Source organism: Oratosquilla oratoria, chromosome 21 (assembly GCF_046742065.1).
Source record: "Oratosquilla oratoria isolate Oo_2021 chromosome 21, ASM4674206v1, whole genome shotgun sequence".
NCBI lineage: Eukaryota > Metazoa > Arthropoda > Malacostraca > Stomatopoda > Squillidae > Oratosquilla > Oratosquilla oratoria.
This window is the reverse complement of record NC_134797.1, coordinates 36,204,801-36,276,889: the sequence shown is the minus strand read 5'-3', so window position 1 is coordinate 36,276,889 and position 72,089 is coordinate 36,204,801. Positions and strand designations below refer to the sequence as shown.

At 40.1% G+C, this 72,089-nt stretch overlaps 2 protein-coding genes across 2 annotated transcripts in view; one reads left to right on the top strand and one right to left on the bottom strand.

Annotated features, from left to right (window-relative positions):
• Positions 1 to 14,405, top strand: part of Rab14 (RAS oncogene family member Rab14) — a 17,238-nt gene extending 2,833 nt beyond the window's left edge. The window contains exons 4-6 of the mRNA XM_076204711.1: positions 248 to 324; positions 422 to 490; positions 9,215 to 14,405. Of these exons, the coding sequence (XP_076060826.1) occupies positions 248 to 324; positions 422 to 490; positions 9,215 to 9,323 (255 nt within the window). The 3' untranslated portion in view covers positions 9,324 to 14,405. The remainder of the gene's footprint in view (positions 1 to 247; positions 325 to 421; positions 491 to 9,214) is intronic.
• Positions 14,406 to 33,688: 19,283 nt separating this feature from the next.
• Positions 33,689 to 64,748, bottom strand: LOC143036856 (uncharacterized; the record flags this gene model as incomplete). The annotated part of the gene is given in 4 exon segments (XM_076204710.1): positions 33,689 to 42,129; positions 51,743 to 51,910; positions 55,065 to 55,484; positions 64,617 to 64,748. Coding segments are annotated over 4 exon segments (992 nt in total), but the record flags the coding sequence as incomplete, so codon positions are not given.
• Between the last annotated feature and the right edge of the window lie 7,341 nt (positions 64,749 to 72,089).

The following is a 72,089-nucleotide window of genomic DNA, read 5'->3' as shown; positions in this document are numbered from 1 at the left end:
AACTGAATACCACAGAACTTGGATTATGTTTTTGTGTACAGTAAGCTATTGTTTTAGTGGAAAATTGGAGTGAGGGTTAGGGAGAAGAACATGCCCAGGGAGTGGAATGGAGAAATAAAAGAATCTCCATAGATTTAGATAATGTATTAAGCAGTTCATTGTGGTATACAGGTATATTTTTATGTATCATGCATAATTGACTTGCTTTTCCATATGAGAGTCTCGTATGTATTCTTTCTTTTGACAGAGAGATGTAACATATGAGGAAGCTAAACAGTTTGCTGAAGAAAATGGTTTAATGTTTGTTGAAGCAAGTGCAAAGACGTAAGTTCAGTTTGTTTGAAAGACTTGTAATGAATATGAAGAAAAGTTAAGAAATATTAATTATATGAATAATAATAACAAATGTTACACATTACAGGGGAGAAAATGTAGAAGAAGCTTTCCTAGAAACAGCCAAGAAGATTTATCAGAATATTCAGGATGGCAGGTAAGGAAAAAGGAGTATTTTGGTGGGGAGTCAAAGTTATTGAGGCAAGAGTGTGTAAAGTTATCATGGCTTAAGTGTGAATGGAATGATGAAAGTAGTATATATTTACATACTACCAAGAGGCCTTGACCTTTATATAAGGTGATATAGCTGAGTTAGAAGATACTCTGGGGTGTGTGATGGTGGTGGTTGGGGGAGTTGTTGTATGATTTGAGTCATATTCACAGTGCCTTGCTGCATTGCCTCTGATGCAGGCAGTGGGTTGGTTTGATGGCCCTTCGTCCACAAGGAGCTAAGAGGTGGAAGAAGCTGTTTGGTATATAGATAGATGCATACATTCAGGCCACCACCCTACATTGAAACTGTACCAACACAAGATGGGCCCAGTAAGAGACACCAATTGCCAGATGCAGCCATCATACAGAGGATACAAAGCACTGTTTTACACTTAGTCTTTCCAAACAGCAAGTCTTTCCAAACAGCAACTTAAAATCTCTTCTGAGTTAATTATGGTTCTCCTGCAATAGAGAACTAAGCAACAGACAGGTTGATTGATAGTTTGGGAAGTATTTGTCACCGAGTTGGGTGATTGGTCAAGTTATCTCTCCAACTGTGAAAAAAATGGAGGAAAGATAAATGATTAAAGAGCTCACTGATCCAGTCTGAATATACATCTTTAGAGGGAAGTGAAAATGTTCATGGGATTTGGCGAGACAGGTGGTAGGGATAGGATTCTCTTTGAAGTCTGCTTTGTAGGCTTCCTTTGTTAGCCCCTCCCTGACTATATTCCCCACAACCATTTCACTATTGAGAACAAACTGGGGAGAATACACCACTATGACTAAGTAATTCATTGAAAGAGAGATGTGATATGAAATGATGTAATGCTACATGAAGTTAAGAGCTGAGATAAAAGGGAAAACAAATAGATGTTGGATGGATGGAGGGGGAAGAGGCCTTTTGGTATATGGATAGATAGATATTTTTGTTTTGTTTGTATATAAATTAACAGACACAAGATACACCACCACTTCACAACTGAAAAACATGTATAATAATAGCTAAAAATGTTGGTCAAGCAACCCAAGCAACATGTAGCAATCCTCTTTTCATTTTCATACAGCCAGCCTCATTGCATGCCAGTGTATTTAACTGTAGAACATTGTTACTGTGTATCTATTTTTATACCAAGGGCCTTCCTTTTTATAAGGGAAGTGTGCCAGTAATAAGTGTAATGAGGAATAGACATTTGGGAATGGATGCTAAGAGGAGACTATATGAAGGAGTGATTGTGCCAACAGCACTGTATGGGGCAGAAACATGGAACATAAGAGAGGAAGAGAGAAGGAGTTTGAATGTGTTTGAGATGAGGTGTCTGAGAAGTATGATGGGGGTTACTAGGCTGGATAGAGTGAGAAATGAGGAGATGAGGAGGAGAACAGGGGTGGAAAGGGGGTTGGGAGATAGGGTTGATGAAAGAGTATTGGGATGGTTTGGACACATTGAAAGAATGAGTGAAGAAAGACTAGTAAAAGAGGTATGGAAGGCAGATGTGGAGGGAGTGAACATGAAGGGACGTCCTAGGATGAGGTGGATGGATGGGGTGAAGGGGGCTTTTGGGAAGAGGATACAAGACAGGGGTGAATGGAGAATGGTTGTATATGGATGATGATGTGATGCATGAGGTGGAATGGGCGAGGTAGTATGTGAGAGGATACAAGACAGGGGTGAATGGAGAATGGTTGTATATGGATGATGATGTGATGCATGAGGTGGAATGGGCGAAGTAGTATGTGTGAGCAAAATTTGACGCAGCCCGAAGGGATTTCTCCCAGTCTTCTCCTTTATGCATGGGGGGGTCGCCGATTTAATGAAGCAGCCTTGCTGTGGATGTGCTGTGTCCTGCGACACTGCTTCTGACCCAGGGCAGTGGACAAGGTGCAGGGATGACCCGTCATCCAGGAGGTACTAAGATGAGAGGGAGGGTGGAGGGGTGTGGAGTGTATTCAGGGATGGAATGGGTGGGAATGATTTTATGCCTTTTTTTTATGGCTACCCCCCTTATAAGGGGGAAAAAGCCTTGGTATATGTATGTGCCAGTCAAGGCATGCTGATTAAGTGAAGCAGTCATGCTTTGGATGTATATACTATGGCTTGCTGCATTGATTCTGACCTGACCAGTGGATGACCCTTCATCCACAAAGACCTAAAATAATAGGGAAACAAGGGTGGTGGATGGGAGTGGAATGGCTACCTCCCTTATAAGGGAGAAGAAGCTGAGACCAAATATTTGTGCATAATTTTTTCCCAGTTGAAGTTGTCATACAAACACAACTGTTGCCCAATCCAGACAACACAAAATATATTAATCAGAGTGACTTTGGGGCCAAAGTGGTGGGGCAGGGTACCTAGGGGTCATGGACCTCACGCAGAGGAGACATGGAGTAATGGATTGATGACTGATTGTCAAACACCAAGGGTCAGCAACCTTTGCAAGAGATTGTGCCAGTTTCATTGATTTGTAGAATCCTGGGTGCCAACAGTACTTTCTATTGCACAAGTCAATGTCAGTTCTTATGCACTGTATTACTGCAGTGGGGATGCCAGTTAATGTTAATTCCTTGACAATTTGGTTTTAGTTTGATCTCTTGTTGTCACACTTTGTTTATTTGAAGTAGTGGAGTTATCTTTTGATGCTGTAACAATTTTTCAAATCCAGCAGGCATGTCAGGGTCAACTCTTGTTACGTGCCGACCTGTCACACACCATTAGTTCACTCAATCAGTTGCCCTTGGTCTCTCTTGCAGGGGATTGTGGCCTCCAGGCAGGTCCACAATCTCTAGGGATTGTTAGTTTGGGGCATTGTAGTGTGAGGTGTTCTCTCCTCTATGTGGTGGTTGCATCTTGGGCAGTTAGAAATGATTAGTAAATAGGGGATAAGTACTCGAACAGCACATATACCTAGTCTTCACATTTAGTCTAAGGGTAATTCTTGGCAAGCTTCAATTAGATTATAACAAGAAAAGCTCTTCATCTATACATACATACATACATACATATACCAAGGCTTTTTCCCCCTTTCAAGGGAGGTAGCCAAAAAGGGAAAGGCATAAAAACACTCCCACCCATTTCATCCCTAAATACACTCCACACCCCTCCCATCCTCCCTCTCATCTGAGCACCTCCTGGATGACGGGTCATCCCTGCACCTTGCCCACCGCCCTGGGTCAGAAGCAGTGTCGCAAGACACAGCACATCCACAGCAAGGCAGCTTCATTTAATTGGCGACCCCCCTCTCCGTCCCCCCTTGCATATAAGGAGAGGACGGGGAGAAATCCCTTCGGGCTGCGTCAAATTTTGCTCACACATACTACCTCACCCCCCCACCCCCCGCCCATTCCTCCTCATGCAATCACAACATCATCCATATACAACCATTCTCCACTCACCTCTGTCTTCCGTCCTCTCCCTTCCTTCCTCAACAGACATTCCCCTCTTCCCCAAAGCCCCCGTCACCCCATCCATCCACCTCATCCTAGGACGTCCCCTCATGTTCACTCCCTCCACATCTGCCTTCCATACCTCTTTTACTAGTCTTTCTTCACTCATTCTTTCCATGTGTCCAAACCATCCTAATATTCTTTCATCAACCCTATCTCCCAGCTCCTTTTTCACCCCTGTTCTCCTCCTCACCTCCTCATTTCTCACTCTATCCAGCCTAGTAACCCCCATCATACTTCTCAGACACCTCATCTCAAACACATTTAAACTCCTTCTCTCTTCTTCTCTTATGTTCCACGTTTCTGCCCCATACAGTGCTGTTGGCACAATCACTCCTTCATACAGTCTCCTCTTCGCATCCATTCCCAAATGTCTATTCCTCATTACACTCTTTAACCACTTCAGTACGGGACTTAAATCTCGCGGGCAGCAGCCAATGCCAGCCGTACGACGTAACGAAATAATATTCGCATCATAAAATATAGTCGCCGCTTATATCGATCGTTCTCTCTTTCACCCGCGAATTTTGAAAACCACAGAGAATGGGATTAAGGGCGCATTTGGGAGAATGTAAAAACACAGGGGCGACTACAATAAATATAATCAAGACGCCGATATGGCAGCGTCGCGAATCCACTTGCTCCTCATGACGCCTACGTGTGCGGCACCGTATGGAAGGGGTTAATCCACCAAGGCATTTACTTGCTTCTCTCAATCTACATTCTACCTCCACCTTTACTCCACCCTTTCCTGCCACATTTGCACCCAAGTATCTAAAACTATCCACTTCCTCCAGTCGCTCTCCCTTAATGTTCACTTCCAGTCTACTGCCACTTTCACCCCTTGTACATCTCATCACCTTACTTTTACCCACATTTATCTTTAGCTTTCTTCTATCACATACTCTCCCAAACTCTGCCACCAACTTCCTCAATCCCTCCTCCGATCCTGCCACAAGCGCAGTGTCGTCCGCAAACAACAGCTAGCTCACCTCCCAATTTTCTCCATTTTCTTTAACCATCTTCAATCCCTGGCCCACTTCACTTGCATTCACCTCTCGCACCACCCCATCCATGTATAAGTTGAACAGCCAGGGCGACATAACGCATCCTTGACGAAGTCCCACCTTTACCTCAAACCACTCACTCTCTCCATTTCCAATCCTGACACAAGCTCTACTATTCTCATAAAAACTCTTGACAGCTCCCAAAAGCTTTCCTCCTATCCCATAAATCTGCATAACCTCCCACAGTGCCTTTCTGTCTACCCTATCATAAGCCTTTTCCAGATCCATAAAAGCCCAAAAAACATCCTTCCCCTTTCCTATAGCTTTCTCACATATCTGTCTTACCACAAAGATCTGATCTACACAACCACTACCTGTCCTAAATCCACACTGTTCCTCACCAATTACTCCTGTTCCTCTCCTAATCCTCTCAATCAAGATCCTCCCATAAGCCTTCCCAACTACACTTAACAAGCTAATCCCTCTGAAACTACTACATTCACACTTGTCCCCTTTTCCCTTGTAAAGAGGAACTATACAGGCACTCCTCCAGTCCTCCGGTACTCTACCCTCTCTCCAGCAAACATTAAATAACCTCACCAGCCAGTCCACCATCACTTGACCTCCCTTTTTCAGACATTCTGCATGGCATCCATCCAGACCAGGTGCCTTACCTGCTTTCATCATCTTAACAACTGCCTTCACCTCATCCTTCCTTATTTCTCCTCCATTCTCCTCACTCATCACTCTCATTTTCTTCGCATTTCCCACTGCAGCTATCTTTCCTTCCCTATCCTCCTTCACATTTAGCAACTCCCTAAAATATTCTGCCCATCTTCCCCTTACTGCCTTCTCTTCCATTATCATCTCTCCATCTGCACCTTTTACCTTTTCTTCCCTACTTGATTCGCCTCCTCTTCCTCTCTTAATTTCTTTCCAAAACATGTTTTTATTACTTTCAAAATTTTCTGTCATACTCTTACCCCATTTCATATCTGCTCCCCTCTTTGCAACCTTTACCTTTTGCTTTACTTCTCTTTTCTTTTCTTTGTACCTCTCATATATATATATACATATATATATATATATATATATATATATATATATATATATATATATATTATACTAACATACATAATATACCAAGGCTTTTTCCCCCTTCCAAGGGAGGTAGCCAAAAAGGGAAAGGCATAAAAAACACTCCCACCCATTTCATCCCTAAATACACTCCACACCCCTCCCACCCCTCCTCTCATCTGAGCACCTCCTGGATGACGGGTCATCCCTGCACCCTGCCCACCGCCCTGGGTCAGAAGCAGTGTCGCAAGACACAGTACATCCACAGCAAGGCCGCTTCATTTAATCGGCGACCCCCCCTCTCCGTCCCCCTTTGCATATAAGGAGAGGACGGGGAGAAATCCCTTCGGGCTGCATCAAAATATCATTCACACATACTACCTCACCCCCCACCCCCCCGCCCATTCCTCCTCATGCAGTCACAACATCATCCATATACAACCATTCTCCACTCACCTCTGTCTTCCGTCCTCTCCCTTCCTTCCTCAACAGACATTCCCCTCTTCCCCAAAGCCCCCTTCACCCCATCCATCCACCTCATCCTAGGACGTCCCCTCATGTTCACTCCCTCCACATCTGCCTTCCATACCTCTTTTACTAGTCTTTCTTCACTCATTCTTTCCATGTGTCCAAACCATCCTAATATTCTTTCATCAACCCTATCTCCCAAATCCTTTTTCACCCCTGTTCTCCTCCTCACCTCCTCATTTCTCACTCTATCTAGCCTAGTAACCCCCACCATACTTCTCAGACACCTCATCTCAAACACATTCAAACTCCTTCTCTCTTCTTCTCTTATGTTCCACGTTTCTGCCCCATACAGTGCTGTTGGCACAATCACTCCTTCATACAGTCTCCTCTTCGCATCCATTCCTAAATGTCTATTTCTCATTACACTCTTTAAACCACCAAGGCATTTACTCGCTTCTCTCAATCTACATTCTACCTCCACCTTCACTCCACCTTTTCCTGCTACACTTGCACCCAAGTATCTAAAACTATCCACTTCCTCCAGTCGCTCTCCCTTAATGTTCACTTCCAGTCTACTGCCACTTTCACCCCTTGTACATCTCATCACCTTACTTTTACCCACATTTATCTTTAGCTTTCTTCTATCACATACTCTCCCAAACTCTGCCACCAACTTCCTCAATCCCTCCTCTGATCCTGCCACAAGCGCAGTGTCGTCTGCAAACAACAGCTGGCTCACCTCCCACTTTTCTCCATTTTCTTTAACCATCTCCAATCCCTGACTCACTACCCTTCCATTCACCTCTCGCACCACCCCATCCATGTATAAGTTGAACAGCCAGGGCGACATAACGCATCCTTGACGAAGTCCCACCTTTACTTCAAACCACTCACTCTCTCCATTTCCAATCCTAACACATGCTCTACTACTCACATAAAAACTCTTGACAGCTCCCAAAAGCTTTCCTCCTATCCCATAAATCTGCATAACCTCCCACAGTGCCTTTCTGTCTACCCTATCATAAGCCTTTTCCAGATCCATAAAAGCCCAAAAAACATCCTTCCCCTTTCCTATAGCTTTCTCACATATCTGTCTTATCACAAAGATCTGATCTACACAACCTCTACCTGTCCTAAATCCACACTGTTCCTCACCAATTACTCCTTCTGTTCCTCTCCTAATCCTCTCAATTAAGATCCTCCCATAAGCCTTCCCTACTACACTTAACAGGCTAATCCCTCTGAAATTACTACATTCACACTTGTCCCCTTTTCCCTTGTAAAGAGGAACTATACAGGCACTACTCCAGTCCTCCGGTACTCTACCCTCTCTCCAGCAAACATTAAATAATCTCACCAACCAGTCCACCATCACTTGACCTCCCTTTTTCAGACATTCTGCATGACATCCATCCAGACCAGGTGCCTTACCTGCTTTCATCATCTTTACAACTGCCTTCACCTCATCCTTCCTTATTTCTCCTCCATTCTCCTCACTCATCACTCTCATTTTCTTCGTATTTCCCACTGCAGCTATCTTTCCTTCCCTATCCTCCTTCACATTCAGCAACTCCCTAAAATATTCTGCCCATCTTCCCCTCACTGCCTTCTCTTCCATTATCATCTCTCCATCTGCACCTTTTACCTTTTCTTCTCTACTTGATTCGCCTCCTCTTCCTCTCTTAATTTCTTTCCAAAACATCTTTTTATTATGAGTAAATTTTGACGCAGCCCGAAGGGATTTCTCCCCGTCCTCGCCTTATATGCTCGCCGATTAAAAGAAGCGGCCTTGCTGTGGATGTACTGTGTCTTGCGACACTGCTTCTTATGAGAGGACGGGTGGGAGGGGTGTGGAGTGTAGTTAGGGATGAAATGGGTGGGAGTGTTTTTATGCCTTTCCCTTTTTGGCTACCTCCCTTGGAAGGGGGAAAAAGCCTTGGTATATGTATGTATGTATATATATATATATATATATACATACATACATACATACATACATACACATACATACATTCATACATTCATACATACATATACACACATTTAGAAAGAATCCAGAGAGCGGCAACCAAGATGGCACCTATATTATCAAATTTGACATATGAACAAAGATTGGAGAAATTACAACTGATAATACTAGAGCAGAGAAGGGAGAGAGGCGATTTGTTGACCATCTTTAGAATTATGAAAGGAATGGAAGTTCTTGATAGAGATGACCTATTAAAATGGGACAAAAGAGAAACAAGAGGACACACAAAGAAACTAAAGAAAGACAGTTTCAGAAGTGACCTGAAAAAGAACAGTTTCCCACACAGGGTAATTGACATCTGGAACAAATTGAACAGTGAAACAGTTAATGCCAGAAATATACACAAATTAAAAAACAAACTAGATGTAGAGAGATACAAAACCAGGTCAAAACGAGCATAGTTCCAGTCCCGTAAAATACAACTAGGTAAATATAAGTAGGTAAGTATGTAAATACCAAGGTCTTCTTCCTCCTTTATAATGGAAGTAGCCAACCAAGACATGCACTCCCACCCATTCCTCTCCCATCCACCATCCATTTGTTTCCCTCTCACTTTAGCTACTTGTGGATGAAGGACACTTCATCTTTATAGAAAATTATGTGAGAGAAAGTTGATCAATATTTTGTTTTATTTTTTCAGTCTGGATCTGAATGCTGCTGAGTCTGGTGTGCAGCACAAACCTACACAGCCAGGTCGGACAAACTTGACCAACGACACACAACCTAACAAAGACAACTGCGCCTGCTAACGTGGATATTTGCTGCGTCCAAGTGTTTAGCTGTAGTTGTAGCAAAAGAAAAATTAAAAAAGATCTTAAGTGGAAAGAACTGGATATTGAAGATACTGAATATGAAAGAAGCTAGGTGATAATTGTTTTTAACCCCCACATCTTTTCCTTATCCTTTCTTTTTTCTTTTATTTTTGTTTTCATCTCTCTTCATTTTCTTTTTCTTTTCTTTTTTCTTTTCTTTCTATTTTCTTGTCCTCTTTTCCTTACTTGTCAGCATTTCTCTCACTTCCAAGGATGCTCACATATTTTGTTTGCCATCCTTGCACTGATATGATTGAGTTTCTTTTGCAAAGAAGCTATTTCAAACTTAAAGTCACACGGACTACTTCTTGAGTGTGTTCTGTATCGCTGAGATAGTTGCAGTTTGTGAGGATGTGAGAAACTGAGAGTTGCCTTGCTCATCTGTGTCAGAGCAAATGGAAAAGAACTTCATGTACAGAATAAGGAAATACAGTGCTCCAATGTATTTGTGGTGTACAATCTTGTATGTAGATGGATAAATACTTTATTTACAACCTTCATTATTATCACAAGTTTTTTTTTTTCCCATTCAAGGAGATTCATAACACATTACCATGTATCATTCTTAATTGTTGCATTTGTCTTTCATTTACATTAACAAGGATTAAAAATTTGAAAGAATCTGGATGGTTTTCTGATGAAAGAAGCGGTATGGAGTAGGTCAACGACACGAAAGTGGTAGATTCTGGAAAAGTTGAGCTGGAGTGTAACGAGGCACGAAGTGAAGCCGTTCTATGAATAGGCTGTCGTCTGTAATAAAGCCATACAATGGAAAAGTTTAATTCACTGTAGGGTTTGCATCATGGTCGGGAGAGACGTAGTGTACCTACCTAAAGATATATAAATATATATAAATATAAATATATAATAAAGAATGATGTAGACTAAATTTGAAATATAAACTGTTTAATTTTAAAGTAAGGTAATCAGCCGGTGGATATTGATATTATTTGCTTGTATTCTGTGTTCTACACACACGCATGCACACATCCCCATGTACACTTAATTGTGTGTATATTTGCATTCTTGTGGGTGTGGGTGCTTGTGTGTACATAAAGGTACACACAAATGTATACTGAAAACCCCAAACTGAAACAGTGACACATACTAAATGCTAAAACAGTTATAAATGGAAACGTTTGTTTAATGGAACATTTACATGCTAGACAAGTCTTGTACTGAAACATTCACACATGGGAAACATATTCTATTGCACAGACTTTGTATGCACGTTGAACATCATCCAGGATGTATACATTAAATGTACAAGCAGAAACTGCTATACATTTGTAGGTTTTGTTTACAAGGAATATTTATACACATTAAATTCACACTGTCCTGTCTCTGACACACACAAACAAACAAACACACACACACATACACACACACACATGTACACATGTACACACACACACGTACACAAACAAACATATCATGGACAGAACATGTATACCCTCTTCACTTTCACATTCTAAAATAGGTTTTTGTGTATGATATACTCTGTTATGCACTGCTGTATTCAGCAGATTCTGATATACTAGGTTGGACAGTTGATGTGCTGGTGTAAAGCAGAGGACTGGATTGGAAGTGAATTTTTTGCATGATCCATCAAACTAGGGGCAGTGGCTTTTGTATCGATCAGTGAACACAGAAGTGAAATACTTGGAAAATCAGATCAAACAGCTCAATTGAAGGACTACACGTCAATACATGTCATATCTTGAAGAGAAAAGAAGAGACGACTAAATACATGCATATGGGTTTGGGGAAAAAATCATAAGTACTGTTTGGTAGTGAAGTATTTCCTTATATTAAAATAATGCTATTTTATTACAGAAGCCCAGTTGGTAATCATGGCATAAATATAACACTAAGCCTGTTTTCATTTAGCTACATGATAGAACTTGGAATATTTGCCTCCCTGTTTGACTTTTTCTTCTCCTACTTATAATACAATGGAGAATCTTGTACTGCTGTCCTCGGGTACTGCCAGGTACTCCCGCCTGTCCCCAATGTGTGTAAAGCAATATGCACCTCATAGTCTTAACCAGAGTACCACAATACAGTAGCATCAGTACCAAGCCATCTCCACCTCAAATGAAATATTGAAAGGGAGTTTAGAATGTAATATCAATATCAGCATTGTATAAATATTGTATATTGTGTGGAGGGTCAACAGATTTTAGAAGAATTGCCAGTATACTTTGAAATATGGCCCACGTTAAAATTGTGCAAATATTAGTGATTCTAGCCTGACTGCTTTCATGCTGTAATGAATTTCCTGATGCTGTGTTTAAAGTCTGTTTGGCATTGAAATTCAGATTAAGTACTGACCACACCTTAAGCCCTTACTAGCCAAGTCATGCTGCACTTGATGCCAGTTGACCAGTTTGTAGGATTAGGGCAGCTAGGGATCACACTACTGTACGGCTTGGCCAGTTAGAGTGCAAGGTTAGAATTTTGGGTGGGTCTTAATTCAAATGTCAATAGTAGACAGTCTTTAGTTTCTTCCTTCCCCTTCCCCTTCAGTGTCTACTGTGTTTACCTTCTTGTGGTGCCCCTTTCTCTCAAAGATCTTGATTTTCATTCCAAAAAAGCCATTTATGGCAGACTACTGGATCCCTCTATTGCTGATAATCAAAGTATGGGGGGAGGGCCATTGCATATGTTAGTTATGAATGAATAGAAAGGGCCAAATGTTCTTGAAGCAAACAGACTCTTGATATGATAAAACTGAGATTGTATTTTCTCACTTTTTTTTTTCCTTTTTTTTTTTTTTTGTATGAAATGTTTAGCTGCTAAGGTTTGTTCTGTTAAATATTTGACATTTCCTTCTAACCAAAGTGCTTTCTATTCCAAGATTGTCCATTGTGTAGTTACTCCTCTGCAAGCAGATACTGTGTAGACAGTGTGTGATAGTATGCTGGTTTTATATAATTTAACTCCACAAATTGTGAGCGTCCCATGGAATAAATCAAATTTAATCCTTCAATCATAATAGTAGGGATTTTTTTTTTTTCATGTTGAAATAATTATTGGCTCTATAGATAGACTAAAAATAATTTTACATTCAGTTGATTAAAATAATTCCTGAAACTCATTAATTTTGTATTTGTCAATGTTTAACACTACTGTATACAATTTTCCTACATGTGCTTTGGGAGAACATAGAATTTTTTTTTTTCTAAAAGGAGTTGGGAAGCTTGAACTTACGGTGGGTCATGAACCTGGTGTCTACATAAAAGACATAATAATGTATTTGATTTTTAATATTTGATTTGGAACACCAAGAATTTGTAATGTCTTCAAAATGTGATAGGAAGTCAGATTGTGAATATACGTTTAGTGATTATCAGCAAGGGAGGAACCCCGACCCTGAGTGTGGCAATGTGTCGTTGCCCACTGCAACATTAGTTGGGGATATTCATCTTATTTATATTAACATGTATTTTATTGTATATATTATTCAAGATATACATTATGTATGAATATATAGGGAAGTAAATTTTATTCAGGTTTTTACATCACAATTGGACACCATTAAAAGCTTAAACATTCAAAATTTTGGTTTGTACCAATATTGTAAGATTTGTGTACAAATATTCATATGTTAGTAATAAAGATTTGTATTACTGTGAAGTGGGTGTTTACTGCCACCTGATAATTACTTTGCACGAGTGTTTATTTGTTTAGTCACTGACTTGATACATTTCTCTGCAGATTTATCCCTTCATGGTAGAGGTTTGGCTCCCCTCCTCAGAGGAGAACAAACTACTGCCCCACCACTTCTTGGTGCTCCCTAGGTTCAACTAATGCTAGGCACCAAGTGACTGACTGACAGTACATTTGATCACTGTCATGACATATCTAACAATAACTTTTTTAAGTTCCTGCATGAGAGGATGAGGATGGAAGGTAGCCATGTAAGGGAAACAACCCTACTGTGGATGTACTATGTTTAGCTGCACTGTTTCTAACCCAGGCAGTGGGCAGGAGACGGATAACCTTTCATCCACAAGAAGATAAGATAAAGGTAGTGGATGGGAATGGGTGCATGCCTGGACTTAGCTACCTCCCTTAGAGGGGGAAAGAAACCCCTGGTGTACAGATTATAGAAGTCCCACTTTTAATGGTGTGTGATGATGGGGAATATAAACTGTAAGTCTGGACGCAGCCCGAAGGGATTTCTCCCCGTCTTCTTTTCTGCATGGGGGGACAGAGAGGGGGAGTCGCCGAATTTATGAAGTGGTCTTGCTGTGGATGTGCTGTCTTGCAACACTGCTTCTGACCCAGGGCAGTGGACAGGATGCAGGGATGACCCGTCATCCAGGAGGAGCCGAGATGAGAGGGAGGGAGGGGAGTGGAATATATAGGAAATGGAATGGGTGGGAGTGGTTTCTATGCCTTTTTCTTTTTGGCTACCCCCTGTGTAGGGGGGAAAAGCCTTTGGTATATGTATATATATAAGTCTAGAAACTCCCTAGTAACAATTTGAACAGGGGCAGTACGGGCCAAATGGTCACTTGGTCTTAGAATTTTGGTCAGCATTATAACTCAACAGCTACCTACATACCTGATCAGCCCTTTTTAGGATCCATCCAGTTGACTTGTACCTCATGGGGAAGTGGCTGAAAAAGGTGCTTTAAACATAGTCTGCCTTAATTTCGCATGGATGGGAGCTGCACACTTAAGTCATGTAATCTGTAGTCACAGCAGTAGAACAAAACAAATGAAGAGAAGGAGCAACAACTCGATCAATACCAAGAAAGCTCCCTTGTCGCCCCACCTTCCCTGTATTGTTGGCCGTATCAGCAAGGTGATGGTTAATCTCGTTTAGTGACTTTTTTTTTTCTATTCAAATGATTTACTCCATTCCTGAGGATTTTATCCCTCCTTAATTGTCATTAACATACGGGGTTTTATTGCCATTCATTTTTATTTTATTCCTGTATATGCATTCTAAGATGCACCCAAACACCACTGATGTAGTTGAAATCACATAAATGTTCATTCTCGGCAGATATTTTTATTTTCCAGTCCCTTTGTGTACAAGTTCCACTTGTTTGTTTTCTTTGTAATATTTTTAGGCTTAGGACAGGTAGGGGCTACATGGATCAGAATTTTTTGGTAAGGCAGATATGTGAGAGAGCTTTAGGAAAAGGTAAGGATGTTTTTTGGGCCTTTATGGATTTGGAAAAGGCTTATGACAGGGTAAACAGGAAGGCACTGTGGGAAGTATTGCAGATATATGGGATAGGAGGTAAGCTGTTAAGAGCAGTCAAGAGTTTTTAAAAGAGCAATAGAGCCTGTGTTAGAAGTGGAGAGTGAGTGGTTTGAGGCTAATGTGGGACTTTATTCAATTTATACATGGATGAGGTGGTGCAAGAGGTAAACACAAGGGTAATGGGCCAGGGATTGGAGATGGTTAAAGAAAATGGAGAAAAATGGGAGATAAGCCAGTTGTTTGCTGACGACATTGCACTTGTAGCAGGATCAGAGGAGGGATTAAGAAACTTGGTGATGCAGTTGGGGGAAGTGTGTGAAGGAAGGAAGTTGAAGATAAATGTGGGTAAAAGGTGACGAGATGTACAAGGAGAGAGGATGGCAGCAAATTGGAGGTGAGCATTAAGGGAAAGACTGGAGGAAGTGGGCAGCTTTAGATATTTGATGGCAAATGTAACAGGAAATGGAGGAGTGGAGGTGGAGGTAGAATGTAGATTGAGAGAAGCAAGTAAATGCCTTCAGAGACTAAAAAGTGTAATGAGAAATAGATGGGAATGGATGATAAGAGGAGATTGTATGAAGTGGTGATTGTGCTGATAGCACTGTACGGGGCAGAAACATGGAACATAAGAGAGGAAGAGTTTAAATGTGAGATGAAATGTCTGAGTATGGTAGGGGTTACCAGGCTGGATAGAGAAACAAGGAGATGAGGAGGTAAATTGTTAAAAAAAAAAACTCGCGTTAGTGTAAAAACCAAACAATGATTGAGTCTCGTTGGTCATTTTGTTGCAACAGCAGAAGTTATTATTCCATTTGTAGAGGGGAGATAGTAACCTCTCTAATGCATTGTTGGGTCATACAGGGTCAAGGTGTGATGGTGGAGGGGATAAGGTCATCGTCCTCTTGTTGGGGCTGTTATACATCAGGATAGAGGGGATATCAGGGGGTGTTTTGCTGGATCTGGAAAGGCTGTTGCTCTCTCCCTTCTCCCTTATTGTCATTGTGACCCCTTGTAGGGGATGAGGGGAGTGGATATTGAATAGGGCTGCTCAGATGTGCAAGCGGCTGGCTAGATTTACCTCTACCCTATCCCAATACAAAGCGACTACTGGACATAAAATGCTCACATGCAATTTACCTTCAGTCTTTGATCATGTGTTGGACTTGTAATTGACAGCTATTATCCTATCGGGTGAGAGCTCAGAGTTCGTATATTTCGTGTTCTAAGAGTAATGCTGTGTGTATGTGTGTGATTCACCACTTTTTGATCAGGTGTTGGACTCGTGATCGACAACTATTACCCTCCCGTATGAGAGCTCAGAGTGCATATATGACTCAATCTATTGGTAATGCTCTGGTCTCACATGCATACACACACACACACACACACACACGTCGGTTGAGGTGACAGTGAAGTTCGGACTCCAGAGTTATCCAAGAATTTCGAGGATCACAACGACAAGGAAGTACCTTTGTTATATTTATAGGGAAGGGGAAAGCTTGTGGTGTAGTGGGAAGGTGATGAAAAAGGAGAAGGGGAGGGATTACTGAGGGAAATGGAAGGAAATGAGGAAGAGTAGGACTTGGTCCAGGCAGGCAGACGCCATATAAACAAACGCGGGCCAGATCAGTTTAGTGACGATGAAGGGACTATCCTCCCAATTGTCAAACATTGGGAGGATAGGTTCAGTGAACTCACGAAGATCACGCAGAGAGTTGCAAAATTGGAAGAATTAGAGAAGGTGAACCAAAAACTAACTAAAGAAATAGAATTATTAAAAAGACAGTTAAAAGAAGTAAAAGATGAGAATGAGGAATTAAAGAATAATGATAAATAGAATAAAGAGTCCATAGCAAAAGAAGCACAGGGTTGGAAAAAAAATCCAAGAGAACAGCAAAATTGCATTTAATGACATAGTAAAACAACAGATGAAAGAACAAATTGAAGACACAGTCATTAAAGTGGTGAGAGAAGGAGAATATAGTAAGAGACTTAGCAGATAAAGTATAATCTTAATAGAACCACAAAAATCAAAGAGGAAAAAGAAAAAAGTAATCAGTTTACCAGAATTAGTTCAGGAAGATGAACATGAAATCGTGAAATTGAAGAGATGTATAGTCTCGGGAAATATAGTACAAATAAGACCAGACCAATTAAGGTTAAATTCAGGTCACAAACAACAGCAGAGAATATCTTAGCAAAAACAGGGAAACTAGCAAACAGTGAACAATATAAAAAGGTATGGATAAAAAGAGAAATGAATAAAGAGGAAAGAGAGGAGGAAAAATGAAAAGACAAGAAGCTAAGGAAAAAAACGAGAACAGAACAGAGTCAGAAAAAGAGGAATTCTATTGGAGAGTAGTGAATATGAAAGTGAGGAAATGGGCCATACCAGAGAAAAACAAAAGGGAAACAGAAAATATAATGGAAGTAGCAGGAAAATTTAGAGTATCATACACAAATATAGATGGATTGAACGAACTGATTGATTATCTGAAGGAAAAAGAACCGGACATAATGGGAATTGTAGAGACAAAATTAAAAGGTCCACTACTACCCAACAGTGTAGGACATGATGCATATAATTATTGGATTAGAAACAGAGAGACAAAACAAGGGGGTGGAGTTATGTTCCTGACTAAGAAAGATATAAACGTGAGGAGTGTCACATATGGAAAGAATACAGTAGAGATGATTATGATCGAAGTGGAAGACAGAGATAAGAAGAGCAGAAAGTTTGTAATAAATTATGTGCCTCCAAAATCAGCCTCATGGGAAGAGAGTGAACGTAAAAGTATGTTAGAAGGATAACATTAAATAAGATAATGGAAGATGGAGGAAGAATAGTTATGATGGGCGACTTTAATTGCAAAGAAGTCTGCTGGGAAGAGATAACAGTAAAGGGTGGAGACGACTCATGGGGAAATGTTCTACTCGAGATGATTATTGACCATACAATGACACAATGGATTCAAGAGAACACTAGGTATAGAAATGAAGAACCATCGAGACTAGACCTAATAATCACACCAGAACCTGAAATAGTGGAAAAAATTGAATATAAGACACCAATAAGTAAAAGTGACCACATATTGATTGAACTGGAACTAAATGAGGAAAAATACATGAAAAGAAATGAACAATATAGAAAAGGAAGAATGATGTATGTAAAAACAAATTTTGATAAAATAAGAGAATTCTTTCAAAATGAAAACTGGGAAAGAATATACAAAGAGGAAACAACAGTGGAAGAGAAATGGAATATTTTGACAAAAAAATCATAAAAAAGGAGTGGAAAAGTATGTCACAAGACAAAAACAAGAAAAAGAATATGTAAAGTGCTGGTACAACAAAAGTTGTAGGGAGTTAAAAGATAAAGATTGGACCATATTGAAAAAAGACAAAAGACCTGAAAAATGGAAAATATACACTTGTTATAGAAATGAATATGTACAAGTGTGCAGAGAGGAAAAGAGAAAATATGAAAAAGATGTCATAGAAAAATGTAAAGATCAACCAAAACTATTTTACAGATTTGTAAACAACAAACTGAAAAACAAACAAGAATTAGAGAAACTACGACAAGGAGGAGTTGAATACACAGAGGAAATAGAAATGGGAGAAATTATGAACAAGCATTTTAAATCGGTGTTTACAAGGGAGAACATACAACCTGGAGAGATCGAATGGGAAGAGAAAGTCCCCCTATGAAAGAAATAGAAGTAACAAAGAATGAAATAATGAAACACTTGAGTAATCTTGATGTCAGAAAATCGCATGGACCAGATGAAATAGCAAATTGGATTTTGAAAGAATGCAGGAATGAACTGGCAGACAAAATACATAGCATAATAAACAGTTCCTTGAAAGAAGGAAAAGTTTCTGAATATTGGAAAAAAACAAATATAGTATCTATATATAAAGGGGAAAATAAAGAAGACCCTACCAACTATAGACCAGTCTCTCTAACAAGTACAACAGCAAAAATTTGTGAAAGAATTATCAAAAGTAAATGGGTAAAGTATTTAGAAAAAAAAAACAATGTGCTATATCCAAGGCAATTTGGATTCAGACAAGGACGATCATGCGTCACCAATTTAATATGTTTCTATTCAAGGCTAATAGATATAATACAAGAAAGAGATGGATGGGCTGATTGTGCATTTCTAGACCTAAACAAAGCTTTTGACAAAGTACCACATAAGAAGTTGCTTAAGAAATTAGAAACTGAAGGAGGAATACAGGGCAAACTGCTTAAATGGATGGAAGACTTTTTGCAAGAAAGAAAAATGAGAGTAGTGATAAGAGAGACATTCTAATTGGAATGAAGTAATAAGTGGTGTTCCACAAGGAACAGTTCTGGCCCTAATAATGTTTGCTATATATATTAATGATATGGATGAAGAAATTGAAAGTTATATGAGCTTCTCTGCAGATGATGCAAAACTGTTAAAAAAAGTGAACACTGAAGAAGATTGTGAATCACGACAGAGTGATCTCAATAAAGTATAGGAATGGAGTAGGAAGTGTGAGATGGAGTTCAATACTAAGAAGTGTAGTATAATGGAATTTGGAAAAATCAAAAAAAGAATTATAGGATCATATAAATTGGGGGAAGAAGGAATAAAAAAAGTAGAAAATGAGAAGGACCTGGGAGTCATTATTATGAATAATATGTCACCTGAGAAACAAATAAATAAGATTTTTGGAGAAACTTATAATTTAATAAGAACAATCAAAGTGGCATTTACATACCTGGATGAAGAAATGGTGAAGAAAATATTAATCACTTTGATAAGACCAAGATTGGAATATGCAGCAACGATGTGGTCACCAAGTACAAAAAAAAAAAAAATGTATAACAAAACTTGAAAGAATACAAAGAGCAATTACAAAATTGGCACCAACACTCTCAAAACTATCATATGAAGAGAGACTAGCAAAACTTGAGCTACAGACACTAGAGCAAAGAAGAGAGAGAGGAGATTTGATAACTATTTACAGAATCATGAAAGGCATAGAAACTATTGATAGAGAGGATCTAATAAAATGGGATGATGGAAATACAAGAAGACACAGAAAGAAAATCAAGAAAGACGGCTATAGAAGAGATCTGAAAAAGAACAGCTTTCCTCACAGAGTAATAGACATTTGGAACAAGTTAGATGAGAAAGTGGTGTGTGCAAAAACAATACATGAATTTAAAAACAGTTTAGATAAAATGAGATATGAAGACGGGACACACGAGCATAGCTCCTCTTCCCGTAAAATACAACTAGGTAAATACACACACACACAACTCATTACCCATCAGAGTTAGAGTGCCGACTCGCAATGCAGCGATACTGAAGTATTTTCAGTAGCATTCGAACTCAGATCGCTGAATTGGTCGAGAACTGTGTGTGTGTGTGATTCACCATTGTCTTGGATCACGTGATGGACTCGTGATCAACAGCTATTTCTCTCCCGGAAGAGAGCTTTGAGCTCATATATGACCGATCTATGGGTAATGCTGTGACCTTACACGCACACACACCCACAACTCCCCGCCCATGAGAGTTGGAGTAACGACTCGCAGTGCAGTGATACTGAAATTATTTCAGCCCTGGGCGGGATTCGAACCCGGACCGCCATAGTGGCGGCCGGGAATTCTAACCACCGCGCCATCGAGTCGTTGTGTGTGTGTGTGTGTATTTGTGATTCCCCATGGTCTTAGATCAAGTTCTGACCACTGTAGAGGGCTCCAGAGCCCTTTTCCTGTCCCCACAGTCATGTGTCACCGCCATGAAACTCGTAGAGTTTAATGATAATAATGATGGTGGTGGTGATGATGATAATAACAATAATAATAATAATGATAATAATAATAAAAAAATAATAATAATAGTAGTAGTAATAATAATAATAATAATACATGTACACTTACATATACCAAAGGGTTTTCCCCCTTACAAGAGAGGTAGCCAAAAAACAAAGGCATAAAAGCCACTCTCATCCATTCCATCCCCACAAACTACACCCCCATCCACCCGCTTCACTCCCTCTTTTCTTGGCTGCTCCTGGATGACGGGTCAGCCCTGCATCTCGCCCACTGCCCTGGGTCAGAAGCAGTGTTGCAAGATAGCACACCCTCAGCAAGGCTACTTCATTAAATCGGCGACCCCCATCTGCGTCCCCTTATGCAGAATAATAATAATAATAAACATTAAAAGTAGTAATATTATAAAAAATGAAGATATATTTGGTATGAAAAAAAAAATTGTTACAGAGATCAGTGGTAGCTACACTTAGCGTAGACTTCTCTGTTGGGATTCCGTCTCAAGGGCTTCGCGTAGAAGTGGCGAGTCTGCAGTTACCTTCTGCCGGAAGGTGAATCCAACGTCCTCACAGCTGACTAAAGTTAATTTAAAATACTTCAGTGAAATACTTGGACTAGGAGTAACTTAGTTCTACCACTTAATTTTTTGTATCATCATTTAATAAAATTATTAATCTTTTTATTTGTACTAACAAAAGACCAAGTAATTCTACCCATCTGATGAAAAAGGATCTTGGTGTACGAGTAAATTCAGAACTGCAAACGACATTTTCCAAAGGGGTGACTGGAAAAAAATACATTGCCAAACGCTAATTCATATAATATTGATACTTTTCACTTACTTCAATGAGTTGCATTTCTGAAGTATTCCTTTTCGCTTGTTTTTACTTCTTTTTTTAATTAATGGGTTAAATCAGTGCTAGCCAGAATAATACTATCATATTTATTTGCTCGGGTTAAAATTGACAAGTTTCTCGGAGTTGAATACAATTGTCTAGCGTAGGAACCATTTTTATGCAAATGTGACAAATTAGCTAGTTATTCGTATTTGCTGTTTTGTGATAAGATATAACCAATTAAGGATGTATTCATTGTCTACTATGCGATTCTGGCCAAGCTTTGTGATCTGTGCTGGTGTAACCTAACATGATTTATATTATTTCTTAGGGTAATAAACAAAATAATGTCATGAAAAGTTGTACCTTTTATTGCGAAACCTAGTCCTAAGATTATTAGTGTGAATCAACCATTTATATACTCGCAGAACCCAAGCTGATGATTCAGTTATTTTGAATCGAACGGTCAGTCGTTGTTTGTTAGTGAAGTGAGAAAGTTGTTTATATCTAATAGAGGGGACAATAACTTTATTTTTGGAAAATATTCCATCGACATAATAGTGCAGTGCGTGATGTAAGTGTTAATAGTGATTACAATGATTATTTTGGTGAGTGACAGGACATTTTGTAAATAGAAAATTTTGTATCCTGGTCATGTCGGATTCTGAGATCTGCGCGAAAAGAAATGCGCAGTAATTCGCAAAATAAACCGCTGCATCTATTTTCATATTGCTCATCGCTATTCCATCGGAAGAGTAAGTGAAATCTATATTATTATAAATCAGATACCTCATGTATTTACTCATAGCAAAGTAAAGTGAAATATATTATATAAAAAAATAGCACAAGTATACTTACTGGTAATAATTTATATTTGATACCTGAAGTGTCGTAGCGTTCTGTGGGACCCCATCTTATTCTATTCATTTATTTTCTTGGCATTTGCAGTTGTCCTAAAATCCTTTCGTTTAGGTCGTAGTATTCAGTGAACACGTTTGTCTTCAAGTTCTTTTGAAACGTTGCTTTGCTGTCACTACTAACAATGTCTTCAGGCAGCTTGTTATAAAGTCTTGTAAATTATTTCCAATTTGCTCCTCGATGCGGATCTAGACAGCCTTAGCATCGTAGATGTCTGGTTGGTACTCTTGTAATAGATCTCTTATTCCTTGTTTCCTAAGCTTGGTAAATCAAGGCACAAACAATCCTTGTCTTAATCGGTAAATATTTTGTAGTTCAATTAATGACAATGTGATTCTTGCTCGCCAAGGCAAACCCTTAATTAGTTTTGCAGCCCTATTCTTAATTTTTTTTGTAACTTTTCTGAAGATAATTCGGTATGTCCTAATAAATGGAGTTGTAACAGTTTAGCTTTGCGATCACATTGCTATATAAGCATTGTTATTGTTTTCTAATTTAAATATTTCCTCATAAAAGCAATTTCCGTAAATGTTATCCTGTTACTCTTGCTATATTATCAATTTGATCATGAAATGTCAGCATACAGGGGATCGCCGATTTAATGAAGCGGCTTTGCTGTGGATGTGCTCTGTCTTGCGACACTGCTTCTGACCCAGGGCAGTGGACAAGATGCAGGGCTGACCCGTCATCCAGGAGGAGCCAAGATAAGAGGGAGTGAAGTGGATGGATGGGAGTGGAGTATGTGAGGATGGATTTTTTTTTATAATTTTATTACGCTCCAAGAGCGGCAAGCCTAGTACATATCAAATTAACTATTTACATGAGAATCGTGACTCACAGGACACGCTGTTCGACTGAGGCGGCAATTTGTAGACAAGTACAAATTTCCAGAGGTTGGGACACAGTGGTGGAGGACATGGTGATACAATCAGGGACAACAACAGCATGTATTAATAAGTTAATAATAATAATAATATCACAGTCAACAGTATATACAAAACAAATGTATGAACAATATTACAGTTATGATATAAGGGACACTGACATATTGAAACAGTCGTGGACAAGATCATACATCAGAATTATTACGTCGTTAACAACGATTGTTAGCACCCACCAAAGTGTGGGTGACGTAAGAGCAGTGTTTCTAAATGGTCATCGGCAAGCAAGTATTTACATACATCAATGACAGACCCTCTATGCGGAATTAAATATGTTAATGCAGGGCATTCAAGGCAATAATGCTGAAGGTTGTTTGCATTGGGCAAGTCACAGTTTACAGGAAGAAAATTGAGGCATGTCTCTTGTCTCGCTCACCTGCCACACTGGTCTGTAGCCTAATCTAAGTCGAGCAGATACCACATCATGTCTTCTTACTAAGAGTCCTTGGCGGCGATACTTGTGGGGGCGATTGGCAAAGTGATCATAGTGCTGAATGGTCACACTCGAAGGTCGCTCGATATTCCTCCGGTGAACGATAGGCAAATGAGCTGCAGCACGTATCTTGCGTCTGTAGAATGAGAGGGAACTAGGTGAAGCGTCAGCTGCAGGTGAGGGCTGCTCGCAGGCTGCCTTGGCGAGTAGGTCCACCGTCTCGTTGCTAGTTATTCCTACGTGAGAAGGGATCCACAGGAAGTGTATAACAAGGGAGTGCTCAAGGGCTGTGGCTAGCTGAAATAGAATGTGAGTTACTAGGTTATGGGATTCTGATTTTTGGGAAGACAAGGCACGGAGAGCAGATTGAGAGTCACAGATAATCAGGCCATTACTACCAATACGTAACAGTAGATTGACAGCATCCAGGAGTCCGTGGAGCTCGCAGGAAGTTGAGCTAAGAAAACCTGGTAGTCGGCGTCCAATCCAGCCTCCATGGGGTGGAACCATACTAGGCGAGTAGATGGCACAGCCCGTGTTTCCGTCCGGTTGCAGCGACCCGTCTGTGTATATTGTATGGACAGCTGGGAGGGAAGAGGTCACTTTGGCGATGGTTTCTAGAGCTAGTTGCTTCTGTAGTAGGGGCAGGTCACTCTTGCATGTTGGTGTATAGGTGACAGCGGGGAGCGGAACCCTCCAGGGGGGGGTGGACTGTGAACAATTTCCTGTCTAGGAATGATGACATTCGAGTAGTGGGGGCTAATCTGTGGGGGGGGGTGTAAGCATTTAACAGTGAAATATGTTACGTTTGCGTGTATTCGTTCCGCCAGAGGGGATAGATGTAGTTCCTGTAGCATATTGGCAACCCGAGTAGAGATTGGGCAACCCAGTATGAGCCGCATAGCTTTATTTTGAAACTTATCGAGGGGGTAGTTGACATAAGGCAGGAGAGAGATAATCGATGACTGAGCGGATAAATGCTACGTATATATTTCTTGCCACTGCTATGGAGATCCCAGCAGCGTTGTTGGTAAGCCACTGAAGGGGTGTTAGGCGTTGTTGTAGTCGAGTCAATACGTCATTAACAAGTGGATGAATACGCTGCCGTACGGGGGTGGAGGGGGTGACGCGGACGGGCGCTCCCAGGTAGATATACTGCGTGCAGAGTGGTATAACGCTGGTACCCACTAGGAAAGCAGGGAGTGTTCGTGGCTTACAGGGAGAGAAGATCCTGCACTTTTCTGGGAGATGATGAGACCACATGAAGAGGGGATGGAATGGGTGGGAGTGGTTTCTATGCCTTTGTATTTTTTGGCTACCTCCCTTGTAAGGGAGAAAGAGCCTTTGGTATATGTATGTATGTATATGTACAGTCAAGTAACACTCCTAGATTCTTTACCACTCTTTTCACTTCCATATTGGTGCCACATAGTCTGAAGGCGAATATTCCAGGTCTACTAAGTCGTTTTTCTTCCAAACTATTAAGCTCTTCATTTTGTCATAATTTAATTTCAGTTCCTTCATATTCATCCAAACCTTTCCTTCTCTTACGACGTCATCAAAGTTTCCTTCTATTCTTGTTATATTACTGATAGACATGTAGAACTGAGTGTCATCGGCGAATAATTAAAAATCGACTCCATGATTAATGGTGACAATTCAGTAGTATAAATGCAAAACAAAATAGGACCCAATACACTCCCCTGGGGAACTCCCCTCAATAGTAGTTTTATGGCCGATAAGGTTCTGTCAATTTGTACACAACAGGTTCCATTTTCAACATAACTCTCTATGTAGGCCTTCAATGGCTATAGTCTTACAATCTTCAAGTAATGAGATATATAAAACGGTGCCAAAAAGCAGCATTCAAGTCAAGAAAGATTAAGAGACCATATTTTCCCTCATTCATCAGTAAAAGTTAATAATTTGTCACTGTACATAAAGCAATTTCAGTGGAATAAAGCTGTCTATATGCAGACTGATTATTCGGTAAAACATTTACTTTGTTCAAGTTTTCCATCAATTGATCTAGAATCACACTTTTGATTACTTTAGATAGAAATGTTAAATCTAATATAGGTCTATAAGAATTTAAACACTGTGGATCTAGTTTGCCATTATGAGTTCCACAATAACTAGCTTTTCATTACTTGATTTTTTTATATATATTTTTTTTATACTTATATTTCTATCTCCAGATACACTTTGCAAAATATCCTCAATTTTTTCACAATTTAAATGTCCTCAATTTTTTCACAATTTATTATTTCCGATATAGGCACGGGATCATTTTCATAATAAGTTGGTTTCACTGCTCACCTTAGATTTCTTGTTAATTTGTTTAAAACGCAATAACTTTGCCTCAGAAACACTTATCAATCTGTTTGTCACACGGAGATTATCTCGTCTAAAAAAAAATCCACAATATTCTTAATTTTATTATTGAAAAAATCAACAAAGATATTTGCTTGTGTTTCATCATAGTAGCCTTCTTATTGTTGCCAGTTAGGCCATCCAGTATATTCGATCTTGCCTCAGCCGTCTTTTGTTTGTTTTCATGATTTCTCGGTATTTGATGCTCCTTTTTCGCCTCATCCATGTGCAGTGTTCGCCATAGTTTCTCTTTCTCTCTTTGAATATAAACGTTAAATCAGGGCACATGGTCTCATACTCACATTTGTTCAGGAAGAGGCTCACGTCTGTGACTCCAGCTCAATTGCCTGGTTCGTCAGTACAGTGGACACGTGTGTTGCCCGTGGTGGTTAATTTTGCCTTTTAATCAAATTTTGTCCCTACGCAATGTGGCAAGTCATTCCAGTTATTACCATCCCGATTTGAGTGTATATACTTTCATTTGTTGAGCCTTGATTCCGTCTTGAATATTTTTTTAATTTCCTCTAGTCGTGTTACCTTTCCGGAGATGTCCCAAGAGAATGGAAGCTAGCTAACGTTACTCCCATATTCAAAAAAGGTGACAAAAAGAAACCAAATAACTATAGGCCTATTAGTTTGACTTCGATCGTAGGAAAAATAATGGAAACTATCATCAGAGATGCTATCGAATATCATTTAGAAAGTAACCGTTTGATAAATGATAGCCAACAGGGTTTCAGACGGAAACGTTCTTGCGTGACTAACTTACTCGAATTCTACAACACAGTTGTCTCGAATTATGACAAAAGAAACAATATAGATTTAATATATCTAGACTTTGCAAAAGCTTTTGATACCGTCCCACACGAAAGACTACTTACTAAATTAGCTTTGCATGGAATAAGTGGTAGCCTATTAGGTTGGACTAGTAATTGGTTGAAAGGTCGAAAACAGAGAGTTGTTTTAAATGGAAAAACTTCTGGATGGAAAAGTGTTGCAAGTGGAGTTCCTCAGGGTTCCGTTCTTGGGCCACTTCTATTCATAGTATATATAAATGATATAGACCATGGACTAAAATCTACTGTTTCCAAATTTGCTGATGATACAAAACTGTGCGGAGTGGCAAATGATCACTCAAACCAATTAGATATTCAAGAAGATTTAGATAAATTACAGCAATGGTCTGAAAAGTGGCTAATGAAATTTAACACAAGTAAATGCAAGGTAATGCACATAGGTAAAAATAACAGCAAGTACGATTACAAGTTATTTGGAAATTCGTTAACAAAAGTGGATAGTGAAAAAGATCTCGGCGTAATTATCAGTAACGACCTCAAATCATCCAAGCAGTGTATTTCAGCCTCTGAGAAAGCAAATAAGATTCTGGGATTGATTGCGCGATCTTTTGATTTCAAAAGTCCATCACTCATTAACAAGCTATATAAATCGTTAGTTCGTCCACATTTGGAATATGCTGTTTCCGTATGGTCACCGAATCTCATTAAAGACATTGACAGACTGGAAAAAGTACAACGGAGAGCCACAAAACTGATTCCAAATATCAAAAATAAATCATACGAAAATCGACTTAAGCACATGAATCTGTTTTCCCTAAAAAAGCGTAGACTCAGAGGTGACTTGATACAGGTCTTTAAGATTTTAAAGGGAATTGACAACATCAAAAGTGACCAAATTTTCACATTGAATGAGAATCAGACAAGAAACAATGGTCTCAAACTGTCCGGAAATAGATTCAATTTGGAAGTAGGTAGAAACAACTTTGCCAACCGTGTAGTTAATGAATGGAATAAACTTCCTGCACAGGTAGTGCAATGTAGTTCAGTTCGAAGCTTTAAGAATCATTTAGATAAATACCTAAGTAAGATGCTGTAATTATTATAATTTATGTTATATTATTTGTTTTTGTTTTGTTATAATTTGTCTGTCTGATTTTCATTTATTATTAGTTATATGTCAATTTATTATCATTTACTATTTACCTGTTTGTTTGTTATTCAACTATACCAATGCATTTATTTATGTATTTTAATTGTTATTTACATTGTTATAGTTTTAATTTATTATTATGATTTTTTTTTTTTTTTTTTTTTTTTTTTTTTTTTTTTTTTTTTTTTTTTTTGCATCCGACCTAGATATGGATCAAAAGGTCTCCTGTCGGCATGCTTTGCCTTTGTAATCTTGAAAATTCCTTTCATATAATCCTGGTCATTCTTCTGGGTTTACGCCTCAATCTGATTGTAGGCCAGCGTGGGCAGTTCGGTGGTATTCTTAAAAAATCTTTCCTTATATAAATCTTATGTAGATCTTTGGAAGGGAAATATTTGTATAAAGTAAGATTTTTTTTAAAACAAACAAATGGACAAAAAATGAATATAGGTGTAATATATAGGCCAAAGATATTATCATTAGCAGACGACCAACTGTTATTTCAAGAACTGTATAGTTTCTGCAACCGGGATTTATTGATAATGGGTGATTTCAATTTTACTGACATTGATTGGATGACCCTTGAACATGGCCATATAGGTAGTCGCTTGATTGATTTTCTTGGTGACAATTACTTAATTCAGCATGTAAAAGAGCCCACAAGATATGGAAACTTACTCGATCTTTTGATCACTAGCCACGAAAGCATGGTAACTGATGTAGAAGTCGGTGAATCTGTTGCAAATAGCGATCACAACTTAGTTAGATTCAAACTCCTAAACAATTTTAGAATAGATACTTGTGTTTCTAAAATACCCGATTTCAGTAAAGCTCAGTTCATAGGACTACGTCAGGAGCTTCAGCTTACAGATTGGGAGGCAAAATTAAACGAAAGACCTGTAGATCAGATGTGGGAAATATTTCAAAATACGCTCACTAAGATGATTCAAACTTACATTCCTTTTAAGGACAGACGTCCCCCAAATCAGGCTCGCCCAAAGTGGCTCGACAAAGAAACTGAAAAAAGTATTGCTAAAAAGAGACAGGCTTATAAGAAATATAAGTGCTCGGGTGCATCTAATGACTATGAAAATTATGTATCAATACAGAGAGATTTAAAAAAGACAATAAGGAAAAGAAAACGACAAAACGAAATGAACATCGCTGATAAATCCAAAGAGAATCCCAAAGAATTCTATAGTTACATTAGAGAGAAAAAGGTTGTTAGGAATCACATTGGTCCACTATTATCTGCTGACGGTCAACTTGAATATTCAAATGAAGGAATGTGTAATATCTTAAACAATTATTTTAGCTCGGTATTCGTAAACGAAACGCCTCAAAGTGAACTCCAAACTGAAACCTGTGAAAAGTCTAGGGTAAACTTACTACGGTAAATATAACAAAAGAAAAAGTTAAAAGGTGTATAGATAAACTCAAAGTTAATAAAACACCAGGGCCTGACGGTTGGCATCCAAGAATCTTAAAGGAAATGAAAAATGAGATTGTTGTTCCATTAGAAATTATTTTCAAGAAATCCATCATATCCGGAGATGTCCCAAGAGAATGGAAGCTAGCTAACGTTAATCCCATATTCAAAAAAGGTGACAAAAAGAAACCAAATAACTATAGGCCTATAAGTTTGACTTCAATCGTAGGAAAAATAATGGAAACTATCATCAGAGATGCTATCGAACATCATTTAGAAAGTAACTGTTTGATAAGTGATAGCCAGTATGGATTCAGACGGAAACTTTCTTGCCTGAATAATATACACAAATTCTACGACACAGTCATCTCAAATTATGATAAAAGAAACAATATGGATTTAATATATCTAGACTTTGCAAAAGGTTTTGATAACGTCCCCAACAAAAAACTACTTACTAAATTAGCTTCATATGGAATAAGTTGTAGCCTAATAAGTTCGACTAGTAATTGGTTGAATGGTCGAAAACAGAGAGTTGTTTTAAATGGAAAAACTTCTGGATGGAAAAGTGTTGCAAGTGGAGTTCCTCAGGGTTCCGTTCTTGGGCCACTTCTATTCATAGTATATATAAATGATATAGACCATGGACTAAAATCTACTGTTTCCAAATTTGCTGATGATACAAAACTGTGCGGAGTGGCAAATGATCACTCAAACCAATTAGATATTCAAGTAGATTTAGATAAATTACAGCAATGGTCTGAAAAGTGGCTAATGAAATTTAACACAAGTAAATGCAAGGTAATGCACATAGGTAAAAATAACAGTAAGTACGATTACAAGTTATTTGGTAATTCGTTAACAAAAGTGGATAGTGAAAAAGATCTCGGCGTAATTATCAGTAACGACCTCAAATCATCCAAGCAGTGTATTTCAGCCTCTGAGAAAGCAAATAAGATTCTGGGACTGATTGCGCGATCTTTTGATTTCAAAAGTCCATCACTCATTAACAAGCTATATAAATCGTTAGTTCGTCCACATTTGGAATATGCTGTTTCTGTATGGTCACCGAATCTCATTAAAGACATTGACAGACTGGAAAAAGTACAACGGCGAGCCACAAAACTGATTCCAAATATAAAAAATAAATCATACGAAAATCGACTAAAACACATGAATCTGTTTTCCCTAAAAAAGCGTAGACTCAGAGGTGACTTGATACAGGTCTTTAAGATTTTAAAGGGAATTGACAACATCAAAAGTGACCAAATTTTCACATTGAATGAGAATCAGACAAGAAACAATGGTCTCAAACTGTCCGGAAATAGATTCAATTTGGAAGTAGGTAGAAACAACTTTGCCAACCGTGTAGTTAATGAATGGAATAAACTTCCTGCACAGGTAGTGCAATGTAGTTCAGTTCGAAGCTTTAAGAATCATTTAGAAAAATACCTAAGTAAGATGCTGTAATGATTATAATATATCTTATATTATTATTATATTTTTTTTATCATTTGTCTGTCTGTGATTTTCATTTATTATTAGTTATATGTCAATTTATTATTATTTACTATTTACCTGTTTGTTTATTATTTAACTATACCTATGCATTTATTTATGTATTTTATTTGTTATTTACATTATTATAGTTTTTATTTATTGTTTTATTATTAATATGATTTTTTTTTCGCATCCGACCTAGATATGGATCAAAAGGTCTCCTGTCGGCATGCTCCGCCTTTGTAATCCTTTGTAATCACCGTAAGATTATAAGGTGGTAGTCTTCAAAAGATTCTTTCCTTATATAAATCTTTCCCTTCCAAGAATCTATATAAGGGAAGATTTTTAAGAATACCACCGCTAGTTTCTTGAGTCTTCCTTCATAGATGAGTGGCTTCAGTTGTGGTACATTCTTGTTACACGACGATGAACGTTACTGCCTCCACATCCTTGACCATGCGAAGACACCAGACCTGATTCATGTACTCCAGGAGAAGACGTAGTATACGGTGCTTTGAGGATGGTTGGATCAAAATATACAAATGTCCCTCTGGTTATACCCAGTATATAATCTCCTTTTCAGTAATAGTACATAAGTCATCATAGATAAATTGTAGGGATCTATTATAAAGTCTAGGAAGGCAAATTGCTCACTCCATTGTCAGCCTGTCAAGTTCGCCAGTTTCGTACTTTTTAACAGAAATTTCTCGAGCAGTTGGACTAATCAAATGCTGTGGGTTGAAGTTTCTTTTTATCCTTTTTATGCCCACATCTGATTTTATCTTTCTTTGTATGAAATTATGAATGTCACTAATTTGTGCACAGGGGAAATACAGTATAATACATCTACATTCACTTCACTTGGCAGATTGTATTCCGTATCACGAAAAGCTAAATCCAACACGTGCCCACTAATTGTTGTTTCATTTTCCACGCGAAGTGAGCCTGGAAAATGAAACATACTTTACAGCATTATCTTAACTTTGATCGTCAATCTAAATATTAAAATCACCACAAACGAACATATTTGCACGTACTATGACTACAGATTCTAAATAAACTCGGAATTCATTAATGAATGCACTGACTCGTCTGAGGTGGTCTGTAGGTCACAATAAAACTAAGTTCCCTCCCACTGACTTCACGTGTGTTCAAAAGTACTCTTTTTTTCTCTGTGTCAGTAAATCTTCTGTTCTGGAAAACTTTTGAGAGAAAGCTAACGACTCCATCACCCTTTCTGTTTGTCCTTGGTACATGCAAGAACAAATAAGTTTGTCATTTCTTGTATTTTTGCACTATTACATTCGCTCAGCCAGGTCTCTGGAAACGCGAAAGCACCCAAACTATAATCTTTTATTAGTTCACGTATCCTAAGAGTCTGTTGCCTACAGATTGTATGTTTAAAAATCCACATTTTATCATTGACTCTTCAGTATTATGATGAATATTAATAGCTATGGTCAATTCTCTGATCTCAGTCTCTTTCATGAGGTCACTGCCGACTTTTTGAATCTCGTACAATTTATACAATTCATTTTCCTGGAGGTACAGCTGACTTGTGGTTACCAAAACATTTAATTAAAGCATACAGGATTTTCATTCTTCATTTTACATTTTTTGTGTGTATGTCCATATCTTTGACAATGAAAACAGGTTAAAGCATATCTGTCCCGTACTATGTACTGTATACACTTGAGATTTACTTTGGCAAAATACATGACAATTTCTTTTACTACGTAAATAATGTCTAATGCAAGGACTTATTTACTGTTTAATTTCTAACAAAACTGTGTAAGATTAACCAATCAATAAATCTTAATAGATCAAATCTAAATAAATTAATATGACGTCACGCCGTCACGAGCATATGTTAGTAATCTCATCTACAATTTACGAATAAAAATCAAATAATGCCAGGATAGTTTGATATATTGCACAACAACGCCGAGACTGTACAAATTCAAACTAGGCTTGATGACCACCTTATGAGTCGATAGCCTTAAAAAAAGATATATTGCGCTAATCTATGATAAAGAATAGATAAATCACTCTCAACTGTAGATCATGTAGTTTTGTCCATGTAATTGTTATGTCGACATTTGGACTTTCATTTGATTGGATACTTTATTGTCGTTTGAACAGAGCGAAGATAGGCTCCGCCCACAAGTCATACTGCACCGTGATTGGCTAATTATAGTATTTCGGTTGTCGTCTAACTTTAGTACTTCTGACAAATAACCTGTTCGTGATAATGATTTTATAGAATTAATTTGGTAAATGAAAACGGTGTTACCTCCTCCGTTATATTTGTAATAATACGCCACGTTCGATCTGTTACGTCGTCAGCATGGCGGTTTTTGACGTTTTTCGCCAGAGGTCGAATTTTGAAAATCCTAGTCAAAATTTAACTTTATATAATGTAACTTGAACCTAATCTAACAAAATATAATTTAATTTTACCTAACCAAACCAAATCTGACCTAATCCAACGCAACCTACCCCAACCCAGCCCATCATAATCCAACCCAATCCATCCTAATCGAACTTAACCCAACCCAAGATAATTGAAATCTTCATCGATGACAAAATGGCTGTGTCAAAAAAAAAAAAAATCTAATAGCCCATGGTGATGAATTATGTGTCTGTCTGTGAGATTGATCATGGCGAATTCCAGAACCGTAGATGGATTAATATTGGAAATATGAGTTTTTACATTTCCTCGTCCAAATCAGTTTTTCATTGATGAACTCGTAACGCTTTGGTTATTTTCAAAAGAAGTGACGTCATCACTGTTTTCGCGTTGTCCGTTCACCCGTTTGGTTGTTATTTTCACTTGAAGTATATACGATTTTCGTATGTAGGAAATTAATAAAAACACAATAAAACACTGGAATAATATTTACTTCCATATACCATCATTATCTCGTAAAGAATTGGCTACAGGAACTAGTAATTTATCACATAGCAAAGCTGCTTATCTCGGGTGTCTGCTATTGTCTGTGTTGAGGGCAGAGAGATCACATTCGATGTCAACATGAAAATTAGTAAAAGAAACAATTATTTGATTGTTAAATTAAAAAGATAAATTAAGTTTGATTGTCAAATTTAAAACTAAATGGAGTTTGATTGTCAATTTATATAAGTTGATGCCTCAGATATGTGGATTAATGTTTTTTGTTTTTTTGTTTTTTTTGTTTTATCATTATTATTTTTTAAGTTTAGTTTTATGGCAACGCAGCGAGGACTATATCGTACAATTGAGAAAATAAATTCTTTGACATTTTGCTAGCTTTAGTATATAAGAATATGTTGGTATGAAAACAAAATATCAGTAATTTTTAGTTTCTGCGAAATAACTGAACAAGAAAATGTCGAATTACTAGTACGATTTCTCTTAATTACCTAGACTCCATACCAGCAAGCGTTCAGGAACTTATTTCCTTAACTGTATTTAAACATTACAAGGCTTCAATGAAATCATTTGCTCCCAGAATTTGTCCCAATAGTACACAAACCAACCACCACTTCATTGTTTACATTCAAAACATTTTCTTTTTCATCTCTTCCTTTTCTTTCACCCAAACAACTAATATGATACATTATCACGGCTCCCTTCATATATCATCAACTCTAATAACAACATTCCAATTATTGTTTTCATTAGGTACTACTCACAGGGAATCCTAATTATTGTAATAGTCATGACTAGCTCTACAAATAATCACCCAGTCAATCACAGTGCAAACTAAACTCTTCCCTTTCTCAGAGCATTTTACAGGCAACACTATTCACACATCACTCTTAATACTGTATACAGCAGCAAAGCTTGTTAGCTCACCGTAGTTTAGAATTAAATCTAGAGGCCTCTAAGTGGTTAGTTGTAACCTAGCAGATGGAGTTAGTATTTCAAGACGTTGGAGGGATTTAGAAAGATGAAAGGAAATGAATTGTCTAGACGCAAGAACACAAAAATCAAAGAGAAGTTTCCGTTATAACCGTTATCAGCGACGGGAGGGATTCGAAATTTTGAAATATATAATAAAGTTTTCAGTGTCATTGGGTCATGGCAGGCAGCGGTGTTTAAAATAAGTTCACAGCCAAGTTACGGGCAAAAGCTTTTAGTAATCAAACCTGTGTCTACACAAACTCAGTTAAAAAAAACACATGGATGGTGATTAGGTCGCCGGGTATACGTCTAAAACCTAGGTGGCTGGTTTGGGGGGGGGGGGTTAAGGGAGGGGGGAGGAAGTATGGGGGATGGGAAAGGGGGAGGGTTAGGAAACACTTTTGTATAAAGTTATTCGCAGAATACAGAACATTGACATAGGATATGATAAAGAGTCACATTTCTCAATCAGGGGTACTCAGCTTATGCGTTGCTGTTTAGCCCCCTGGAGAAGACCACCCTCAACACTGAATTACATTGTCGTCCATCCACTTGTGGACCCACTTGTGGACCTCTGTGGTCCACTAAAGACTCATGGACCACAAACTGTGGACAGCTGAACTAGTGTGAACCACTGAATTAGTATGAAGTGTGGATGCCTTAGAACAGACGTCGATTCTTGGCGTGACTTCCACAGGGGTTGAGGGGATGTGCTGGTCGAGTGGTTTAGAAAACAGCTGGATTTTTTTAAGATCCCGAGTTTGATCCTCTCCTTCGTACATTACCCATGCTGGGCTATTGGATCAATCTTCCCACTCTTTCTATGAAGCAGAGGAGTCGGAAAAAGTAGATTCAAGACACCAGGGGAAAGTTGACCATTGAAGTCTCTCTTTGCACAGTGTCCGTACCATGAAATGAAACTGTGAGGTGGAATTAAAGGGGGAAAAAAGGAAAGAAATAACTTGTGCGACTTTAGAACAAAGAAGGCCAAGCATAGAGAAAAAGAAATTAATTTCTTTCTGGCTTTCCTCAGGTGATTTTAACCAGTAAAAATATTCCCTCTGTGCGGTAAAAGCCTTAAATATGATTAAATATGCATATACTAACCTCAGTGAAACCCTCCCTGTTCAGTAAGACTTCAATTTTTATCTTTTTCCTTTTTCTTCGGACGATTTTGTTCAGGTGTTTGGAGACCCGTTGCCCGTAGGGAGGACAACGGGAACCGGTGACGAAACAAAGGGAAACTGACGAAACCCAGAGGAAAACTCGTAACACAAAGGAGTGAACGAAATGTAAAGAAACAAAGGCGTTTCGGCCTTGAGCTCATGTCTTTACTGAACATTATGGGAAATGGTCTAGAAATAAGAAATGGACATTAAGAAGAACACACACACATGCACACACAAGCATGCACACACACACACACACACACACACACACACACACACACACACACACACACACACACACACACATGCACGAACACACGTACGCACATGCATACACACACACACACACACACACATGCACGAACACACGTACGCACACATACACACACACACACGCACACACACACACACACACACACGCACACATACAGGTTTGTATGTGTGTGTGCGTTTGGTATACATGTATATACATACGGACGTAAATATATGTTTATATATGTATGCAAATGTAACTATACATATTCATGTGTAGGTATATATTAGTGTGTTTATGTATGTATCCGCATATAAAAAGTAAAGATTTGTTAGTGTTAATTGTGTGACCATAATTATTGTATGGAACGAGCATATCTTGTAACAAGCGGTTGAATACGAGTTTAGTTTTCTCGTAACTGACAAAGAACGTAGAAAGTTTGTGAACGTAATTTCGAGAATCTGCCGTTCTTAGATTACTTTTTTTTTGTATATCACGAATGAGAAGTTTTTGACAAGTAATCAGGATGTTTGTTGTAAATGATTATTAATATATATATTTTTTCACAAAATCTGAACAGATACAACTTGCTTAAGAGATCGTTTGGATGTAGAACTGGGCTCATTGGTGTTTAGATGGGAAGTAAGTAAATATTCCTGTTATCAAGAAACTTATGACCTTTGGAACTACCTTGGATTATTGCTGGTCATGAGACAAAAAACTCGATAAGAATCCGTGATGTGTAAGACATATTCTTCGGGAGAGGTAAGGTTTGAGTAGGGGATGGCTTGACACTTCGTTTATGATATCAAGGGTTCCTCAATAAAGACGCTAAATATGATCCTAACCATTAGTTGTTTGAAGAAGCATCTATTGCTATTTTTCCTGCTTTGGTGTGACACGAACAATAATAAACAGACTTAGTGTAGAAAGTAGCAGATTGTCTATGCCATGTCTGAAGTAGCCAAGTGAGCGTCTTTATTTATCGTAGCGATGTCTTAGATTAACTGAAAAGGAAGGAATGAGTTTCTAATGTTAGAACGAAGGAACACAGTTTCTGTTTGTACAGTAAAAAGAATAGATTTCTAGATGTCTGTGGCACGAATAATTTTAAGTCGATCAGTACAAGAACAGCTCATAGCATTAAATAATCCCTTCGATATCATGTAATGTGAATTTAGCTGTTCACCTAGACAGATTTCGAATGTTGAAAAATAAGAATTGATAAGATTTTTGGACCAAATGTCGGTTAGATCGACGCGGGCGATCGAAGACATGACGTCATGTCGCTGAACTCCAGGACGATTGGATGAGAAGTCGGGTTGACTTTGGTCTTGGTAGGCATTAGGTGATGAATATTTTGTGCGTTTTCCCATCACTGTGAAGACCTGAAATACCTTTCCTGTCTATCACGTAACACGATCACCCTTCGATGCCCCCCAGTCTCTAACATTATATTCAAGATTTAACCATAAGAACAGAGAAAATCCGTTTATATTCTATGACTAACATGTATGTGAATATGTAGCCACACCGAGAGTTGTATGTAAGTGTCGTTTTATACAAATAGGCCTTAGATTTACATGCTAAGTGGAATAGGATATAACAGGCAGAGACTGATCCCCATTATTTCGGATATAATCTTGGCAGTGAATAACCCCACCATCCGCTGTTTGCAATCCGGATTCCTTTAAAAATAGGGAATACAATTCCTTAACAATCACTATCTCCCAATTACGAGATGATCTTTGATCGTTTATTGTTTGATAGGATTGGGGTACGATCCGCTCTCAAGAAGATCGGATTCCTTTCTGTCGGAAAGAAGTCTCAATTCTGAATCAGCAAAATCAGTAACTGGCTTCCCGTGTCAGCTTTCTTGCGGAAGAGAGAAAACTGACCAATGTTAACACCATCGAGACGAACTGGATGATAAATCTATTGGTGAGATTTCCCGTGTGGGGGTATGGAGGGAGGGGGGGGGTAGACATGGCTTCGTTCAAAAGGGAATGGGGGTGGGGGTGAGATAGTTGGGGGGGGGGGATCAGTCCTGCCTGGAGTCTCGCTTGTAGTCACCCGACTTCTCTCCTTTGCGGGACCTGGAAGCCGTGCGGGCTGACAGAAGTCTGAAGTCGCTCCAATAGGCGGGCCGGATTGAACTCTGTTATCGCCATTTTTCATAAGTTGTTAGGTGTGTGTTGCAGAACCAGTAAATTCTGTCACACAAAACTGTTGCGATAGTTGCTGCTGTGGTCCATACTATCATCTCTTTAGAAACCTGCTTCCAGTAAAGCAAGCAAGACATTCGATTTAGTGAGACTTCAGAACTTCAGGACTTCAGATGTGTTCTGAAGTGCCACTTGGCACTCGAAACCGTGTCAGGCCGTCTCCTATTGCGGACTTCGGAAACAGAAGTACATAAATATCGGAGTTGACAGCATCCCTTTCCGTCTAATCCAAGCATCTTGAACGATACGCGAAGCAATGGCAGACAAGAAGAGGAAGCGTAGTAGAGATTAAAAATCATGCAGCCTGCAGCAGACACCATCTTGTGCGGCAAAACTTCTTACTGCCTAAGAAAAAGAGAGTAAAAATTGATGACTAAACGGCCACATCAGAAACTGTGTCGACAGAACTAATCAAGGTGCCAAGAGATGTAGCTCCCTTCACCGTCTCATCATCCTCAGAATTCCCTTTGATATTTTAGGTAATAAAGTGCCATAACCCCTTCACTACCAAGACGACGGTAACTATGACAATAAAATAAAAAATTGCCACCCGATACTGAGGAAGTTAATGATCTTCAGGCTTCTGTATGGTCTCCTGATTACTTATATTCTTTTTCATTTCATAAATACAAAATAAGCCCCGCCTATCGCCCTTAAGCACCCGTGATTGGCTGCCACAAATCACGTGACGGTAAACATGGGCGGAGTTTAAGTCGTATCTATAAAGAGAATGGATAATAAGAGTGTATCCTATGAACACCCTTTAGGCGATGATAGCAAAGACGCGTTTATACTCGGTGTTTATTTTGTTACAGTACGGATGAGCAATATATTCTTATTTAGGTAAGTTCGAGGTCGAAATGATCACAGGAGATTTGACCTGCATTGCATGGTAAACTGTCTCCTGTGCTGGTAAGCAGGGTACTCTTAGATTAAGGGGTTATTTGTTAAGAAGAGAGAACAGCTGATTGATGGAGGAAACGGTCGGGTATTGGGTACATTTGCCAAGGACCGATCAGTTAATTAACAGAGACATGAATCTCAGAAGGACCAACAACCCACCGTCATCGTCCTAAAACATGTTAGTGAAATCAAGACCAATAAGATATGTGATGACAGTGGCTGCCAAGGAGATGGTAGATAGCAAGGTAGGTGATGGTTTAAAGAAGTGGATGAAATATGGTGGATATAGAAAGAAGGGAGACGGAAAAGGAGGCACGTTTAGCTCTTCGACAGGGACATATCGACATTTGTCACGAACAGGCGAAAGACTGTATTGCTTTTGATCACGTGGCATGATTATATGACACTATACACAGGACTGCACATGACATTCTCAAAAACGAACCTATGCTGTAGTCTAGACGTCACTATACTGTATGTGGCACTATATACAACACTACATAAGGCGTTAAATGTAATACTGTTTAGGCCACAGCATGAGATTATATATGAGTGTGTGTGTGTGTGTGTATTGGCTACTTAATAGCTTACGAACGAAAAGCGCACAGGATCAGGCTGGAAATATATTTAAGTAGCACAAAAAGAGCAACAAATGTTTCTTCTCATGATATTCACATATTTCTGGTGAGGTTACCAAAGAGATAAACGTATGGTAGGAAAAGAAGTATCGTTTAGAACGGACGATACACGAAAAGAAAAGAATAAGGCATGGATACCAGGCTGGATTGTAATATGGGAAGGATAGGTCGTATACAGAAAAAAAATTCGCGCAAAGTCAAACAAGACTAGAGCGTATATATGAATGTGTGTGTGTGTGTGCTTCTTCCGTATGTCTGTGTGAGCTCATACATAGCAGATCGACATAGTAACAATAAAACATGAAGTTCTGATCGACTGACAGAGTAACGTAACGGCTTTCCGTGCAGAGTCTCACGAGCGAGAAGTCACCGACTCCAGTCCCCGTCGGCGCGACTTTTTTCCACTTGGCTTACGTTCCGGCTAGTAAACTCTCTCCTTCGAATGCATAAAGATCACAATTTGAAATTATTCAACTATGATTTGTCGAAACAACACACCCAACTAGCAATATAGACGAGTTAACAAAAGTTTCATGTCGACAGGAACAAAAGACGGCGAATTTTGTCGCCTTGTGTGAGGCTAACTTTTACATTCCTCCGAACTATCGATCAGACCTTGTCGAAGTAGCACGAGTCAGTGATCACCATCATTTGATATGTTGCAGAGAGATATGTCCATGTTCCTTTGAGACGGATATGTTTTGAGAAGTTAAAAGGATACTCCGAAGTATTTCCGGACAAGATTCAATGTCCTGAGAAAGCACGTGGTTGTAGAGGTCATCATCATCAGTCGTATGTTAAAGGGGCGTAAGTGTGATAATTGCCTGGCAGTTTCTGATCCCCAGGTCAAATGGTGTTTAAGAATACGCCCCTTTGAATGTGTGTGTGTGATTCACCTTGGTTCACCTTGGTCTTTGGATCACGTGTTGGACTCGTGATCGACAGCTATTTCCCTCCCGGAAGAGAGCTCAGAGCTCGTATGACCGATCTATGGGTAATGCTATGACCTTACACGCACACACACACCCAATTCCCCGCCCACGAGAGTTGGAGTATCGACTCGAAGCGCAGCGATACTGAAATTATTTCAGCCCTGGGCAGGATTCGAACCAGGTACCGCCGGTACCTCCATACTGACAGTCTGGGACTCTACCAACCGCGCCACCGAGTCGTGTGTGTGTGTGTGTGTGTGTGGTGATTAACATGTTTATTTCTGGCTGCCGCCAGGCGATTTTGTTTATCGGCGTGGAAACTTCCGCACACAAATGATTAAATCTATCTTGATTAGTGTTTTGATTATGATATTTGTTATTCATTCTGACTGTCTCCAGCCAGTCTTTTTATGTAGTTTTGTTTACGTTTGAACGCACCTATGCACGTTTGTGCATGCATGTGAGTGTATATGAATGTATATATGTACGTATGTATGTGTGTACGTATGCTCGTATATACACACAAAAATACTAAAAGATGTGGAGATTCCCACTTTTTTTCAGAAAAACTGTGACGAAGGAAGGAACTTGATCAAACCCAGAGGAGAAGAGGGAGTATGTGGGATTAGGTTGGGACTGGAATTCGGGGGAGTTGGGAGGTGGGCAGGGGCATAGGAGACCAGTCTAAGGCGCCATCATCACTTAGGTGGGAGTGGGAGTGGGAGTGGGAGGGGGAGGGGGGAGTGAGTTCAGTGATAAGTAGACCTTATGGTGAAGGTCCACTGAGAAACGTTATTATTATATATATAAAAAAAAAAAAAAAAAAAAAAAAAATCAGGTTACTTTTGGGGAGTGAGGTGGGGTGGGGGGGTAAATATGGGGGAAACCAATATCTTTATTATATATTTTTTTTCTTCTTTTTTCATCTTTGAGCGTAGCAGAAGCGAACCTAAAGTTGTGTTTCTGGATTAGACTCTAAATTCCAAACTATGGTACCATAGGACTTATTAAAAAGGAAGAAAGTTATTAAAAATGGGAGAAAGTCATTATGACTCCTCGCATCCTTCATCCTTTTCCGACTCATCCTTCTCTTTTACCTCATCCTCCTTCTCTCCCTCACCCTCCTCCTTCATCTTCTCCTCTCCACCTTCCTTGGCTTCCCCTCCCTCGCCGTCCTCCTTCTTCTCTTCTTTGTCTTTCTTCTCTTCGTCCTTTCCTTCTTCGGCGTCTCCGCCTGTGTCTCCTTCGCCCTTACTTTCTTCTGTTGTTTCCTCCGTGGCTGCCCCTCCTCCAGCGCCTTCCTCTTCCTTTGCGTCATCTGCGGGAGAAAGGAGGAAAGAGGTCTTGACTTAAGACAGCAACAACAAAGAACATCTGAGTTGTGGGGTTATTCAGTTATGTGATTTAGTGACAGTGCTCTGACTCCAGCCAGAAGATTCTATTCAGGCATATTTATGTCATGGTTACATATTATCCTGGCTGGCGGTGGTTCTAAGTCCCCGGGGGATCGTTAGTGTGATTGGAGAGAAAAAAATGCCACAGTTACCCAACTCCCGCACTTATGTTTTCCTATTGACTGGAAAGAGAGAGAGAGAGAGAGAAATGGAACCTGCTCTTGAAGCTTGTATTAAGAATACATTTCAGGAAGTCCAGATATACATTAAAGATAAAATATTGACGGGGTAGTTTTACTAGTAAAGAATTTAAAGCTGAATTTAGTGTCCTAGAATTCAAATATCCTCATTAGGACAGGAAAGGGATTGTCATTATCTTTATTGCGATGAAAACTGTATTTACACCTGTAAGCTAAGGTAAAAGAGAAGCGGGTGATTATTATGAGGATCATTAATTGTGCAGACATACATGGGAAGACGAAGAAAGGACTGGAATGATACTTCGTTATGGTGAATATCATACCATTCGACCAGTTTCGATTTGTGTCTTTTCTTTTCCCTCTCCTCATCTTACCATTTTGTAGTGATAGTTTCTGGGTTAAATTGGTTTAGACAAATGGTTATAACAAAGACAAATGAAAGGAAAATTTATGATAGAAAACACATAAATGAATAAAGAAAAACATAATGTGTACACTAAGTACTGAACTCAAGCCACCATACGAGCATTAAAGCGTCGTTTTTATTTGAAAAGGGTCCGCTATATTCATTATACAATAATTTGAGGCGACTCTCCTCTTTATATATATATATATATATATGTATATATATATGTATATATATACATATATATATGTATATATATACATATATGTTATATATACATATATATGTATATATAACATATACATGTATATGTATATATATATGTATACATATATACATATGTATATATGTATATATATATATATATATATATATATATATATATATATATATATATATATACACACACATTTCATGACCGTCATCAGACGATTTTGTCCAATTCATAAAAACCTTAATCCATATATAGTCAAGATCAAGGTCAAGTCACGTGAAATATGAAAGTCTATTCAGGGTTTAAGTACGTTATTGTGTCTCTGCACCGCAGCTACACGAAGCTTTGTTCTACAACGCATCCATGAAGAAATGCCGAAAACCTAGAGTCTGCACTAATGGAAACATAAAGAGAAATGGAGATCGATCGATATATATATATATAGATAGAAATAGATGGAGAAAGAGAGAGAGGAGTGGAAAGGAAAACACCAATGGGGGAAGAAAAAATACATGGGACTGAAGGTAAAACATTGTGTTTGAAAATGGCAGCTGCCAACAGTTATGACAGGGTATACAACATTTCAAGACGAAGTCTTTATGAAGTGTACATTCCATAAAGGCTTTTTTCGTCAGATGTTTAATCTTAAAACAAACAAACAAACAAACAGTATGTTACTTTGTAGTAGTTTGTGTTTTGCAGGAAAAGAAAGTAAATTCACAGTGTCGTACAACCTAACCTGACCTAACCCATCCTAACCTATCCTAACTCAACCTCAACTGGGACAAGTTAGCGACCCTTTTCCCTGTACATACATACATATATACATACATACATTATATTGTAATATGTACACTACATCTGGGATTGCGGAAAGCATAGCGGACACGATATTATTGTATGGATTTGAGATGTGAACGCTTTTGAGTTGCTTTTTATGAAAGGAGCTTAAGGCGACGGAGAGAGATTGCTTGAGGATTGTGCAGTGTGTGAAACAAAAATGAATATCAAGAAGAGATATAGATTGGATATGAAAATAAAATGGACATGGAGGAAAAGGTGAGCAGAATCATGTTTAGGTGTTATATATCGTATGAACCAGAGGTGGAGGGAGGAATACGCAAAGGAAGACCGAAAACAGAAACACAAGGAGAGTATAGGAGCGTGTGTGGAAGGGAGGGGGGTTAAGTATAAGCAGCAAATATATTGGTGCAAGATAGAAGAGAGTGGAGAAGATATCAAAGGGAGGAGGTGGAGCTGAATTGAAGGGTAGGAGGAATTGAAGAATTGAATTCCCATTGGTCAGTACTGAAGATACAAAAAAGAGGGACATATACCTAGGCAGAGGACCACGGAAGTATTTTGAAGAAATGGTGCATCTTTACACTGGGTTGTTGTTACTGGAGTATCAGTTTTATATTTCAAGTTGTTTGTTTAGTTTCAAGAACGAGGAAAATTATTTCGTTCTCCCACTTCGTGGTTGAAGGTCAATGATACCTTAATTGAAGTGGAAACAGAGTATCGTTCATTCCTCACGCATGCTTGTGTATGTGTATTTATTTAATTGTAATTACCTAATTGATAGTCGTTCTAGTAGTCACAGTATTTTAATAACTTCATTTTCCATCTAATAAATTTTCGCTGATTTCTTTATACTTCTACTTAATTATAATACATTGACTTTTTTCACTGATTAATTTTCAAAACATGATTCAGATCATATATTCTTTCTGTTTTTTTTTTCTTCAGAATTTTGTAGTCTCCTATTTTGTCCCTTCTCACAAACTTTGTATCGTCTGCAAACAGGTTAATGTACCTTTTAGTTCATTGTATCATGTTTACGCAAATCTGGAACATCACTGGTGCTAATACTGATCCTTGCAGGACTCCGCTAGTTGGTTTCCTTTGAGGACGTCTCACCCATTCCAGGAAATTCCTTTATATCCTCCAATATACTCCAAGTTCGACATTAGTCGTTTATGAGGTATCTGTTAAAGGCTTTCTACAGATCTCCAGTAATTGCACAAATTCCATCCAACCTTTTCTTTTGTCGGACATCGACCGACCGGTATGTCAAAATTTAACAAATGTGATACACGCGATCTTCCGTTTCTGAGACCAAGTTGATTGTCTGCTAAGATGTGTGTGTATGTGTGTGTGTGTGTGTGCGTGTGTGTGTATGTGTTGTTTATAAATTGTTAAGACCGACAGATTTCCCGTAACGAGGAAAGGAATACGTCTGATCGATTCTTCATGGAGACTATAAACTCTTGTTCAGCAACTCTCATCTCCCGTTACTCCTTTCCCTCTCTTTGAATTAGCAAATCCTACACTGCGTTGCAACTCCAGAGTTCTTTTTAGGTTCCCTGCATCTAGAATCATATGAACAGGACATATAACCGCAGGAAGTAGAAATCCTCAATCCAGACTCCACTGTCAAACAACTTCACCTAGAATGCTATGCAGAACAGTCGCACCTATTTTCTTGTGAATCTGAAGATTTTTGTGGAACAGTTTCACATGCTCCTTTGTCTAACAGTGGCAACTGAAGGTTCCTTAAAGACCATTTGCCTCATTCTTTTTAAAAAGTGAAGAGCCTACGCCAGGAGCCACGTAGTTGCAACCAAAGCCTCAATCTTTGCTCTCTTGTGCGCTTAGACTGTTGGGGTAGATAACAACCACTGCTGGGAATCGGAGAGAAGTGCGGGATTCGAGCCCATAACAGAACGAATACGAGACCAGCACGCTTCTGATTACGTCACCAGAGTAGATGAGATGAAATAAAGGTGAAAAATCCTCGTGGGGCCATTGTTCTCAGGGTTGGAAGACAAGAAAGAGATTAAACAAGAGGAATCAACATCTTTAACCTCTGAGCCACTGGTCCTCAATCTTGGGTAAATGGACTTTGAGGAGTCCATCAGACCTCACAAGTGGGTACACAAACCGAAAACTAGTGATGGTTAGTGGATGTTTAGCGATAAATGGACTCTGAGGAGTCCACCAGATCTCGCAAGTGGGTACACAAACAGAAAACTAGTGGTGGTTAGTGAATGTTTAGCGATATAGTTTAGTGTTGAATAATGGTCTTTAGGAGGCTAAAGGATAGCAAGACATAAGATATGAGATACAGGAGGAAATAGGTTGAGAATTTTTTCTCAAGTTGAATAAAAAATCACATGTTGTTAGAGCATTGTGATTTCTAGGAGGCTATAGAACAGCAGTGCATAAGTATTGGGTCACATAAGAAAACAGGTGGAGAACTTATGCTCAAAGCTGAATAAAATCTTGTGTTGTTAGAAAGAAATAAAAATCACCTCTTTGGCACAAAGTCCTGCTCCAAGTTGTAAAGTGAGTCATTATATTGAATAGGTTGATATATCGAATTCAGAATACTTTGGGACAATTGTCGACCTTCTGAGCTAAATAAAATTGTTTGGAGTTTAATGAAAAATGTTCAGAGTGTGGCACTTTATACCACAAAGAGCCAAGAAAAAAAAATGTTCTTCCAGTCTTTCTCTCTCCACCCCTGTCCTTCCTCTCAGGATTTCCTTCCCCTCCTATCCTCCTCCCTATCCCTCCATTCCAAGCATAGGGAACCCCTCTAAGCTGAATAAAATCACCTTTATAAAACCATAGCAAAGTCTTTTAAAGGTGACCGAATCAGTGGAGGTTTGTCATATACGTTCAAACCGATGGGCGCAATGAAGTAAGGAAGGAAGGAGGGAAGAAAGGAAGGAAGGAATGAAGGAAGGAAGGAGGGAAGAAAGGAAGGAAGGAAGGAAGGAAGGAAGGGAGGAAGGAATCCTCATATGGAAGGCTTCAAGAGGAATCAGTGATTTCAGAGAGACCTTTCAATTCTTCGAGACGATCTCGTGAAACTCCCGCCTGATGTGATTGAGTATTTGATTCAAAAGACTTTCTTTAATGTCTTCAGGAAGATAAGATCTGATCAATTGATCCAGAGAAGAAACCATTGCAGTCTTGCCCTTTCAGACACTGAGGACAGAGAAATGCCTCTGTAGTCCGTGCCACGTGCCATGGTCCACTGCAGGACCAGTGAACTATCCCATGGGGGATGACACCATTTTTTGTGGCTCAGCACGGTGGGTTAATACGGTTTGGTAAGGTTTGGCACAAGAAGGTAGGGTGTCAGGTGAAGGTTATTTTGGGTCAAGAATTTGACCTTTTGAATTATCGCTTGGACAATAAAAGTACAGAAGAAAAGTGCTGAACAGGGAAGCTAAGTTTACATGCTTATTCAAACACCCTCACCTTCATTTGCAAGTGTAACCTCAAGAACCTGACACTTGGTCCCCGGGGCGAGCCCAAGATCTCTCTCCATCAGCTTCAACTATATATCCTTAATCTTTTCTCATGGACATGGGAACTGGTAACCGGCGACTGCTCCCTTCCTCCTACTACTATAAGCCTGTGACATAGAAACTGCCCCACACTAATGCAACACAGGCAATAGTCTAACATATCCTCCCAGAGAGATCCACGTAAGGCTGGGGCAGTTTGCTCATATCGAGGACAGGGTGGAAGATTCTGGAGAGGAAGTTTTCACTACGAGATTTTTTGTCAAGGATGACTTTTTCCTTATTTTGGGCCTTAGATCCATAGTTAGATGCCCTATGGTCTCCTAGTATCTTCTTCAGGCCCAGAGAAACCAACCGACCAAACAAACAAATGTAGTATGAAGGTTTTATTTCTCCAACTCCTCGAGAGGTGTTGGTCGACCTGTGGACAATCGACGCACGATTGAGGCTCCTTTCACACGTATCGACTTTTCGCCGTGTGTCGTCCACGACACGACGTCGTGCTCTCAAATAACCATGGGTGTCTATGGACGCTTTCACGTGGTCGTGGTCGTGACATGTGAAAGCGTCCATTGACACTCATGGTTATTTGAAAGCACGTCGTCATGTCGTGGACGGCGCACGGCGAAAAATCGGTTCGTGTGAGACGAGCCTTAGTGAGCCCATCCACGGTACGATCTACTCTTGAGGCCGCCGGGCAGATCTGGTCTGACCCGACCAAATTGTATCGTCTATGTCGGTCTGACAAACCAAAATCAGTACATACACGATCCAATCTGATCGGATCTGACCAGATCTGTCTGTCGGCCTTAAGACCAAATCGTGCCGTGAATGGGGGTCCATAGGCATAGGCTCTTTGCAATAATGGTATCATGGTCATTCTTTGAGAGTGCTAAAGTTGCCTGACATCTTCGGGTCTTGCGTATGAACACTGATCGTGTGAAAGTGAAAGTGAGATTGTAAATGTAAGTGTGAGTGTGTGTAAAAGTGTAAATGCAAGTGTAAGTGCAAGAGTAAATGAAAGTGGAAATGAAAATGAAAGTGTACAACTGTGATGGTCCACTGCAGGTCCGCTTGTATACCCACTGTGGGACGATACAACCCTTGCGCCTCACCACAATTGCTACCGGGCGATTTCACTCAAAGGGTGAAAATTAATTTCTAATCAACATTTGAGTGCGGAAAGCGACTTAAATATTTACACGGTACCAAGGAAATTAATATGAGATTATAACAAGTTACAAAGGCCGCGCCATAGACCAGTGGATACCGTCTTGAGTTCATGAGCAGGTGGTCGTGAGTTCGAGTCACGGGACCAGCTGGTGGTTTGCTGCGTTGGTTCAGCCCTAGCCAGGTGGGGAGGCAACCCAAGCCCCCCCCCCAAAAAAAAAAATAGTAATAATAAAAAAAATAATAAATAAATAAATACACAAGTAAAACGGCTTGTCGCAACTGGCAGGGCTTTGCCTTACCAGGGGTTTCTCATCTCCCACAGTGTGATAGTGGGATGGTTATTTTTTTCTTATAATTAAGTTAAGATTAAATTACATAAACAAGAGTGATAAAGGAATGAGGAAGAGATTTATCTACTTACTAACAGGATGATTGATCCAGAAAAAAACACAATAAGGAAGAAGAAGAAGAAGCTTGCAGGTTGGTTACCTTAGTAAGGAGACTACGAGGAAGGCAAGGTTGGAGATCAGAGAAGGGGGTGAGGTCGGGGGGAGGGAGGGGGTTGGAGGTCTTATGTTTTGAGGTGAAGATCTTCCCACCCCACAAATCACAAATTAAACTTGAAAAGTAGGGATGTGGAGGATGAAGGAGGTTATGTCTGGGAGGAGGCGTTTGAGTATCAGGAGGAGGAGTGGAGAGGAGTGTCGTAGCAGAATGGGGTAATTAGGGACAGATTTTATCAACTTGGGAACGTTGGAGGGTGAATGGGCAGTGTTGAGTAGAGGCGGAAGAAAACATGGCTAGATCTAGGTACTTATTTATTCTACAATTTTGTTTTTTATGGTCTACTCAAGCAACTATACTTCTCTTCATTTGAGGAAAATAGGCCTTACAAGAAAGTAAAATGAAAGGAACTAACTACTGTAAGTTTGGGGAATATGGTTTGGCCAGACAAAACTGGTAATGTTGATACACAGTGAGTTGATATCAGGGTGTTGTGATATCGGAGGAAATTGAGGGTCTGGCTTGGAAAGAAATAGTGTGATGAGTTGACCAGACATCATCAATCAACAAAACGAAAGAATGATTATCTTAGAAAGGGCGTAGTACTTTGGCCGATCTGTTCGTGTTTCTGGTGTCAAACTTAGAATTTTCAGGGAACCAGAAATTCTATGTTAGGTACTCATTGTCAGCCTTAAATCATACCAAGACCGGCCTAGCAAGCAAACAGTTTAAGGAACTGATTTGGAAATGCGGAATCTCAGCATTAGACGGCCCAAATATTGAGGACTTGTAGAAGAGGTTACCAGCTAGCATGCCTCTAGTCTAAAAGGCGTAGCGTACGAGACAAGAATGGATAAAGCAGATGATGAGCGAAATATCACCAGGAACTACTTTTTAGGACTATATCGCCTTACCAAAATATAATCTCACACTGACGGAGCTAAAAGGGAAACTAATGAAGATATACAAGATAAAGGACGAAACACCAACGATATTATGGAAAAATTCACACAGGAAGATCACATGGTAGATTTTAATTTATCTATTTGTTTATTTATTTATTTTTTAGGTTTGGGTCCCATGATCTGTTTAGGAGATCCGTCAATATGTCCATGGTGAAGTACCACCATCAGACACCGGCAGATTGTACGAAAGGAGACAGCAGGTAGATGATTTGGATTAAATAGGACTAAAGCTGTGCAAAGACCTATCATAACATGATAAAGTACTGTACAAAGTAAGACTCTCCCTATCTCTCTCTCTTCATATACTGTACTGTATATGCATAAATACCCACACACCACACCTACACACACACACACACACACACACACACACACACACACACACACACACACACACACACACACACACACACACACACATATATATACACAAGGTTCGATAATGCAATAGTACAATTTTTGAACGTTAATTCAGCGATCCGACTTTGAGGTCCACCCAGGGCTGAAAAATTCAACATCGCTGCACTGAGAGCCTGGACTCCAACTCTGGTGGACAAGGAGTTGTGTGTGTGTGTGTGTGTGTGTGAGAGAAAAGACACCCGTTGATCGGGCAGCATATGAGCTCTGAGCTCTCATCCAGAAGGGGGATAACTGCTGATCACGCGCCCGACGTGATCCAAGTGTTTGTGATCCTGTGATTTAGTTACCAGGGCAGTTTAAGATAGTTTCAATACGAGTCTACGGTAAGTCATCGTCGGATTTGACCGAACATTATTTTCCACATGGTTCTTGCAAACTTATGTCCACAGTCACATATATTTACATATGTATAAAGCTTGGCACTATTGATATAATTACAACCAGACCCTTGGCTAACTACACAAAAATTTCAACTATGTCACCTGACTAGACACCGTGAAGTATATGGGCGTGTGTGTTCCATTTCTGCGCATTTCTTAGTGTGTTGTGTCAGCTGGTTGTCAATTCAATGAACTTCTGTGTTAGCGAGGATCTGGGATCTCCACAGCCTAACGAGGAGGAGCCAAGTAAAGACGACACATACAAAGAGGAGTTCTAAAGGAAGCTATCTCGGGTAATCACAAACACCGAAAGGACAAAGAGGAGGAAGAGGAGGAGCAGGGAGGGTTATAAGAAGGAGAAGAGGAGGATGAAACCGAGGGGGCAGAAAAGGAGGAAGGAGGGGCGGAGGACGATGGCGGAGGGAGAAGAGGAAGGGGAAGGGAGAGAGAGGAAGAAGGAGGAGAGAAAGACGAGGGTAAGGTTAAAGCTGAAGAAGAGAAAGAGGAAGTGGATGGCGGGGTAAAGGAAGAAGGAGAAACAGAAAATGGAGACGAAGAAGAAGAAGAAATGGAAAAGGAGGTAGACGATGGAGACGAAGAAGAAGAAGAGGAAGAAGGCGAAGAAGAAGAGAAGGGGCAAGAGGGATGGCCTGCAGTGGGAGAGACACGGAGGAGGAGGAAAGGACCTAGTTTGCTACTGTCGGAGATGGGGAAGGCAAGAACAGAAGCAATACCGTCAGGACCCCCCGAAGAAGAGGTCTTCGAAGAGTCTGCGCTCTCATTGATAAGATCCTCCTCCTCCTCTTCCTCCTCTTCCTCCACCGTCTCCTTCCCCTTCTCCTCCTCCTCCTTCTCTGTATTCTCGTCTTCCTCCTCCTCTCTCTCCTCCTCCTCCTCCTTCCCACAACCATTCTCCACCCCATCCTTCCCACGACCCACACTCTTCGCTGACTCACTTTCTACACCATCTTCCTTCTCCTCCCCCTTCTCCTCGCCTCCATCTTCCGCCTTCTCCTCGCTGCTCTCCTTCTCTTTCCCTTCGCTGTCGTCGCCGCCTTTGCCGCCTGCGTCGTCGCCTCCTGCAGGTTCGGGCGCCGCGGCGGAGTCATCGTCCTTCGTGGCCTCTGAAACCATAGATGCAAACGTCACACGTTTGGGAAATCGGGTCGTGACGTCATAGCGTCACTTACACGTCATAAAGAAGGTAAACAATGTGTTATGCAGATACGCATGCGCACTGACGCACAGGCACGCCCACACACCCACACAACACAATACACAAACACACACACATACACATGCGCGCGCGTGCGTTCATGCACATACACATGCACACACACACACATATATACACATACGCGCACACACGCGTAAACAGCGTAAATAGCCTATTTTCCAACTCTCTCTCTCTCTCTCTCTCTCTCTCTCTCTCTCTCTCTCTCTCTCTCTCTCTCTCTCTCTCTCTCTCTCTCTCTCTCTCTCTCTCTCCCTCTTTCTCTCCCTCTCTCGTTCTCCCTCTCTCTCTCTCTCTCTCTCTCTCTCTCTCTCTCTCTCTCTCTCTCTCTCTATATATATATATATATATATATATATATATATATCTTCATCTCCCTCTCCCTCTTTCTCACAGGTACGCATGTAGGAAAGCACATCATTATACATATGTTTCGTTGAAGAATTTTTCTGAGGAAATCGAAATCAGCAGTTAGGTAAGAGGAAGTAATCATTATATTAAAGTGTAATTAATTAACATATTCTCAACTAATTCATTACTGGAACATCGTGTGCCTTGTAGAACTATCTACAACCATGCAAGAAAGTCATTCAAAGTCTTTATGAATATTAAAAAAGTGAGGGGATAAAAGTCTACTGTGGAGAAAGGAAATAGAGATTGTAATATACATAGATTTATATTTTTAGGGATTATTCTTGTGCAGATTTGTTATTGGCTACGAAAGAAAATGCCTCTTCTTGTCTACAGAGGGAAAAAGAGGAGAGTGAAGAAGATGAAATGTTATCCCGTTAGCTGGGCGAAAGGTCGATGACGTCACGAATATTTGATACAGTCGACAGTATGGCGCTGGTTTTAATCCTTTCACTACGGCGAGTCAGTTTATACAATATATTCGGACTTCTTCCAGAGGATTTTATTCAGTTAAAAGTGTTTAGGACGAGAAATTCTTGTTGACATGCTGGGATCGACAGTTGCTAAACACGGGGTTTTGAATGTAGGGCTCATGCAGACGAGAGTGGGTGGGGTGAGAAAGTAGGTCGACCGAGTGACTGGGAGCGAGCAGGCGAAGAAGGGAATAGGGATGGGAGGAAAGATGGGGGGGACAAATAGTATGGGGGAGAACAAAGCCAGTGGGGTGATTGTTAAAGATTGGGGGGTTAGCTTCCAAAGTACGGTAATGTGTTTTTCATATTTTGTTCTTTTTAACGATAGATGAGTTTATTCAGATAAAGAACTGACTGAAGAAAATGGCTTCCATTATTGATCGGGACGCCATTTTGAGTCTGCTGTTTCTCTTGGCTGAATCAAATCGTCTGGCGTTATGATGAATGAAATATATGGAAACATCGTCATATTGAAGACATTAAACACTGCGGTGAACGAAGAATAAAAAAATTACGAACGTGTGAGACAGTTATATCTTGATCATTTAGTTAAGTCGATGGCGGTGGGGGATTGCGTCAATGAAAACTATAGATTTCCATGTATAATGTTTCAAATGTAGTATCGTCATAGGGCAAAGGTGACGGCTTCGGCCGCAGCTACTTAGCACCTCCTGGCGCAGGTTCCTCATCTCCTTTCCTGTCAAAGGCAGCATGAAGGAAATACAAATCAAATCGGCAAACTGTGTCGCCATGTTTAGCAATGTGGCAAACAAGGTTACCAACCGATATTTTGTTTGAATGGGGAATAGGAATTCCTACCCTTACGTTTTTAATAGTATTTGCTTGTAAATTGATATATATACATATATATGTATATATATATATATATATATATATATATTCTGACGAGTTAAACACCATATGAGGACGGAGCCTTTATTTGTACGACGTTTCGCTTACTACAGCTTTTTCAAGTACAAGTTGAGATACAAATGCTTGAGATTAAATAAGGGAAAGGAGGGAACGGGGAGAGAAAAGAAGAAGGAAGGGGAAGGAAGAGGAGGAGGAGGAGGAGGAGGGGGGGGGGTTGAACACTGGGAAAGGATGAGAATGCTGGCCCAAACGTCCGTGGGCGAAATGTCCACAAAGGGTGGTTTAGATATTTAATTTTTTTTTGCTGGTCATGGGTATTAAATATCTAAACCACCTTTTGTGGACATTTCGCCTACGGACGTTTGGGCCAGCATTCTCATCCTTTCCCAGTGTTCAACCCACCCCCCTTCTCCTCCTCCTCCTCCTCCTCTTCCTTCCCCCCCTTCTTCTTTTCTCTCCCCGTTCCCTCCTTTCCCTTATTTAATCTCAAGCATTTGTATCTCAACTTGTACTTGAAAAAGCTGTAGTAAGCGAAACGTCGTACAAATAAAGGCTCCGTCCTCATATGGTGTTTAACTCGTCAATCTTGTCGGCAACTGCCACTCTCATGAAAATATATATATATATATATATATATATATATATATATATATATATATATATAAATATATATATATATATATATATATTTCTAGTGTACTCAAGTTGATCACTTGAAAACAAACTCTCGCTCATGAAGTTTGAATTCAGGCTATTTCATTGTTGACCTCAAATCTTCTATATCAGACAATCTGCCTCTGTTTATGTCAGACAGGCGTGCCAATTATGCGCAGTCTCCATGATCTTGTTTGTCACCACTGCAGACATATCTAATTTTTAACATTGTGGGTTTTTCTGCCAGTCTGGTTCTTCCTTGTTATCCTTCCCATCCTTTGAATATCAAAAAACATAAACACAGCGAGTTTTGTGTTTTTTTTAGCTTCCTCATGTATGTCATGCTTGCCAATATCGTTCCACGTGTCAGGGCTGGTTATAGGGATAGTTTTCAGTCAGGCTTACCAACTGTGAGTCGTTTGGTAAGGCACAGCCGAGGATGGTTTTGTGAAATATCATAGGGTAAAGTTAGGGGGTTTGGTGGAGGGAGGAGGGAGGGTTCGGAGGTTGGGGGGAGGGGTAGATGTTAGGGGGTTTAAGGGAGGTTTCTCGCATGCAGAAGGTTACGAAACTATTAATGGGGGAAAGACAAAAAAGACTAACAACACTGAAGAAGTTCATAATTAAGTTCACCCTTCGACTGGTCATCCTTATCGTCGTCGTCCTCCTTGCTTCCCTCCTCCTCGGCGTGGTCGTCCTCCGCCTTCTCCTCCTCTTCCTCCTTCTTCTCCTCCTCCTCCTTTGTATCCTTTCCATCTTCTGTCACATCCTTATCCTCCTTCCCGTCCTCCTTTTCCTCCTCCTCCCCGTCTTCTTTCTTTTCCTCCTCTTCCTCTTTCTTTCCCTCTTCCTCCTCTACCTTCTTTTCCTCCTCCTCCTCTTTTGCTGATTCCCCTCCACCCTCCGCCTCTTCCTCTTTTTTATCTTCAGTATCATCATCACCACCATCCTCTTTTCCATGTTCATCCTTTTTTGCCTCCTCCTCCTTTTTTTCCTCCTTCTCCTCCTCCTCCTCCTTCTTCTCCTCCTTTTCCTCCTCCTCGTCTATGCTGTCTGTTGGATCAGGAAATAGAAGCTGACTTGAGTGCTTTCAGAACGACTCGGTTTACTGCTCTAGAACATTTTCTATCCATTAATACATCACGCAAATCTTATCTTCAATTGAATGTAATTCTTACGGATTCCCAAACCTGGCCTATGACGAAATAAAAATTATTCAAATCTATTTTTCTTTCTTAACTATCTGGTATATTTCAATATACAGTATTTTTCTAAAAAAAATTGTAATTGAATTAGTATTAATGCAATAATAATTATATAGATATATTTACATAATTTTGAAATACCATAGGTAGGGTTTGGGTGTGAATTTCTAAGTGTACATACATGATCTTCATATAAACCAACTATGCTAGAATTGAACTATGTTAGATTATTTTGTTAACCATTGAATGACACTATTTTTCTTCTTAATGTATAAGATTTTTCTAATTCTGAAAGAAATAGGAATAGTAATTTTGATTTTGGCTAAATAGCTGATAGATAGATTAGTGCCTATTAATTTTAACTTAGTGGGTATTTGTTAGGGAGACAAGTATGCATTGCGCTAAGTTAGCAATGTTAGGAAAATAAACATAAAGAAAAAACGAAAATGATATAAATTCACTGAAATCAAGAAATCATAAACACACATTTGATATTAGTGAATCAAATATCCTGCAACATGAAATGGATGGAACATTTTATGTGAATGACCTTGGGTCATATTCTTAGTCCACCCCATGACCTGAGGTCATTATATCGTATTTGGTGGTCCCATGCAGGACCGACAGTCCATCCACTGGACAGCGATACAGCCTCTGGTAAGGTTGATGTGATGGTGTGAGTTGTATGTAAAGTGTCGAGCGTTTGGGAATAACAATTGTTCTTGTGAATGGAGTTTGAGAATAATGTAATCAGTTAATTCGTAAATTACATTCATAGACACATAATGATATAGTTACGATTATAACTAGGATATGGTCGTCAATTTGAAACAAGTTAGCAATGATAACAATTATTGTCTTGAATTTCACAGACTGGAAACCCGCAGCTCTGTAGTCGTTGGCGACGATCCTTGGTTCCATTCAATAGATCTCTGTTCACATGCTACGACACCACTTATGGTGTGACCTCATCTTGTACCATGACCTTAGTAGCGCCATGACCTTATCTTTTGCCATACCCTTGATTGTGAAATGACCTCACTTGTGCTACAGTCTCAAAGTGTGAGTCCGGCTATGACCTCCCTTCGTGTTGTGACCTCAAATGTACTCTGACCTCGCTTGTACTGTACTTGCACCTGTGTAGTGACCTTACCTGTTGATGCAGCGTCTCCCTGTGCTCTCACCACGCTTGTGTTCATTTTTGGTACGTTGACATTTCCTTGTTTACCATCGGTGTTCTTTTGTTTGGGTTTGTGACGTGGTCAAGCGCATTGTCTTTTTTTTTTTTTTTTTTTTTTTTTTTACGGTGACTTGATGTCAACTTGTGTACGACCAGCGTTCTGTGCCAGTTTTTCTCTTGTAGTGTCTGACTCCATCAATTCAATTCTGTACGATTTAGAACAAACTCACGGATTCACAGGATTGAAATATCTTAATCTTTTCGTGGTCATTTCTGTCACATATGTTCAGATTCTTTATCACTGCCATGTGATTTTATTCAGATAAAGAAGACCTACTTAATTACATTTAATCAATACTAATCCTAATCAATCCTAATTTACGCTAATTACTCTCAGTACTGTAACGCTCATCTAAAGTGGTTTGGTGTCACTGACTAATGTTACGATTGTTCAGATGCTGGAAGATATTATGTTGTTGTTGTTGTAAAGTAAACAAGGTTACATGACGTTATTTTGTGTATAGGAACGCAACGGAACCTTCCACTTCGGTTGTTTCTTTAAATGTATTTAAGTATATATATAATACATAGCATATACATATACAAATACATATACATATATATACGCATATACATATACATATACACGTGCATAAAAGGGCATTTTGCATACTCATACATGTACATATGTATATATAGATATACATGCACACATATATATATGCATACATACACGGAAATAGTGCATATGGCTTGAGGGAATGAGTTATATATATGCAAAGGTTGCTGAATATTAACGTATATATATAATCTGCCTAATCACATTTACGCTCGAACACACAAGCCTCGTTGACACGTCCTTCATACCACACGCGCGGAAGTTCTGGCAACTGTACATCTATATGTGTACATATCCATATCCGAGACAATATGTATCTGTGCCTGTACATATTTGCGTGTTTTTCTACAGCCTTCGTGTTTCCACAATATGCTTTGTTTGTCCTCTAGCTGCTGTTCTGTCACCTTCATACTTAATCTTTTCCTTTGATGATAAGAAAAATGTGTGAGTATTAACATTGCTCCTTGTCACCTCTTCATTCCACGTATTCCCCCTCCTCTTCCTCCTCCTCCTCCTCCTCCTCCTCCTCCTCCTCCTCCTCTTCCTCTTCCTCCTCCTCCTACCCTCTACATTCTTCTCCCTTACCCCTTCATCTCCCCTCCCCTCCACCTTCTCTTCCTCTCCATCTCATCCTCCCATTGCACCTCCTCACCCCGTCACTTCTTCCTCGCCCCCCTCCTCATCCTCTCCACCTCCTTCTTCCCTCCACTTCCTCCTCCCCTCCACTTCTTCCTACCCTAGACATCATCCTCCCTTCCACCTGTTCCTCCTCTCCACCTCCTCTTCCATTACGCCTCCTCGTTCACTTCCCCTTTCTTCTCCCCTCCACCTCCTCCTCCCCTTTCATCTCCTCACCCATCCATCCCCATTTCCCCTTACACCTCCTTTTCTCCACCTCCTCCCCCTCTACCTCCTCCTACTCTCCTTTACCTCTTCCTCTCCACCTACTTTTACCATCCACATCCTACTTCCCTCCACTTTCTCCTCCTCTCAACCCATCAGTTTCTTCCTATTCTTCACCTCCTTCCCTGCACCTCCTCTTCCTCCTCCTCCTTCCTCCTTTCCCTTCCACTTCCTATGTGGAGCAACGACCGGCTCGGCCCAGCGGGATCATCGTCTTCCGTTTCCTTGGAGACTACGCGCACCCATTGAGCAAGTTTTTTTTTTTCATCTTCTTATTTCTTTTATTCATCCGAAAGCTTTGGGGTTTATGTTGGCGCGTGCGGGTCGTAAGGCAGTGACAGACTTTCATTTTTTTTCACTGATGCAGTTAATCAAAACTGACCAGAATAAAAATATTTAGTTCGATTTTGAGTGAAATCTTAGTTGATCTTACCAAGCCTAATATAACCCAACCTAACCTAACCTAACCTACCCTTCCCTAATCTAACCTGACGTAACCTAATCTTACCTAACCTAACGTACCCTACCCTACCCTAACTTAACCTAACCTACGCTAATCTAACCTAGCCTAACTTAACCTAACCTACCGTACTCTAACCTAATCTATCTGAACCTAACCTACTCTACTCTAACCTAACATAAACTAAGCTAACCTAACTTAGCCTACCCTTCCGTAACCTAAACTAACCTAGCCCAACCTAACCTAACCTTCATATCAGTAGGGTTAACAGCGCTGACAAAAGACCAATAGACAACAAATCCCACCGGAAAGCTTCGATGAAATACACTGAGTAGGTTATTGGCACGGCAACGCCTAACTCTCCTCATTATCGACTCTGACGAATTGCGTCGATCCGTGTTTATCAAACAGATGTTTAGGTGAGGGCTAAAGCACTTTCTCTTCCATTTTGAGAAGGGTTAAGTGAGGCAGTCATATACAGTATGTGTATTTGTGTGTGTGTGTGTATGTGTGTGAGTGTGTGTATGTGTGTGTGTGTGTGTATGTGTGTGTGTATGTGTGTGTGTGTGTGTGTGTGTGTGTGTGTATTTACCTAGTTGCATTTTACGGGACAGGAGCTATGCTCGTGTGACCCGTTTTCGTATCTCCACGTCCCGTTTATTTTTGAAATCGTGTATAGTTTTGGCATTCACTGTTTTACTGTTCAATTTGTTCCAGACATCGATCACTCTGTGTGGGAAACTATTCTTTTTTCAGGTCTCTTCTGTAACTGTCTTACTTTAGTCTCTTTTCGTGTCCTCTTGTTTCTCTTTTGTCCCATTTTGATAGGTCATCTCTATCGAAAACTTTCATCCCTTTCATAGTTCTGAAAATGGTCAGCAAATCGCCTCTTTCCCTTCTCTGCTCCAATGTTGATAATTGTAATTTCTCCAGTCTTTGTTCATGTGTCAAATTTGAGTGTGGGTGCCATTTTTGTCGCTGCTCTTTGGATTCTTTCTAATTTTCTTGTGCTTTTCTTTGTGCTAGGTGCCCACATTGATATAGCATATTCTAATTTCAGTCTTATCAATGTAATAATTATTTTCTTAACCATCTCCTCATCCATGTAGTCGAAGGCCACTTTCATTGATCTTAATAAGTTGTAGGTCTCTCCAAATAACTTATTTACATGAGTGAGGAGAATGGAGGAGAAATAAGGAGGGATGAGGTGAAGGCAGTTGTTAAGATGATGAAAGCAGGTAAGGCACCTGGTCTGGATGGATGCCATGCAGAATGTCTGAAAAAGGGAGGTACAGTGATGGTGGACTGGCTGGTGAGGTTATTTAATGTTTGCTGGAGAGAGGGTAGAGTGCCGGAGGACTGGAGGAGTGCCTGTATAGTTCCTCTTTACAAGGGAAATGGGGACAAGTGTGAATGTAGTAGTTTCAGAGGGATTAGCTTGTTAAGTGTAGTTGGGAAGGCTTATGGGAGGATCTTGATTGAGAGGATTAGGAGAGGAACAGGAGTAATTGGTGAGGAACAGTGTGGATTTAGGACAGGTAGAGGTTGTGTAGATCAGATCTTTGTGGTAAGACAGATATGTGAGAAAGCTATAGGAAAGGGGAAGGATGTTTTTTGGGCTTTTATGGATCTGGAAAAGGCTTATGATAGGGTAGACAGAAAGGCACTGTGGGAAGTTATGCAGATATACGGGATAGGAGGAAAGCTTCTGGGAGCTGTCAAGAGTTTTTATGAGAGTAGTAGAGCTTGTGTCAGGATTGGAAATGGAGAGAGTGAGTGGTTCGAGGTAAAGGTGGAACTTCGTCAGGGATGCGTTATATCCCCCTGGCTGTTCAACTTATAGATGGATGGGGCGGTGCGAGAGGTAAATGCAAGGGTGGTGGGCAAGGGATTGGAGATGGTTAAAGAAAATGGAGAAAAGTGGAAGGTGAGCCAGCTGTTGTTTGCGGACGACACTGCGCTTGTGGCAGGATCGGAGGAGGGATTGAGGAAGTTGGTGGCAGAGTTTGGGAGAGTATGTGATAGAAGGAAGCTAAAGATAAATGTGGGTAAAAGTAAGGTGATGAGATGTACAAGGGGTGAAAGTGGCAGTCGACTGGAAGTGAGCATTAAGGGAGAGCGACTGGAGGAAGTGGATAGTTTTAGATACTTGGGTGCAAATGTGGCAGGAAAAGGTGGAGTGAAGGTGGAGGTAGAATGTAGATTGAGAGAAGCGAGTAAATGCCTTGGTGGATTAAAGAGTGTAATGAGGAATAGACATTTGGGAATGGATGCTAAGAGGAGACTGTATGAAGGAGTGATTGTGCCAACAGCACTGTATGGGGCAGAAACATGGAACATAAGAGAAGAAGAGAGAAGGAGTTTGAATGTGTTTGAGATGAGGTGTCTGAGAAGTATGATGGGGTTTACTAGGCTAGATAGAATGAGAAATGAGGAGGTGAGGAGGAGAACAGGGGTGGAAAAGGAGCTGGGAGATAGGGTTGATGAAAGAATATTAGGATGGTTTGGACACATGAAAAGAATGAGTGAAAAAAGACTAGTAAAAGAGGTATGGAAGGCAGATGTGGAGGGAGTGAACATGAGGGGACGTCCTAGGATGAGGTGGATGGATGGGGTGAAGGGGGCTTTGGGGAAGAGGGGAATATCTGTTGAGGAAGGACGGGAGAGGACAGAAGACAGGGGTGAATGGAGAATGGTTGTATATGGATGATGTTGTGATTGCATGAGGTGGAATGGGCGGGGGGATGGGGGGTGAGGTAGTATGTGTGAGCAAAATTTGACGCAGCCCGAAGGGATTTCTCCCCGTTCTCTCCTTTTATGCAATGGGGGGACGGAGAGGGGGGGTCGCCGATTTAATGAAGCGGCCTTGCTGTGGATGTGCTGTGTCTTGCGACACTGCTTCTGACCCAGGGCAGTGTGGACAAGGTGCAGGGATGACCCGTCATCCAGGAGGTGCTCAGATAAGAGGGAGGGTGGAGGGGTGTGGAGTGTATTCAGGGGTGGAATGGGTGGAAATGATTTTACGCCTTTCCCTTTTTGGCTACCTCCCTTGTAAGGGGGAAAAAGCCTTGGTATATGTATGTATGTACATGTTTGTCAGGTGTCAAATCACTTGAGATGATTACTCCTCCTAGGTCCCTCTCTGAGTTTACTTTTTTGACTACTTTGTTTCCAATCGTATATTTTCCCGAAACTATTTTTGCCTCTTCCAAATTCCATTATGCTGCATTTCTTGATGTTGAAGTTCATTTCATACTTCCGGGTCCATTCCCATACTTTATCCAAGTTATCTTGTAGCGATCTGCAATCTTCTGTTTTCACTCTCTTGAGTAATTTGGCATCGTCAGCAAAAAAGGTCATGTAACAATTTACTCCTTCATCCATATCATTTATGTATATGGCAAACAGTAAAGGAGCCAAAACAGAGCCTTGTGGGACGTGTATGTATGTGTGTGTGTGTGTGTGTGTGTGTGTGTGTGTACACAGCCATGCTTCCTTCTCTCTGAGACCCGGAAGGGATTCTTGTGATTGGCAGCCCTGTTAAGCTGATTAACTGGGTTCAGGGCTACCATCATCAACAACAAAAACCTTTGGCAGTGATTTGTTCAGCCTTCCCTATAGATCGTTTTGTTCAGTCGCAAAGAAAGAGCTCAGTCGATAGTTTTTTTTTTTTAGTGTGTTACCATAATCTATTTCTATTATTATATATATATATATTTTTTGGGGGGGAAGGCGTTTTTGGCTATCTGAAATGGTGAAACTAAACCAAACTATTTTGTTTTGGAGAGAACTGTTTAGCTCATATTTAGTTTCTATTTCCTGTTTTCCAGTTAAAAAAGTTGTAGCTAAGAACCTTAATGGGGAAAGAGATTTCAGAGGATGAAAAACCACTTTGAGACAACAAACAACTATATGTATAGAAGAAATAAGGGTCATAATTGTTGTTAGGTTTCATATCCTAAGATTTTGCAACATTAAAAAAAAATGCAACCTTTAAAAAACGTTAGATAGCAAGTGTGACAAACTTAGTTAAGGCGATAAAATAGAAAGCGATAGAACATATAGTAAAATAAATCAAACGATTCAGGTAACTTGATTAATGAAATGGAGTAGAATAGATTACTGAATACAACAAAATAAGATAAGCTAGATAGATAATGATTTTTTCAGCATGAGTGTAGGCCCTTATTTAAAAAAAAAAAATGAAAAAGTCTGGTATTAGCCAAAAAAAAAAAAAAATAGTTACCGTTAGTCTTTTAAATTACATTATGATAATGGTCACTGCTATACGCCACGGACCCCCCCCTTTGATGAATAAAATCGTTTGACGTCAGTCAAAATGAAATATGTAAAGAGTGTCACTGTAGCTCCGGTGGACTAGAAACGGATAGAAAAAAATATAACGGATTCTATTAAACAAAATTTGATGTCATGTTTCGCTTCTTCTATGACGTCATGTCGCCTTGAACGTTGATCAATGAACCAGATAAAAAAAAAATTCCCCCAGCCCTAGAAATTTTTCTAAAAATCATATAATATCCCACTTAAAAACTTACTATTCATGTGTTCATACACTCATATTTATTAAGAGGAGAAATGCACTGATCGTTATATAAAAAATAGGTGCATTGTGAAGAAAAGAATTCTGAATGCAGTATTTTGATTTGGGAAAAAGAATTCTAATTTTGGACACCGACTCACGGCCGCTGTGCTCTCATCTCTCTCACGCCTCCCACTATCACTCTCGTTGGAATCCCACGTGAGGTGAATAGAAAAGAAAGAAAATTGAGAGCATATATATATATATATATATATATATATATATATATATATATATGTGTGTGTGTGTATATATATATATATATATATATGTATATATATATATGTGTGTGTGTGTGTATATATATATGTGTGTGTGTATATATATACATATATATTTGTATATATATAATATATATATATATATATATATATATATATATATAAAACACACACACACACACACACACACACACACACACACACACACACACACACACACACACACACACACACACACACACATAGACACACACACAGCAGAGACATATATATATATATATATATATATATATATATATATGTATGTGTGTATGTAAAGACTGATGAAGGCCCAAGAAGTCGAAACGTCTGGTTCTGAAGAAAGCTTCATACTCTAGCCTTAACGTTTCATTTGGCCACCTCACCTTCATATATATATGTATATATATATATATATATATATATATATATATATATATATATATATGTGTGTGTGTGTGTGTGTGTGTGTGTGTGTGTGTGTGTGTGTGTGTCCCCATCGCCGTTTCTTTCTCCTTCTCCCCCTCTCACCTCTTCTTTCTCTCTTTCTCGTATTTGCTTTGACTTCCTTTTCAGTTCCTTTCCATTTCTCCCCCTCCTTCTCCACCTTCTCTTTCTCCCATCCTTTCTCTTTTCTTCTTTCTCTTTCCCGCCCTTCCTCTTTCCCAGACTCTTCCTCTTTTTTTTTTTTTTCTTCCTCTTGTTCATCACTCTTCGCTCTCTTTCTCTCTCCCCCTTCTCCCCAACTGGTGGTGTCATCGGAAGCGAGTGGGTTTTGTATATTTGCTTAGTTGTGGGTTCGAATCCTGAACTCCCCCAATACCTAGTTCCAATCGCATAATAGGGCAAAGATGACGGCTTCGGCCACAGCTATTCAGCGCCTCATGGCGTAGTCTCCTCACTATCTTCTTCCCAACTCCCACTTTCTCCTCCTCCTACTCCGTTTTCCTTCCTGACTCCCTCATCACCTGCACCGTACCTGCTTCTGCCTCCTTTTCTCCTTCTCCGCCTTCTTCCTTGGTCTCCTTCTTTTCCTCCTTGCTCGCCTCCACTTCCTTGGTCACTTCGCCGTCCTCCTTGGCCACCACTGTCTCCATGGGTGCGGCTGATTCTGTGAATAAAAGAACAGAAATTATTATTAAGATAGAAAAGCATTTAAGTGCGCGCGCGTGTTTGTGTATGTGTTCAAAGAGCATTTGAGTTATTGTCCTTGGTTCTTGAAGTGTTTGGTCATAGCTCTTGATGGGAAGAGCCTTTCAAACCATTTTCTTTTCATCTTTGGTGCGGGGTGATCCAATAGAGGTATTCAAACGGGTCAAGGGCTTTAACAAGGGTTATGCAGGGAAGGTCATCATATTAAAACAGCAGGGCAGAATGCGTAGTAATGGATTTAGATTAGACAAACTTATATTTAAGAAAGAAATAGGCAAGACTTGGTTAACTAACAGTGGTTGACGAATGGAATGAACTTAGTAACTATGCAGTGAGCGCTGAAACCTTTAGTTGTTTTAAGAGGAGATTAAATAACTATATAGATAAGGATGAAAGATGGTAATGGATATGAAACTGCCTAGTATAGGCCTTACGGTCTCTTGTAGTCTCATTCCTATGCTCTCATGTTCTTAATTGATCAAAGGGGGATACAGAAGAAGGGAGAAGGACACGGAATGGGGAAAGCAAAGAGGAGGGAGGAAAACAGGAAACAAAACATTCTGTTTGTACGTTTGAACCAAAGAAAAAGTTGGATGGGGGGGGGGTACCGAAGTGCAGGAAGCTCTGTGCACACTCACTTCAGTTTCCCTCACTCCTTCCTCTCCTTTCCTTTTCAGTCCCCCCTCTACCTCTTTTTTCCAATCATTTCCTTCCTTCTCTCTTTCTGCTCCTCCTCCTTTTTCCCTCTTTCCTCCTCTTTCCTCTTTGCCGTCTCCTCTCCTTCCCTCCAGTCTTCTCGTCCTCTCATTCTGTTCTTTCCTATTGTCTTCTTCTCTTTCAATTCCTTGTCCTTTCCCTCCCCCTCTTAGTTTTAAGGAACCCCCCCCCTTTACCATCAAAGGGTGTAAATCAGCCACAGAGCTGAAGGGATGAATCGGAACGCTCCTCGACCAAATCGTTAGTTGAAGATGATCAGGAATGTATATCATCTAAATGAAGCTGATAGATACCTTCCCATAGCGATCTCGTTTGAAAACTCAAAATTGAAAAAAGGAGGAAGGAGGAGGGGTAGGAGGGGAGGGGAAGGGGAGAATGAGTTGATGACCTCAAGCTTGTCCTGGTGACCTGAGTTGACTTCCCCCAAGGTGCCAGTGACCTCACGTGACCTCGCTTCATACCGGTGACGTTGTTGGCTGACCTCGCTTCCAACCCAACGCACGCAGGGACATGGAACCCCACGCTGGTTTCTTAAATATGGTGACACAATTTACAGATTTTTTTGTAGTTGTTGTTGTTGGTGGTGGTGGTGTCGTTTCCCACACTATCTGAGGAACGCCTCAATGAATACTGTACATGTTGTGTTGTTGGCATGCGTAATTGTGTACATTGCTGTCTTCCATAATGTGTTGTACAGCATGGGGTGAAATGGACAGTCATCTGTGATACGGTCATCCATCCAGGTCATGGTGTGGAGGCGTCTAGCCCAACCATGGAAGGAAATGGGGGACCAAACCTCCACAAGAGGCCCTTGCAACTCCAACCTGTGACACAGAACCTTGCGAGTAGCTTTGGTTACCCGAGTCAGTTACTAAAGATTCCATTCCACTTGTCGTTAAGTGGTTATATTCAATCCAGAGGCGGACCCGAGACGGAACGAAGTCGTGGTGGACGGGATCTCGGAATTGTAAAGATCATATTCAGGATGGACGTCATCCATCCCTTCATCCCATTTTCTGTCTCCTTCCTACTCCTCTTTCTCCTCCTTCTCCTCCTACTCCGGACCAATCCCAATACAAATTCCTCCAAGCATGATCACCACACGTTCCTTGCGTGTTTTGTCCCCCCCCCCTGTCTCTCTCTCTCTCCCCCCTCTCTCTCTCCCCCCCTCTCTCTCTCTCTCTCTCTCTCTCTCTCTCTCTCTCTCTCTCTCTCTCTCTCTCTCTCTCTATGATACATTGCTACCACTTTTGTTAATCTTGCCTGTAGCCACTCCTCGCCAGTGCTCTAGTTTTGATCCAAGTGTATTATGTACAAAAATGATAATAGATGTACGTAAACACACACATATATATACAAGCACTGTATGCGTACGTATATGGATACAGTGCCGATGTTGTTGACAGTTGTGGTGTTGTCGACCCCGTGGCTGCCGTTGCCTGGATGTCGTATGACATTCGTGTTCGTCGACCTCTCCTCCGGGAAGGAAATATCCTGAGAGGCGATTCCCTCCTCGTTGTCCTCCGAATGTCGGCATCTGCTTTCAGGTATTTCCTTGCAGGAGATCGTCTCCCCTCCTCTTATCTCCTCCCTCCTCCCTCCTCTCCTCCTCCCTCACACCCTGTCTTACCTGCTGAGTGACTCGTGTTTTCGATTTGTCTCGATTTTATATTTCTTATTTCTTTTTCTTCTTTCCTTTGACTTCTCGTCTGGTTCTTTCTCTTTCTTCTCTTACTCGTCTTCCTCCTGTTGCTTTATTCCTCCTCTTCGTACTTCTCTTCCATTTTTGTTGTATTGCATTGTATTATATTGTAGGAAAAAATAGAGAAAACCCGCACTCAGAAATACGAGTCCCAGAGATAAGAAAGGCGTGAAGGAACAAGTCATATCGGAACTGATGACACATTACGGCGTATCACTCAACAGGAGGATAAGCCATGGTAACATACAAATACGGAAGACTCAGAACTCAGAACGCCAAAATCAGAAGTTAGAATAGAATTAATTTTAAAGTATAACAAAGGTCAGAAAAGCTAATCAGAAATTAAGTATCATAGTTCATATTATGATAAAGACAATGGTGACAAAGTAGAATGTAAAACATCAGTTAGGAAGTAGAAAAAATAGAAGAACATATAGAAATGGGTAACTCAATGAATCTATTCATAGGACAGACAGGAAAGAGAGATTCAAACAGAGAGTTAGGGTGCTGAACTAGGGCTACAGGAACTTGTGATCTAACTTACCTGTGACTAAATTATATTTCTACAAGAACATATGTCAGTATGGTTTACAATTGTGTTTGAACTTATATTGTATTTACTCCGAAGTATTTGAAAAATCGTTGTTGTAAATATACAGAAAAGGAAACAAAGTATTTTATTTACCACGCTACTTTTCCAACACTTCTCCTTTGTCATTTCATTCTCTTTTTTTTTCTTCATCTCCCCGTTCTTCCTGATGTTCCTTCTACTCCTGGTCTTATTACTCTCCTTCCTCCTCTTCATTTTCCTCCCCTTCCTCCTCTTCTTCCTCTTTTTCCTCTTCCTCTTCGTTTTCCTCTTTCTCTTTTCCTTTTGATCTTCCTCCTCATCCTCCGTTTCCTCCCCTTCCTCCTCTGTTTTCTCTCCCTTCCCCTTCCTCTTCCTCTTTCTCCTCTTCCTCCTCCTCTTCTTCCTCACCCTTATCACCTCGCCTGTGTCTATTCTCAACTTGTTCCTTTTACCGAAGTTTGGTAGCATTTTAGTAGTGATGGGAGGATACCAAAATTTGTAACGATTCCGATACAAGTCCCGATATTGCCGATATCACTCTCAATCTTGATTCTGATAAATTATTAATAAACGTACTTTGTTCATAAAGTATTTGTTTCTCAAACCAACTGGAGGGCCTGAAAATAACCTTGAGTTATAACCATTGCAGGTATCGGAATCGGAAGTTTAGAGCAGTATCGGGACACGTATCGGAATCGGAAGCTCAGAGTAGTATCGGGATTCGTATCGGAATCGGAAGTTTAGAGCAGTATCGGGACACGTATCGGAATCGGAAGCTCAGAGTAGTATCGGGATTCGTATCGAAATCGGAAGTTTAATATCGGGATTTGTATCGGAATCGGTAAAGATATTGGTATCGTCCTAACTCTACGTTTTAGTCAATGAACTTCGATTCTAACTCTCTTCAGAAGAGCCTCCTCTCTTTCTCTTCTCCTTCCCTTACTCCCTCACGTTTCCATTCCTCTGTTCCTCTTTCCTTCCTCTCTTCCTTCCTCTGTGTATCCAAATCTTCTCCCCATTCTCCCCCTCCTCTTCTGGATGTCAATCGCCGGTTTCACTCCTGAAGGATATTTCGTATTTCGAATGTTCCCATTGCTTTGTTTGCTTAGTCAGGGTTTCCTCTTCTTCCAGTGAATTTCTCTTCTGAATTTATGCTGAAGGAGGGAAAAAGTGTAGGTCTTTGTTGCGCATACACTGACGTACACGTGCACTCAGACACACGCGTGCACACATACACGTACACACGCACGCACACACACACACACACACACACACACACACACACACACACACACACACACACACACACACACACACACACACACAAACAAACACCAAAGGGATTTCCGCACTCGCTGTGAAAAGATCTGTAAAGTCTAGCCATCTCTTAACTCATTTTGACGAGTACACCTTCCAATCCCATCCTGTGAGACGATAATGTATAATTGGACGTCTTTGGGTGGGACTCGAACTGAGACCTATTGAGATGTTTACTTCCAGACCTCCCTCTGTGCCGACTAAGCCCGCAGGGGCGTAAAATTGGGCGGCTCCCAGTCCCTGACAGGATTTCTCAAGGTTGATGTGGTCCCGCGCCAAGATCCTCGATCGTAGTTTTACGTCATCGCCTGGCATCAATGCGCGATCAGAAGATATGCGACAACGATCTCAATTTTATTGACTATGTGGGTTATTAGTTACATTTTACTACCTATTGTGTGTAGTATGAATTCATATGTATATGTGTGTATATCTATATATATGTATGCGTATATGTATGTATGTGTATATATGTATGTATATGTGTATGTGTTTATGTGTTTGTGTTTATGTGTATGCGTATGTGAATGTATATGTATATGCATATGTATATGATATGCATATACATATGTACACATATATGCGATGCACTGTTCTCTCTCTCGCCATATACCATATGTACCCAGGTTGGAATCTTGTGGGACCCTGTGGCTGCCACTTGTCCTAGCTATACGACCACAGAAGTGACGTTTCAGTTGTTCTTAGAGAACAGAACCCAAGTTGCATGATGCTCATGGACGATGTGATGCTATTGGGAGAGTCTGAAGAAGAGTTATTGGAGATAGTAAGCAATTGCAGGAAGAAGAGGAGGAAGAAGGAGAAGGAGGAGAAGAAGAAAAAGAAGGAGAAGAAGAAGAAGAAGAAAAAGAAAAAAGAGGGAGAAGGAGAAGAAGAAAGAGAAGAAGGAGGAAGAAGAAGAAACAAAAGAAAAAGAAGGAGAATGAGGAGAAGAAGGAAGAAAAGAAGAAGAAGAGGAAGAAGGTGAGGAGCCTTCGCCAGGAGGCGCTGATTATCTGCGGCCGAAGCCGTCACTTTCACCCTATTATGCGCATTGGGGACTATTTGGGCGGGCAACAAACAGTCACTGCAAGAAATCGAAGAGAATATTGAGTGGTGGCGTAATTGGAAGCGTGCCGGTCTCACGTATGGAAGGGGAGACAGAGGAAGTTGATTGCCATTAAGAATGAGGAAATAAGGACACGACAGAAAGAAAATGGGATGTAAAAGCTAAAGAAAATGGATGACATCGTGGGTTTTACATCCTTCGGAGTGGATAGTGCTGCAAATGGAGGAGTTGAGTGTAACATAAAGGATAGATTGATGGAGTGTTTTTCATTACTTGCGCTTGATTAATTTTATTTGATCTTGTTTCATTTTATCTCTGGTTTATTTCACCTTCAAGTTATTTTACCTTGTACTTTATTTTGTTTTATTAAATTTATTTTGTATGATTTTATTTTAGCTTATCTATCTATCTATTTATTTATATATTTGTTTTTTTCATATATTTACTTTTCTATTTATATATTTATCTTCGTTTGTGTTTTTATTTATTCATTTATCTTCATTAATTTATTTGTTTATTTATTTATTTACTTATCTAATAATTTATTTGCTTATAAATTTATTTATCTATTCATTCACTTATTTGTTTATTAGTTTACACATTTATCTATTTGTTTAATTCTTTATTGATTAATTAATTTACTCTATATTTCACAATAAACTCTGTGTTAAGTAGTTGAGAACTAAATGCATTTGTTTATGTTCACACATCACTAAAGGCCTTCACTACACTTCTGCAGACACGAAAATTCCTGAGTTTTGGATCAAATAGCTGTGGTGAACGATATTCAGTGTTGAGCGATACGTTATGGTAAACAATACACAGTGACTGTATACCCCCATAATTAATTCGCCTGCAGTCACAATGTTTCGGTCACTGAGCGACGTCCAGGCGTGATAATAATCAAATTTAATATTGAAAATATTTTAATGGAATATAATTAGAAAAAATAAGTTCTTGATAATACGAATATATTATTATTTAGTTATGTTATTGGTAATATTTTATTACCATATTTCTATGTAAATATTTTTTTTGTAACTTCCAATTCGCAACATGTAAACAGAGCTTAGACATTTTTGAGCTCAAATGTACATTACGTTTAAGTAAAATTTCGTTCATAAACACATCTTTATAACCGTGTAAACGCTTCTCATTGCACTCCCACATGCCTTACTCCATTCCACTCCACTCATTCCATCCTTGCCTACAGTCTCCTCCCTCCCTTCATTCCTCTCCTTCATTCCCTCCCTCATTCCCTCCCTCCTTTCCTCTCTCCTTCCCTCCCATTCCCTTCCATCCCCTTCCTCCCTCATCCACCCCTTCCTCTTCCTCCATTCCTCCACTCCCCTGGCCTTTCTCCCTCCACCCCCTCCCCTCCTTGCCTCACTCCCCTCCCATTCCCTTCCATCCCCTCCATCCATCCCTCTATCCCCTCCTTCCCTCCATCCATCCATCCCCCTCCCCTTCCTCCACCCCTCCACTCCCCTGGCCTTTCTCCCTCCACTCCCTCTCCTCCTTCCCTCCCTCCCTCCCCTCCTTGCCTCCCTCCCCTCCTTGCCTCCCTCCCTCCCTCCCTCCCCTCCTTCCCTCCCTCCCCTCCTTCCCTCCCTCCCCTCCTTCCCTCCCTCCCCCCTCCCCTCCTTCCCTCCCTCCCCTCCTCGCCTCCCTCGTGGCAAGCGCCTTCTTGCCCCTCCTCCTTGACTCTCCTCTGAGCCACTCAAGTCGATTCGTACTGAGCCCTCAAGCGACTTCCTCCCCCTCCTCCTCCTCCTCCTCCTCCTCCTCCTCCTCCTCATCTTCCTCCTCCTCCTCCTCCTTCATCTTTCGGGGCAACACGCAGAGACACATGCGAAAGGACGACTTGACCTGTTTTTCACTGGTTCTTTGCCAGTGCTCATCTTCTTCCTACTCCTCTTCCACCTCC